The sequence below is a fragment of the Chenopodium quinoa genome, unplaced genomic scaffold, assembly GCF_001683475.1.
Source record: "Chenopodium quinoa cultivar QQ74 unplaced genomic scaffold, ASM168347v1, whole genome shotgun sequence".
NCBI classification, from domain to species: Eukaryota; Viridiplantae; Streptophyta; class Magnoliopsida; order Caryophyllales; family Amaranthaceae; genus Chenopodium; species Chenopodium quinoa.
Window position 1 is genome coordinate 1,214,370 of NW_018742205.1, and position 71,601 is coordinate 1,285,970.

General features: G+C 34.3%; 5 protein-coding genes and 2 pseudogenes across 8 annotated transcripts; 4 read left to right on the forward strand and 3 right to left on the reverse strand.

The window, feature by feature from the left end:
* Positions 1–1,281: 1,281 nt before the first annotated feature.
* LOC110727853 (granule-bound starch synthase 1, chloroplastic/amyloplastic-like) lies at positions 1,282–11,001 on the forward strand. The gene is made up of 14 exons (XM_021907435.1): positions 1,282–1,395; positions 7,861–8,191; positions 8,296–8,376; positions 8,476–8,574; positions 8,689–8,778; positions 8,847–8,910; positions 9,009–9,109; positions 9,195–9,304; positions 9,392–9,635; positions 9,717–9,893; positions 9,984–10,175; positions 10,271–10,357; positions 10,473–10,601; positions 10,692–11,001. Exons 2-14 carry the CDS (start codon positions 7,865–7,867, stop codon positions 10,806–10,808), a joined length of 1,818 nt encoding a protein of 605 aa, XP_021763127.1. The 5' UTR covers positions 1,282–1,395; positions 7,861–7,864; the 3' UTR covers positions 10,809–11,001.
* Positions 11,002–11,771: 770 nt separating this feature from the next.
* Positions 11,772–15,267, forward strand: LOC110727871 (annotated as a pseudogene).
* Positions 15,268–15,601: 334 nt separating this feature from the next.
* Positions 15,602–22,345, reverse strand: LOC110727877 (serine/arginine-rich splicing factor SR34A-like). Of its 3 annotated transcripts, none has more exons than XM_021907475.1 (14): positions 22,035–22,345; positions 19,921–20,184; positions 19,656–19,775; positions 19,113–19,178; positions 18,913–18,987; positions 18,741–18,840; positions 17,995–18,041; positions 17,850–17,907; positions 17,262–17,311; positions 17,103–17,159; positions 16,647–16,714; positions 16,312–16,383; positions 16,145–16,217; positions 15,602–16,007 (listed from the first exon to the last, which is right to left on the reverse strand). In XM_021907475.1, exons 3-13 carry the CDS (start codon positions 19,740–19,742, stop codon positions 16,151–16,153), a joined length of 747 nt encoding a protein of 248 aa, XP_021763167.1. In that variant the 5' UTR covers positions 19,743–19,775; positions 19,921–20,184; positions 22,035–22,345; the 3' UTR covers positions 15,602–16,007; positions 16,145–16,150. The 3 variants fall into 3 exon arrangements, with proteins under 3 accessions (XP_021763167.1, XP_021763159.1, XP_021763152.1); XM_021907467.1 differs by having other exon boundaries at positions 19,909–20,184; XM_021907460.1 differs by lacking the exon at positions 19,921–20,184.
* A 2,465-nt stretch (positions 22,346–24,810) lies between these two features.
* Positions 24,811–35,660, forward strand: LOC110727897. Its single transcript, XM_021907489.1, has 20 exons — positions 24,811–25,190; positions 25,283–25,367; positions 25,617–25,719; positions 25,874–25,958; positions 26,593–26,679; positions 26,784–26,872; positions 27,165–27,237; positions 27,326–27,428; positions 27,550–27,766; positions 28,365–28,423; positions 28,972–29,090; positions 29,223–29,677; positions 29,761–29,842; positions 29,929–30,105; positions 30,178–30,231; positions 30,831–30,923; positions 31,007–31,072; positions 31,850–31,896; positions 33,733–34,428; positions 35,007–35,660. Exons 1-20 carry the CDS (start codon positions 25,068–25,070, stop codon positions 35,392–35,394), a joined length of 3,201 nt encoding a protein of 1,066 aa, XP_021763181.1. The 5' UTR covers positions 24,811–25,067; the 3' UTR covers positions 35,395–35,660.
* An 8,362-nt stretch (positions 35,661–44,022) lies between these two features.
* On the forward strand, positions 44,023–51,505 carry LOC110727905 (polyadenylate-binding protein-interacting protein 11-like). 2 transcript variants are annotated; one of them, XM_021907499.1, is made up of 11 exons: positions 44,023–44,380; positions 44,476–45,146; positions 45,254–45,364; positions 45,586–45,630; positions 45,721–45,793; positions 45,889–46,001; positions 46,157–46,216; positions 46,324–46,371; positions 46,456–46,524; positions 50,706–50,767; positions 50,859–50,916. In XM_021907499.1, the coding sequence occupies exons 2-11, from the start codon at positions 44,553–44,555 to the stop codon at positions 50,914–50,916; spliced, it is 1,233 nt and encodes a 410-aa protein (XP_021763191.1). In that variant the 5' UTR covers positions 44,023–44,380; positions 44,476–44,552. The 2 variants fall into 2 exon arrangements, with proteins under 2 accessions (XP_021763191.1, XP_021763198.1); XM_021907506.1 differs by lacking the exon at positions 44,023–44,380 and having other exon boundaries at positions 44,553–45,146; positions 50,859–51,505.
* Positions 51,506–60,191: 8,686 nt separating this feature from the next.
* On the reverse strand, positions 60,192–64,731 carry LOC110725513 (subtilisin-like protease SBT5.3). The gene is made up of 11 exons (XM_021904981.1): positions 64,648–64,731; positions 64,382–64,488; positions 64,172–64,278; positions 63,905–64,072; positions 63,647–63,755; positions 62,813–63,416; positions 62,397–62,473; positions 62,026–62,286; positions 61,598–61,712; positions 61,306–61,501; positions 60,192–61,063 (listed from the first exon to the last, which is right to left on the reverse strand). The coding sequence occupies exons 1-11, from the start codon at positions 64,729–64,731 to the stop codon at positions 60,489–60,491; spliced, it is 2,403 nt and encodes an 800-aa protein (XP_021760673.1). The 3' UTR covers positions 60,192–60,488.
* A 628-nt stretch (positions 64,732–65,359) lies between these two features.
* LOC110727917 lies at positions 65,360–68,147 on the reverse strand (annotated as a pseudogene).
* Positions 68,148–71,601: the final 3,454 nt, after the last annotated feature.

A 71,601-nucleotide genomic window follows, 5' to 3' on the forward strand; every position in this document is an offset into this window, starting at 1 on the left:
TCTAAACACCCAAAAAAAAATATACTAATCATATTCATTCATTCAAGTATTCAACAAATCAATAGTATGAGCTTTATATCACACATAATATCTATTGTACTTCATACATTCCATGACTTCAAAGTGATCTATGATTTAGGCCTTTAGGGTATGTTCTCTTTTCTTATTTAATTGCAAACAATAATTAAATATTCTTAATACATATAAAGTAAAAAAAAAAAAAAAAAATTAATCAAGACTAATTCTCTAACATTGTTTACATATAGCTACATAAAAATAGTTTGATATTAATAAGACTATTACTATTAGAAAATTTGAAAATACAAACAATAAGGTCTAAGTTGAATCCAACAAAACCTTCACTTAACTGATAAAATCATTGTGAGTACATCAGATCATTGTGAGTACATCAGATCTAAATGTTAAAACAAGACAAGACATCATCATCATTATTAATAGTATTATCCTTTTTTTTTTTTTTTTTTGGCTTAATGATTAATGCTGCTATTCTCTATTAGGTGTGTTATACTCATCTGATTTTCACTTAACAGAACCCATTTAAATTTATTTTTATTGTAATTTATACCGAGTAAGAACTTATTTTTTTCAGAAATTATCTTGTCTGAATTTATTTGGATATAAAGCAAACATAACATGTCCTGCTTCAAGATGTCCACATGAACATGCGAGGAAGTAAATGTGAGACTGTAAAATTAAAAACTCTATGAAATTCACATTTTCAACCATACAAATATAAATTTTTTAACTTGGATGATCCTGGATCAATAAAACTTGGTAATTTTTTTTAAAACCCCATAGTCACCATGACACCAAAGATGCTGACTAGTATTGCACTTTGCACCCATAGTGTATTATTTTTATCTTAGGATCCACAGATAATAATACAAGTATTCATCTGGACAACGGCCCAATAAACCTACCCTCATCTAACCCACTTTTAGAAGCCCAACAATTAAAAAAACAAAAAACAAAAAATTGAAAATCCTAAAATCCAACGGATGACGTGTACTAGCCAACGGCTGTGATGGATTTAAGAACCTCAAAAATCTCACAATTCTTCTGAAAAAGTGCAGTGGGACCCACTTTAGACTCAGGTGATTTCCAGCGTCAGGTTGTAGTAGGATTAATTTGCCTTTTTATTTCTTCACGAATTTCCCTATTGGTTAAAAACTCCAAAACGTACCATATATCTTATGACACGCCTCACTAAATTAACCCCCTTTATATACGTACTAATGTACTATGTAACTCTCGTTACAACACATTACATACAAAATTACAAATATACAATCTCATATCAACACCATAAAATTTGATTATTTTCCTACAAATCAAATTTTATTTACAACTTTTTAATTTTCATTACATTATTTGGTATGAAACAGTATTATATTATTAGTGTTAAATTTAATTTTATGTTGCTTTTATTTGTTGTAAATGTTATGAACATATACATACTATTAGTACTGTCAAAAACCGAACCGAACCGGGGAAACCGAACCGATTCAAACCGATCCGAATGAGAACCGAACCGTTTAGAAACCGCTTTTTTTAAACCGAAAACCGACCCGAACCGCATTTTAGTGAACCCGAAACCGAACCGATTCGAGTAACGTTAAACCGTTTAAGAACCGAACCAAAATCTAAACCGAACTGAAAGGAAACCGAACCGAAAATGAACCGAACCGTTTCTAACCCGAAACCGTTTGAACTGCCATAAAAACCGTTATAAACCGAACCGTTTATAAACCGAACCGTTTATAAACCGAACTGATTATAAACCGAACTGTTTATAAACCGAACCGTTTATAAACCGAACTGATTATTAACCGAACCGTTTATAAACCGAACCGCTTATAAACCAAAATGTTTATGAACCGAATCGCTTATAAATCAAACCATTTACAAACCACTTACTACTAGGAGTGGTTATTGGGCGGGTCAATGCGGGTCATTAGCGGGGCGAGTACGTTGCGGGTAAAGGTCAAGTCAGGGTCAAGATAAAAGTGAAACGGGCTATTAACTTCTACTTTCTTTTATCAGTTCCTGTGTTGCCAGTGAGAATGCTCTTAATATTTGTCAAGCAAATCGTTACTACTTTTTTTTAGTTTGATGACTCTCATTACAGTAGAATTATATAACTACAACAAAAATAATAACCAATAATTCAAGACAAATAAGGAACAAAATATCAATAATGTAATGTGATTAAAACTATTAATATTTGTTCTATGAGATTAAAACATTTTAGCAAAAGCCTGAACCACAATTCCATATCTTAACTAGATGCAAAACTTTCATCTATCACTTCTTTACCAATGTCAAGGACGTCTTCTTCAATATCACAATCATAACCACGTAACCAATTTTGTGTTGTAACCAACGCCTCAACATTCTTAGGCAAAAGCGCACTCCTATACTTGTTTAAAATACGACCACCCATGCTAAAAGAAGACTCAGAGGCTACCGATGTAATAGGAATGGCCAAAACATCCCTAGCCATAACAGCTAATATGGGGTACACACTAATTTGAGATTCCCAATACTTGAGAACATCATATTTCTGCCCTTCATAAATTGGTTGCCGAGGAGTACACAAATAAGAATCAATCTCCATCGATGGCCGATTTGATGGGCCATCCTCATCATCATCATCATCAACATACTAGAAAAGTTCAAACAAAATGCTTTATTAAATAATAAAAATTAAAACATACAATTATTAATTTTGTAAACCACAATAAACAGAAATTGATTACCTTGAATATGTCATCATCCAAGTGACTATTTGATTTATCGATAATAGCTGGGATGGAGGGTGGAACAATTGTACTTGATGTAACACCGAAAGACATAGAATAATAAAAGTTGTACAACTCCAAAAGAGCATCTTTAATTACCTTCGCCTTTTCAACACATGCCTCATCAACATAAAGCACTTTTAACATCTTCGTCACTCGAACAAGCTTATAGCGTGGATCAAGAACAATAGCAATTGAAAGGATCAAACTATATTCATCCCAATAGCCCTCAAACTTTTCAAGCATAACTTTTGCCATGGGTGCAAGTTTAGGGTCTATATGCGCTTTACTTATTGTGTGCTCAATTTTTAAAACACTAGCGAAATACAAATTTGCAGTAGGATATTCTGAACCAGAAAATAACACAGTGATTTCATAAAATGGCTTTAAGAAATTACATATTTTAGTAAGGGTATCCCATTCATCATCCGAAAGTTTGAATTCATAACCCATAAACCTATCGATAACCAATTTCAAGGCTTCCTTTGCTTCTAAAGCTTTTCGGAGCATCGTATAGGTGGCATTCCAACGAGTCACAACATCAAGACGTAACTTTCCATTAAACACACAGTTAACCTCATGAAGAGCATGCTCAAATTGAGTGAGTCTAGAGTCTGAAGAATCAATATATTTACAAACCTCACGCAATTTTTGAACACTACTATCAACTTCTTTTAAACCTCTTTGAACAATAATGTTCAAGACATGAGCTGAACATCGAATATGAAAAAATTTACCATTACAAGGAAGAGGAGAAGTCAACATTAAATCTTTCTTCAAAAGGTTAACCATAACATCCATGGATCGAGCATTATCAACAGTCATTGCAAAAGCTTTACCCTGAAGGTTCCACTCCCCAATAAGTTTTAACACAAATTTTTCTACCTCAACACCAGTATGAGGAGGACCACAATAACGAAAATTCAGAATTTTAGACCTAAGACACCAATCTTTATCAACATAATGTGCCGTTAAAGTGAGATAACCTCGATTAGTGCATGCTGTCCACAAGTCACAAGTGAAGCTAACTCTACCTTCAATTCCAGATAAAGATTGCAACAACAAAGACTTAAACTTATCATGCTCAGCAATACAATATTTCAAAATAGTGTTTCAACACACATGGTTCACGTTGGGATTCAGATTCGTAAAAACTTCCCTAAGGCCATGATGCTCCACAATACTTAAAGGATAAGAATGCAAAATTATAGCTCTAGCAAGCAATTGTAAATGACGAGTTTGATTAAACGGGAGCTCAACACCAATTTCATGATTTCCTGGATGGTGTGGATTTTTACCCATGCATGTCTTAGTATGAGCTTTACAAGTTGAAGTACCAGCCTTACCTGGTGTTTTATATTCATTACCGCAAACATTGCATCGAGCATATTTTATCGGCGCAAGACCAACCATCTTATCAAAAAAGGTGTAATACCTCCAAACATCTGATGTTCGTCCACGCTTACTACCACTAGTGGTATGTTGAGTAGAATCTTGATTCTGAATAGTAGAATCCTCATCAAAACCGATAAACTCTTGCTCCATTGCTGAAAAAACAGAAACACAACAGCCTAAATCCAAATATGCCCCAAGAAGACAAAGTACAACTGTTAAGTTAGCCAATAAGGCACTATTACTAAAATCAATTGGCAAGCAAATTACTTTCACATATACTGTAACTTAAAATAACTCTATTAATTAACCACTAAAATAAAATACCATGCACCCAAAACTAAACCAGCTAATCTGAACCAAATTAGTGTTGACTATTTCACACTAAAATTTCCAACCAATCATACTATTTAGTAGTGATACACTACCAGATTTATAAATTACTAAAATTAGTAGTAGTTGCTTTATCTAATTTACTTCAATAAGTCAAAACAATGGATTAAAATGACAAGATTCTCTTTCTATTGGAAACAAACCAACTTGCATTAAACTATAATTAGCACACAAAAATTCTTTAGTGTTTATACCTGATCATAACATTAGAATGATATTTTAAACTGAAATAGTGTAATGATTTATTGGGTTCCCTACCATACAAAAATTCTAATGCTTTTATAACCACAAGATTTGTCTCCCACTGTCCCTTAGATATTCATAATAGAGGGTGATTAGTATATGCCATCCTGGTCTATAGTTCAGGAATTATATGAACAACAAAAAACAAAAACAAAACAATTAAGTGAAAATTACCTGGAGCTGTGACGGCTTGAAGGAGAAGAAGAATTGAAGATGGAGAACTGGAGATCGAACAAAAAAAAACGACAATAGAGAACTCGAGATCGAAAATAAACCGAAATAAAAAAAAAAATTAACTGAAAAATTACCTTGAGCTGTGACGGCTTGAAGGAGAAGAAGAATTGAAGATGGAGAACTGGAAATCGAAAAAAAACTAATTACATTTGGAGAAATTGAGATCGAACAAAAAACCGAAATAAAAACAAAAAAAATTAAGTGAAAATTACCTGGAGCTGTGACGGCTTGAAGGAGAAGAAGAATTGAAGATGGAGAACTGGAGATCGAACAAAAAAAACGACAATGGAGAACTCGAGATCGAAAAAAAAAACCGAAATAAAAAAAAAAAATTAACTGAAAATTACCTTGAGCTGTGACGGCTTGAAGGAGAGGAAGAATTGAAGATGGAGAACTGGAGAACTTCAGAGTGAGTAAGGATTCAGCGCTTGAGGATGAAGAAGAAGAACCGAAGAATCAGTGTTTGATGTGGAGCAAAACGGCGAATTGAAGATGATGAATGAAGAGGAGATGACCTAACCAGGCTAATTCAATTCACGTTTCACCACTGTTTTTTTTTTTTTTTTTTTTTTTTCCTCTTTTGCAATATATTATTTAATTATTTAACAACCAAAATATCTAAATTCTAAATTTAAAATTTGTTTTTCCTTTTAGTTTTGGAGGGAAATTTCCCACCTTTCATATTTTGATGAAATTGTCAACCAAAAAAATGAAATCAATTTTCCACTTTGTAAAAATCAAAATTTTTAATTTTATTTTAATAACATTAAACGAAATTTTATACAATTAATTAATTACATGGCTTCAAAAAAAAACTAATTACATTTCTCGAATCCCGATAAAACGAAATATGCCTTCATAATATCAGCTTTTATAATTTTTTTTAACACACACATTAAAATATTAAGTTCTTTAAATTATAAAATGTGAATCGGTTAGCGTGTAAATGTCTAGCGTTGCGATTAATAAAAAATCGAACACTGTTTAATAATATAATGACGTCATATATCTTAGAGAGTAAGAAGTACTACGGATTAGTTATATGGTTATTTTATATCAGTTTAGTTGTACCTATAAGCAAATACACTTGTAATCGTGTAAACTTATAAATTGTATAATTGACTAGTAGATTAGTACATAAATACAAATTACTTATTTAGATATGAGTTATGACTACATGAGTGATTGACTAATATGACTATATCAGCAATTGTCAATTTAGCATAGTTGCATAACAGATTAGCAGTGTACTAGACTATCCTACTAGGTAATATACTAATACCATTTCAGTATTTGATCTATTAGACTCAAGTTAAACGCTACTCTTTCTTATTAACTTGTTAGTCTAATTAAGTAATTACTAATTACTAATTAGTAATTAGTGACATAAGCCTTAGGGGTAAACCAATAAAGGATATAGAAAAATATAATAATCTTATGATTCTCATCCCTTTATACTAATAATATTTAACTATGAGAATATGAGATGGTTATATGTTATTTATATGTTAATATGTATAATCGGTTGAAAGAGTCAATATTACCTTCTTCTTCATTAATGTGTTATTTGATTATACAAATCAAACTACTTTGTAATATATAACTTTATGCAAATATATAATGATAAACAAGTCTTAATTATCAGTCTTGTTGACTAATTAAGTATCGAATACCAAATTGAAAATTTCGATGTCACAATTACTCATCAAATCATGATTATGACATTATTAATTAACTAAATGATCAAATAAGAAGCAGATAATAATCTGATAGTAAAACAATAATACATTAATGCACTAAACTTTTATAATCTACTTCCTAATAAACTAGTAAGATCAGTATGGCTAAACTAAATACATAACATGATATGTATTTATAAAATTAATGAGAATTTGCATATAATATGATGCCTCAATATGAAGTGATGAAGTCTCGACTTGATATAAAACTTGTTAACTAGCAAAAAGTTAGAAAGTAGTATAAAATTTCAAACCAAAACTGTTTGATTGCCCAAATCCAAACGACTCGATAAAAAACCGGTTTTTTGAATCAAAACCAGACTCGAACTGTAATTTAGTAAAGCTGAAATAAAACCTATCCAAGTAATGTTAAATCGTAGAAGAACCGAACCCGTTAACGAACCGAACCAGTTATAAACCGAACTAAAATGAAACTGAACCAAAAAAGAACCGAATCGTTTCTAAACCGAAACTGTTTGAACCGGGATAAAAACCGTTTACACCGAACCGTTAACAAACCGCAACCTGTCTGCACCGAACCGTTTACTACCCGGACTGTTTACAACCCGGACCGTTTACAACCCGAACCGAATTTAAACCGGGATAAAAACCGTTTACACCGAACCGTTATCAAACCGCAACCCGTCTGCACCGAACCGTTTACTACCCGGACCGTTTACAACCCGGACCGTTTACAACCCGAACCGAATTTAAACCGGGTTAAAAACCGTTTACACCGAACCGTTAACAAACCGCAACCCGTTTGCACCGAACCGTTTACTAACCGAACCGTTTAGAACCCGAACCGAATTTAAACCGTTCAAGAATAAACCGAAACCGAACCGAACCGATAATTATTTAAACCGAACCGAAACCGACCCGTAAGACATTTGAACCGATTTCAAACCGACCCGATTTCAAACCGAACCGATTTCAAACCGAACCAAAACCGAACTGTCAAACCGTTTTGACAGTGCTACATACTATACTACCACGTACTAATTAATCACTGTTTTTTTGGTTGTTTGAGGTATTAGGACAATGGAGACCGTAACATCATCTCATTTTATTTCGGGTATTACCAGTGGTGCTATGACGGGTTCAGATCCTAAGCTGACATTGATAAACAATGGCTTGAAGAACAACCAAATGATCGCGACTCATAATGGACTAAGATCATTGAAGAACAATGTAGATATGATAAAGTTAAGGAGTAACGCGAAAAATCCTACTGAGGAGCTTAGAAAAGAAAGCTCCCCTGCAATAAGATGTGGGATGAATTTGGTGTTTGTTGGGGCAGAAGTTGCCCCTTGGAGTAAAACCGGCGGTCTAGGGGATGTTCTTGGAGGTCTCCCCCCTGCCTTGGCAGTAAGTCTTTGTTCTCTTCACCGTGATAAATATATTTATGTATATTTTTTGAACTTATCTCAACTTTATTATTACCTTGGCCTAATGTGTTACGCGTCTTTTAGGCTAGGGGACACCGTGTAATGACAATCTCTCCACGGTATGATCAGTACAGAGACGGATGGGATACTAGTGTAACAGCTGAGGTACATGCATGCTTTATAATATAATTAGGTTCATCTTACTTTGTTAGGATGATTATTTGAATTGGAGTTCTTGAGCATGTTTTAAAACATAAATTGCAGCTGAAAGTTGGAGATAGAACTGAGACAGTGCGTTTCTTCCACACCTACAAGCGAGGGGTTGATCGTGTTTTCGTGGATCATCCTGTTTTCCTTGCAAAGGTATCAATACATTTCCATAGCTCAACCATAGTATTTACTTGTGTGTAATTAGTTAATGAATTGAAGCCCTGATTTTTATTTTTTTTATATGGTTGTGTAATAAAACCATGTTAGGTGTGGGGGGTAACCGGATCCAAACTCTACGGTCCAGAGGCTGGAGAGGACTATGAAGATAACCAGCTTCGATTTAGCGTGTTAAACCAGGTAATTTTATCATTATTAGCTTAATTACTTTGTAATGAGAAAGAAAGCATGTTACCTGCGCGTTACAGGCAGCTTTGGAGGCACCAAGAATTCTGAATCTCAACAACAATCCACTCTACTCTGGACCATATGGTAATATCTTCTCATTGTGGTCAACTGTAACAAGTTTTTTTCAATGATTTCAGTAGAATGAAGACCTGATTAAAGTGTTTATTATGTACTCGATGCAGGTGAAGATGTTGTTTTCATCGCGAATGATTGGCATAGTGCTCTTCTCCCAGCCTACCTCAAGAGTATGTACAAACCCAGGGGAATTTACAGAAATGCTAAGGTAAGTCTTTTTACCTAGGGGTTTTTTTCTTGGTTGTACTTTGTAACGTTTTCTTGAACGAATTTTCTTATGTTTGAGACTTCAGGTTGCTTTCTGCATTCACAATATGGTATATCAAGGAAGATTTGCATTGGAAGACTACTCGCGTCTTCATTTGCCTGAGGAATTGAAGCCAGCTTTTGACTTTTTTGATGGGTAAAGTATCTTACCTACTAAATATCGCATTGCACGGACTAATTACTAATTTACTAGTCCACAATTAATGTTAAGTGCATGATACAGGCACAACAAACCTGTAAAGGGAAGGAAAATTAACTGGATGAAGGCAGGTATTTTAGAATCAGACCGTGTAGTAACTGTGAGCCCTTTCTACGCACAAGAGATTGTATCGAGTGTTGAGAGAGGTGTGGAGCTCAATGATATAGTTCAGAGGACTGGAATCACTGGCATAGTGAACGGCATGGATGTGCTGGAATGGAATCCAACTACTGATAAGTACATTGGATCTAATTATGATAGATCAACTGTAAGTAACATTTTAAACAGGATTTTTGCTTTTGTAAACCTTCATGAAATTTCCTAATGTGTTAGTTTTCGCTTCTTTCAGGTTGCATATGCAAAGCCTCTTATAAAGGAAGCTCTGCAAGCAGAAGTTGGTCTACCCGTGGACAGGAATATCCCTTTGATTGGTTTTATAGGCCGACTTGAAGAGCAGAAAGGTTCTGACATTCTTGCAGAAGCAATTCCTCAATTCATCGGGCAAAATGTGCAGATTATTGTTCTTGTAAGAATAAATCTTACCTCAAACATGCCTTTTTATTCTTGAACAAAACCATTTTTCTGATTTGTTTTCATGATTTTTTGGGGGGAGTAGGGGACAGGAAAGAAGGAAATGGAGAAGCAGATTCAACAGTTGGAAGCTCTCTACCCTCAAAAGGCGAGAGGGGTGACCAAATTCAACGTCGCCTTAGCTCATATGATTGTAGCTGGTGCTGATTACATGCTGATACCTAGCAGATTTGAGCCCTGTGGGCTAATCCAGCTCCATGCAATGCGTTATGGAACGGTTTGTGACAGCTTTATGCAATGAATTATCCTATCTTGATGCTTTATACATCAATATATGAACATGATGACCTATTCTGATCTTTCATTGATCAGGTGCCACTGGTGGCCTCGACTGGTGGACTTGTCGATACTGTACAAGAAGGTTACACCGGATTCCACATGGGCCGTTTCAGTGCAAATGTAACAATCACCTAAACCAAAAAAAAACAACCTATTTCATTTTTTATACTATTTAGTATAATGATCATTCCTGTACTCTGAAGAGCTGACATTTTGGTGTATAATGGTATATCAGTGTGACGCGGTGGATCCAACTGATTTACAAGCTGTTGTAACAACAGTGAAGAGGGCGATAGAGACGTATGGAACTCCAGCTTCAAGAGAGATGATCCAAAACTGTATGGCACAAGATTTCTCATGGAAGGTAGGCTGTGTGAAGTGATCAACATAGTACACTTTTAGCCAAGTTAATCTCATCTGTCATGGTGCTAATTAATTTTTGGTTCTTGAGCAGGAGCCTGCAAAGAAATGGGAGAACCTGCTGTTGAGCCTAGAGGTTGCTGGTAGTAGACCAGGATTCGAAGGAAACGAGATTGCTCCTTTTGCTGTGGAGAACATTGCAAATCCTTGATTCATATATGGTGGATCACATCAAAGAATGATCAGCACTTTTGTGGAATACTCATGTGGCTGATATATTTTTTTACTATAGTTTGTCTCAGAATTCAATAACTCAGGCAATGTTGCCTTCCGTATAGACTTCTTTGAATTGTATGTCATTCATGCTTGGTTGATTATTATTTATTAATGTGTCATGAGTGCAATAATATAACTTTGAATAATATGTTATTAGTGTGTTCATACCATTTTCAGTACAACAAAACTTTACTTTTGGCTAGAACAGGCAAATACAAATTTCCAAATGTTTTGAACGAACAGTATCTTAGAAAATCTCAAAGCAGTGGCTCAACCCTTAAGGCCTCAAATTGCAAGCAGTTATAACAGTTTTGTATGGACTACGCTTATTAACTGCATCATCATGGTCCTGACCAATTATATGTTTAGCGATATACTGGATCTTCGATCTGGTGGAAACACGACATCCTAAAATAGGTACTTAGACTCTGTTAACTGCTCAATACTAGCAGTCAACTGTTAGATTAATTAGACAAAATGAGTATTAGCTGCTCGACAAAGTTAACCATTTCAAACCAGGACTTTTCTCTTATCCACTAATCAAGTCTACAATATCTAGAGCTTGTACATATTATTTCAACCTGCATAACTTATTAGACAGATATCATTCTACCTCCAATAAACACTTTCTGATATATCAGCTTCTGTCTGCTGCATCATCTCTTCTGATTCAGAAACAGGCTACAGGTCAAGAATGGTGAGTACTTAATTTCAACTTTGTATAAGGTTATTATTTCCAATTAGAGGAGTATCTGACTTTTGAGAATCAAATATCAGTCTAATTGTACTCCCTAGGTTATTACGGCGATTACTAGTATTTAGTAGGTATTAGACTATAGATGATGACATTAAACCTACCACCTTTAGAACTATTCTGAATCGTTCCACTATTGACCTACTCATCAATTAAGTATTAAAGATGTTTTGTTTTCATAGCAATCAGGCATAAAACAATTGTTTCTACTAAAGTTGTTTTTAACAATTGTTAAAGACTTATTAGGCTACCACTTATTTAGTAAAGGCGCCCGTGAATGTCTTAAGAAGAATAGTTTTGGGTAGATTCCACAACCAATGGCACTGAGAAAAGAAAGCATCTTCCTATATTTTTGCTTCTGCTGCTGCATAATCTCTTCTTATTTAGAATCAGACACTCTGAAACAAGGTCATCAACTCAAGGATGGTGAGTACTTGGTTTCGTTAGGCAAAGTATTCACATTAGGATTCTTCAACCCACAAGAAGAGAGGGTAATCGGATACTTTAATCCAGAAAATACACAAAACTGCTTCATCGGCATCTGGTACACTTATGATTAAAGATAAGAGGCCAGTATGGATTGCAAACCGAAACAATCCCATTTCTAGGAATTATGGAGCACTTGCAATCAACAGCAATGGTGACTTCAAGATATTAGATAGAGGTTTGACACACATATTGTTGAAGGCCAATCAAGGAGCTTCCAGAAGAGTGGCAGTGCTTACAGATACCGGCAACTTTGTGTTACAAGAGCTGAATTCAGATGGCTCGGTAAGAGACAAAAAACTGTGGCAGAGCTTTGATTATCCAACTGACACACTTCTTATTGGTATGAAACTAGGATATAACTTCAAAACTGGGAAAAATTGGTCATTGACCTCATGGGTAAGTGATGAATTTCCTGCAGCGGGGCCTTTCACACTCGGTATAGACCCCAGCGGAACCAGCCAGTTGATCTTGTGGATAAGAGAGGATATTCAATGGAGGAGTGGCATTTGGAGCAATGGGAAATTCCCAAATCTCAAAGACTACCTTTTTAAGTTCGATTATGTCTCAAATGATGAAGAGAAATACTTCACCTTATCTGCAGAGAACGCCTGGGATATTGATTTCTCAATGTATCATATATATAGGGAAGGTGCAATACTTCATTATGACACCTCGACATCAGACAGATTGGAGTACAGCCAGTACTCGAGATCACGATCAAATACACACAATTCTCTGACCACTGTTGTTGACTGCAGAGAGGCCAGAAACTACAAATCCTATCCTGGATGCGTAAAGCAGCAGCTTCCAGAATGCCGGAATGAAAGCTGGTTTGAAAGTAGCAGGGGCTATGTGCTATCTGAAGGCACCATGTACGAAAAAAGAAACCAAATTTTGGGTGTGGCTGATTGTGAGGTTAGGTGCTTGAGCAACTGTTCCTGTGTTGCTTACGCTTTTATCTACCCCAATCGAACTGGATGTGAGCTCTGGACTAACATTACTCAGTTACTAGAAAATGGACAGGCATACTCTTCTCGCAGGGAATTTTACATTCAAAGACAACATTACAGGGGTAAAACTAACATTTTCTCAACCACTTTTTAAACTATCAGCATTTAGAACGTAGGGAGGAGATGAAATTCTACTGCAATATTTTTCTAGTCTCTTCAACTGTAGTTAAAAGTGTAGCTTAATTAGATTTGGTTTTGTTACAGAAGAAAAGAGTTCACTTTTGTGGTTGTGGCTTATAATAGCAACAGCTACCTTTCTGCTGCTCCTGGCAGTATCATGGATAGGCTATCGCCAGAAAAGGGCACTGCTCAGTATAGCACGATGTTTTCGCCTGATAGGTTATGTTGTACGACGAAACCTCACAGCTCATCTTCAACATTTGTATAATCGCCATCGCAGAAGTCTCGAAACATTTCTGAATTACAAACAACCCACTAAAACCTTACAGAACTATGTGCTCTACTGATGCAGCTTTGTTTTATTTCCATGCTACACAGGAGCAAGTCAAATAGAGGAGAAGATGTCGCTTACAGAGATAGGTTCCAGTGTTGGACACTCCAAAAGATTTCGAAGGAAAAGAAAGCTCACCATTGGCAAGAACCATGGAATACATGTATTCAGCTTTGAAAGCATAGTTCAAGCAACTGATAACTTTTCACCTTCAAATAGGCTTGGACAAGGAGGATATGGGGTAGTATACAAGGTAGTTAAAAACTCTGAATGCTCCATTTATATATTTCTTTCCAAGTTAATGCAGTAAAACATTTGCACTTAATATATCAGGGTACATTAGCAGATAATCAAGAGATAGCAATAAAGAGACTGTCTAGAGCATCAAAGCAGGGCAGATTGGAGTTCATGAATGAGGTTAAGCTTGTTGCCAAAATACAACACACCAATCTAGTTAAGCTCATAGGATGCTGCATTGAGCAAGGAGAGAAGATATTGGTATATGAATACATGGAGAACAAAAGCTTGGACTATTTCCTATTTGGTTAGTGATTTAAACAATAATAACTAAACATATTTCGGAATTTCCAGTAATACTATAGCTGCTAAATTCTTGTACTTCGTAATTGATTCATCACATTTGTATCTTGATTCATGACAGATTCAGACAGAAAATTGCTTCTTAACTGGAAGATGCGTTTCAACATAATCGAGGGAGTAGCTCAAGGACTCCTCTACCTTCACAAATATTCACGATCGAAGATAATTCACCGAGACTTGAAAACAGGAAATATATTACTTGATCAGGAGATGAATCCAAAAATCTCAGATTTCGGTATGGCTAGACTCTTTCAGCATAATGAATCAGGAGCAAATACCAGCAGATTAGTTGGGACACTGTAAGTAAACTGAATACACCAATGCCTGAATTCTCAACTCATTTAAGACCATAAACGCTACTTATTTTCCTCTCTTCGTGCAGTGGTTATATGTCACCAGAATATGCAATGGAGGGATATGTTTCAGTCAAGTCTGATGTTTTTAGCTTTGGGATATTAGTGTTAGAGATAATCAGCAGCAAGAAGAACAATGACTCTTACTGCTCAGAACGCCCACTCAACCTTATTGGTTATGTAAGTTCCCGATCAACCTTGTGAAACTCAAGCTATTATACAGACTAACCAGATTTTCTTAAATTGATTTGTGTTCTTCAGGTATGGGAGCTGTGGACAGAGAATAGAGGTTCGGAGCTGATTGACCAAGCCTCAATTTTGGACAATCACAACCACGAAGAAGCAATGAAATGCATTAACGTCGGTCTCTTATGTGTGCAAGAGAACCCTGCTGACAGACCCACCATGTCAACTGTTGTAACTATGATCGCCAATGAGCTTATCAACTCCCTCAACCAAAGAAACCGGCATTTTTCATAGGCAAGGGTTTATTACAGGCAGAGCATCCCCAATACGATCTACAGCAGGGTTCCTTGAACAGTGCATCGATTTCAGAGATGGGAGCTCGGTAAACCTATGCCATTCAGCAACTTCTACTTTGTTGATTGTACAAAATGATCAACCCAGAGTGACCAAGTATTTGTTAATAATTGCAAGGAACCTCTATACTTGAAAATTATGTAATAGTCAGATTAGTCACAATATTGCCATACTCAGATGAAATATACCCCTGTTCTTTTAAATGTTCTCGTTTAGAATTTTGCAACTATTCACAATTTTAGATTACTGACGAACTACTTGCTTGCCTTTGGTTAACTACTAGTCTACTATGAAGCACTCTTCTAAATTAATCTCAATATATAAAGGGAAAAAAAATAATCATGTGAGATCTTATTCGATTTGTCTCAATACGTGTTTTAAATAAGGGTAATATCAAGTTTTTATACTTGTAATACTGATACGAAGTACATAACTAAAGATATACTGTAAATGGTTAAAGATGAGCATTGGCAAACATACATAATCAAAATAGTTTATCAAAAAGAAAGAAAGGGAACAGCTGTTATGATATAGAGAAACAGTTTACACGCTCACATGCTCCACGGGTCATAAAAATAAACAATTTTCACAAGGACATAGAATTGTATATAAACTTGTCTCCAAATAATAAAATCTTCTTTATAAATCCAGCAAACCATATTAAAAACTAGAAGCAAAACACACTAAGCAACAATGTTCTTAAAATGGACTCCTCAATATAATCTTCAGACTAAAGAGCTACTAAAAGCACAATTAATGTCTCTAAAACTGCCTCACATGTCTATTTTTACAGAGTTCCAATAGCCAGAAGGGGAACATTTTTTATACTAGTGAAAAGTTCATGCAATGCTAAGTATTTGCTTGGAGACACATTAGAGGCGTACTCGTTAAATTGCTGCTTGCAGGGCAGAGAAACTGATCTGACCCAAGTGCCTGACTGTAAGATAAGAATTAAAAAGAGAAAGTCCATCAAATCAGGTTAAGTGAGGTCATATAAAAGCTCGAATATCAATGAACATGGATCAATTCACATTCTGTTGAACTCATTAGGGATTTTCTAAACCCATGGCATACCTGGTACTACCGGGGTGAAATGGACCTTGACCGTGACTTGGAGGGGGATCTTGACTTGGATCTAGACTTTGGCCTGCATATTGGTGAAAATTTGAGAAAGAATGCTTAACAATATTTAGGACAACGGTGAGTCAAATCCTTGCATAATCAAGTGTACTCCGTATTACCTGGTTAATTTCACAGGAGATGCAGACCTTGATCTAGATGGTGATCTTGACACTGACCTTTCCAGCGATTTGCTGCAGAGAAATTCAAAAGCAAAATAAACAACCGCATGCAACCTAAGTCATAAGAAGTGGGAGGTAGATATAGATAACAATACTAATAGTAATTATATACTTCGTACTTTGCAACATCAAACAGAGCATAGTATTGCCATATATCTCATCTTAATACCACTTTGTGCATATAATTACAAAGCCTATATAGCCTTGAATACTACAAATAACAAATACCCAAGAAAGAGTTGAAATTTTTTTTATTAAAAAAAAAAAAGGCTTACCTTCTACTCTTTTTCGGGCTTCTACTCCTGCTGCGGCTCCTACTTGGGCTTCTGTCATACCTCTTCACCTGCAATGACACAGAGCCATATCTTAATACCAAGAAGAGAAAAAAAAAACTTACATCCCTCCCATGGAACATTGCTATTGTTGACAAAAATTATTACTAGACTTTACAAGCTACAGGAAACTTAAGTGTGACACAATCCAGATCCTTGAGTATTATATCCAAGTAGAAGCAATAGTTTTACAGAAAAAACAGGAAAGATGGCCATACTATTTTAATAGAGGAGCCTCATTGCCTCAGTGATTACGAAGGCTGTTGTCGACATACAAAGTAGAGTACATAATTGGACATATACAAAAAACAGCAAGGTGCAGAAATTGATAGGTAAGGAAAACAAGAGATCAAAAGTTGTCCTCAGAACACATAAATCATCTAAGAGAAAGTCACTCACCCGGATATAAGATTTTGCCCAAGGGTTTTTGAATTCAGTGTCATCCAGTTTCCGGATCTAATAAAAAGTCATCATTAACAGCATCAAAGCTACGTATGGAAAAGCAGTATATGAAAGAATTCTAGACCCAGGATCCAATCAATCCACTATAAAACTTACAGCATATTTCATGTCTTCAGAATTGGTATAGTCAACCAAGCCAAAGGTTCCTGTAAAAAACTAATATTTGAGGAGACAGAAGGAAGCATAGCTTAAAAGAATTAAACAAGTAACAATCCAATTGTAGCACACGCATAATCTAGACAGATTCAAAAAGGCAGATTCATCAATTTCCTTCATTACAATATCCTTTGACATCAGAAATTTCCTAAATTCAATGACTGGAAAAGCATTTCAACTCAACTAAATTTCTGCTTCAGCAAATTAAAGACCTCAGAGGGTTCGAACAGAGATCTAAATACACTCTCGTGTGCATTCAGCTCTATGCACAGAAATATTCCATTTTTATAACACCAAGTCAATTTACGGTCCTCACTAATAGAAAGGGTATCATATCATCACATTAAAAAGCAAAGTACAAATCTGCTATTAGGATTTATGTGTTACAAAGGATCTGCAGAACAAAGCATGCAAGGTAGCATTTCCTTTTAAACCTCAGTGTCTAAGACCCACTAACAAGGATATCATACATAACATATCATTTGTCCTTTTCTTAGCATAAACAGCAGCAAATAATTCAGGCAATACCTTCACTGTCACGTGAAACTTCAGCAAAGCACACGTCACCAGCTTTTCGCATGTGATCCTATGATAGAACCAAATGTTAAGATGGAAAACTTAGCTTGTGATAAGTTTGACATAGCTTATCAGTATGACAAAGTCAGAAAAACACCTTTAAATCCTGCCATGATGCAGATGATGGAAGCCCACGGACAATGACTGCATGTCAAGTGCAGATTTTCAATTACTTTATTCAAAAGTGAAGACTTTATAAACAAGATTTCCCAAGGTAACTCTGAGATTAAGCGTAACACATAGATTGACCCTGCTATGTTTGTGAATCCTGAGGTGACCCTGAGGCCACTATTTTTATCAAATTGACCTTAATGATGAGGGAAGGGTGACATATTTTGGAATAAATTCAAAGAGAAAAAACCCAAAACCCACTTTCTCTCCTCTCCTTTTCCCAGCCCTCTCTCTCCTCTTCCTCCACTCTGCCTTCCTCACTCCCTAGATCTCTCACACCAAAAAAAACACCAGTTCGTTATCAGACATTAAAAACCTAAATTGCTAGGTCTAAGAAATTAAAGAGTAAAATTTTCCAGGATATTTAAAGGCTTGAAAGAGTTGAAGAAGGCATATTCTTTGCTAAAAGAAAGGGAATGAAGAAGACACAAAGAAATGGGAAGAGGAGAGAAAACGGATGGAAGGGGATGAGAGAAAGTGAGTAAAGATGAGAGTAGCTTTTGGGTCTTTTTTTTTTTTTTTTCCTTTTGGAATTTTTTATTGGCATATGTCATTACCCATCCTTCATCAAAAGTCATTTTGATATCTTTTTTTTTTCAAAAGGACAGAACCTATAAGAGTATTATGTATACACTTAATTTCAGGGTTACCATGAAAAATATATAAACAGACCTCGATACTCAGTATGGCGCGATGCACCATAACGCCCTCCAGCACGACGTTCACTAGCAGATGATGATCCTGATCCTCGCCCACCATGTGCGAGTTCAACCTATATATGTCCAGCCATGTAAGAAATCAAATGTGTAACTTATAATATGAAAGTAGGCAATCAAATTATTACCCTTAGGCAACAGCCATCGAAGTTGTAGCCATCACGTCCCCTAATTGCATCTTCAGCATCTCGGGAACTCTCAAACTATCAATTCAATGCATATAGCTCAAGGTTACAAGGACCAAGCATTAACGTAACCAGTTGGATTTATTAAAATAAAAAAAATAAAAAATAAAAAAAAACAATTAAAAAATAAACAAAGGGATCACCTCCACAAAGCAGAAACAAGGAGGTCGAGGTGGAACTTTTAATTCAACATCCAAAATACGACCATACTGCACCAAAGAAAACAAACAACTGTGATGATGCAAGCAGATATTTATATGTTGCACTTCACTGACTGACATAGACCACTGCACTTTTTTTTTTGAAACAACATAGACCACTGCACTTGACTGAAGTCAACATGCATGTACAGGATGAGGATACTGTGCAAATTTGTTAGAATAGAAACTGGAGAATTTGATGAAACAGATAAAGCAACATGATCAACAAAAACAGTCAGCAGAAATCTACTCTACAAACTTCAAAAGCTTGACCCAATCAACAGCAAAGGACGATAAAAAAGCCCAAAAAACAAAAAACTTCATACATGTATGAATAAGCAAGGCTAGTTATAGGTTATAAACCTATAATTTACACATGACCTTGCAGTGAGCATAGAGAACATAGGGATATGATGCAGGGGGCAAATGGAAATAAGTTGTTCAGCTCCACATAGGGGGCACAGGAATAGAAGTTCAAAACCAAACCTTGTAGAACAGATCTTCAATCTCATGTTCTTTGATATCGGAAGGTAAGTTACCAACATAGATGGTGCGAGAGAAACGGCTACTCATTTGTATTGCTTCGTCACTCTACTCACAAATTCTCTGCAAACACAAATGATATGTGAGTCAAAAAAATAATGTTTAAGATTCACAAAACATGGTTAATCTAAGGAGCCGTTGATTTCAATTTCATGCAATTAATTTCACAATAGCTGAAACAAGTCAAAGCTAAAACCATGAAGCAAACCAAGAGAGCAATCCTTGAGGTGAGCGATGCTCCATAAGCTCCATTGCTCATATGCTCCAAGAGGCTCCAAAGCTAATATATATTTGATATTTATTTGATCGCCAATGCTTTCTCAAGTTTTTGCAGATGCATAGTTCTCCAAAGAATGAGCAAAGTTCTCCCTTATTTTATTATAAAAATTCCATTACTCCACCCAGTTCTCCCACTCCCCCTCTCTACATCCCTATGAATTCCAAAGCTCATATTTGTCCATGCGCTGGTCATCTACCATAAAGAAAGCATATGTGTCATGAGATGGAAAGCTTAGCACATTTCTAAGCATTTGCCTTACTGAGATTCTTTTTTCCAGCCATATCATGAAAAACCCCAGGTCATTAACAAAAGAACGAGTCTTCAAAAGTAGTTGCTAACTAAAATTAGGTCTGAGCCCCAGTATAAAACATGAAGCAAGAGCATTACAAATCTTTAATTCTGAAACTTCACACGTAAAAACCAAAGAAGAGTGTCAGATTTACAGGAACATGGAACAGGTTTTGCAATGATTAAGATCTACTGCATACTTTCTAGCAAAAACATCTGATCACCTTTTGTAAAAAGAAGACATAAGTCAAAAGCAGATGAAGGCAGAGGGTTAAAGTCACACTGTCAAACAATTGAATCCACAAAAAAAAAGGATGCTGGTTGGAAAGGGTCCGTTAACCAATTAAAGGTACCAAAATACGTTGTTATCATTACATAAGATTCTATAATTCATTAAAAAGCATAGAATCGATGAGTATTGTGCTACCAATTACCAGTACCGTTGAAGTTAATTAGTAATATTATTGCTCAAGACCTATCCCCCACTAGTATATTAGTATATCTTTAAAAAAGCGCGGGGGGGGGGGGGTGTGCAGGAAACTCATAAGAATTTCCAAATTGACAGCAAAATGAATGTCATAAAACTGAGTGATCTATTGAAGCATACGCTTTCCTGTATCCACACCCCCACGCCCCTAAATTAAAAGTTTGTGTGATTTGAAGGAAGAAAAATGGAGATTTTCTAACAAAAACTCTTAAAAATGCAGACTTCAAAGAAAAACAGCTCATGACAAGGAGAGAGACACCCAAATGAAGCCAAGTGTCTCTGAGAAAAAATCTGCTAGGGACAAAGAGACATGAAAAGTCAGTGCAAAGTGTAAATGGAAAAGCCTAAGAAATAAAACATGGAACAAAGTGTTCCATACATAGCATCAGGGGTTGAATGGTAAGGAGCAACCCAAGTACAAGGACTGGTGATGTACTTAACAATATTACCCTTGGAATGGCACTCCATTTCATAAAATCACTTTGCCCAAATTAATTCAAGTCCAAGCAATGAAAAGTAAACTTAACCCTCTATTCATAAATTAAACTCATAGCCGCGTATATTATTTTGCAATGTCCACACAAATCTTTCACCTTTCTAAACTACTATTGGACTACAATCAGTCTCCTACAATACCCTCACTATAGGTTGTGACAACAAAAGAATGAGGATAACACAGCACAATGTTAAAGGAAAATAAACCCTTAAGTTATTGGAATGACATAAGTGCATTACACCTAAACACGAGCTATTGAAATGAAACCAAATCAATCAAAGCGAAACCAATATAGCTGGAAATGCAGGACATCTATGTTCATCATTGCTAATAAATTTCAAACAATAGCCTCTTGACTCTTATAGTAGGCTAAGACTTAATAACTCTTTCCTCCACAACTTCTCCCCAACAATGCCGGAGTGGCGCCCCGCAACCCAAATAAGGCGGCAGTTCGAGTACGGCCCGGGCTTCGGGCACACCTGGGGTGGTTTTGGGCAGCTTGAGCTCCACCCTTCCGGCTTTCCCCCAAAATAATTTCACAAACTAAAACCCTAATGCTTAATTTACATATCCAAATCCAATATAATTAACTACCCAAAAAGCAAATATAGTACATCAGATTATCAGAAGCAGAATTTTCTAAAAAAAAGTCACACAATACCTTGCAAGTTCTACCCAACTAGAGAGCTAAATCTGAAGCAAAATCTGCTCAAATAATTTCTAAACAAAACGAAATTGAGAAATAAAAGGGTACGAAATTGAAGGAAATACCAGAACAGGGGGAAGCAGAAGTTGAGTGAGGGAAGACTAAACCCTAAGTTTGAGCGTCGGAGTCAAAGGTTGACTGATTTCAGCAGCAGAAGTAATAGCGGATTTTGCAGAAGATGGTTGACAAAGGAGAGAGGCTACGCACTCCGCAGTAGTGTGGGATTCTTGAATCTTTTGACCTTGCTTGCGATTAACTTGTAGCCTTGTAGGCAGTCTAGGCACTCGTAGAGTCATAGACTCGTAGTCTGTGCCAACGTTGAGGGCTCAAACTTCGCATTGCTCCGTATGAACTATAAGTGTTGACTTTTGATGAGTTTAATGATGCCCTCAACACTCTATAAGCTTTTAGTCTAACAGAGTGTCGCTCCGTATGGACCATAAGTGTTAACTTTAATGATACCCTTAATAGTGCATCTTGCCGTCTTCATCTTACCGTACACCAAAAAAGGCTTAACCCTTTAATTTGAGCTAGATTAACCTATGAAAGGTTTCGACCTGCTAGGGCCTACTACCTACGTCTCCTCTTTCTTACCTAAAAAAAACCCTACCACTTACAAACGAGCTGAAATAATGAATTTAATCACATTCACGTATCCCTAACTAAAATACATGCTATAAAACTTTTACTTCTGTAGGACTGTAATAATATGATGGTAACTTTGTACTCATACTAGATTTTTTCGGTTGGTAAGGAGAAAAATTATATTGAACCAGGACCTTATACAGGTCCACCTTGTCTAGGTCAGCAGGCTAGTCCATTTGAGAGTAAGGGAGAAGATAGGAGAATCTTCATCCCAAAAAGCCACTAGTGAAGTTTGATTTCATGCTTTATTGGTTGTGAAATGCAAACTTACATAAACTTTTTTTGCTAGATTTACAGTTTTAGACACTTAATGCAATCTTAAATTTGAAAAGGTTAAAAGCTTACTTTATTCATATGGAAACACAACAAATAAGTTAAATTAAACTAATACTCTATGTAGTAATACATATCTCACGTACAAACTGAAAATGTTTAAAAATACGAACTACTAGTATACAAGTAGTTTTAAATTTGGACCACCTACTATGTTACAATATATTTATAGTATTCCGTATAATTTAGAAATAAATGACAAAATTAGCATCAATCAATAATATACTCCATACTTCATAAGAGTAATATTTAAAATTTTGGCATATAATAAATTTTAAGTCAATATTCCTCAAATACGCCTTTTTTTGTTTTTACCAAAATTCTCATTATACCTTCTATATCGGTACTATATCAACAAGGAATTCGAGCACTTCTTTTTAGTGAGCTAACATAAAACCATTGACTTCCGTTTGGTATAGCTGTAGTTTATTGTTTTTTGGTTTTTTAAATCATATGATATATGTCACATAATAAATCAAAACTTGGTCAAACTTATTAAAAGCATGATAATTTGAAAAACTAACAACAGAAAAGTAAAAACAACGTTTTCGAGTTGCCTATTTTGGTTTTTTGTTTTCTAAAACATAGAAAATTGAAAACGGAAAACAGTTTCAAACAAGCTCATAATTAGCGATTAAAATAGATCAACCGCTTATTGATGAGGTTTTTTTTTTTCTTTCGGTAAGATACGAGGGTTCCCTCACCCTATCAAACTGGAATGGGGGGATGAGGATCGAAACCCCAACCACTCCGCAAGCCTACTCTAGCACATTGAAGACTAATTTTTTGATTTTTTAAGGCTAAATTAGAAAGGAAAAATTGGCCGCAACAGCACAAACTACGATGAAGGTGCATGTAGTAACACAACCTTTCAAGGGTGCACTCAATATAACAAACTATGCATTTGGGTGCACATAATAGCATAAATGACATTGGTAAAACTTAAATTTCTTGGGAAAGTGGAATCTTCAGTATTTATACGGAGTAGTACCTTTTATACATTTTTTTATATATTTTTTTGTTTAATTCCATGCTACTTAATTTTCCATCTCACATGACTAAGTAGTCTTCTCTTCCATTAATTGCTTTACTTTAAACACTAGTCTATTTTCACCATTAAAGTGGATAATTTCAAAAAAAATTCGCCATCATTTTCTATCATTTGCTTCTTCAACTACTTTTTTTCACATCTCTTGTGATTGACTTAGTTTCCAATTCCACGGTATTATTTTATTTATTTTTCCTTTAAATATTCTCTCTCACAACCTCCACAATTAAATTGTTGTACATCAAAAACAAAAACAAAAACAAAAACAAAAACAAAAACAAAAAAAAAAAAAAAAGAATTTGGCCTATCATAAAATCTTAATTCTAAAATTGTTGTTTGAATTAATTATTTTGAAGCATTTTGTGGGGCTTTGTAATAGATGGTGACTTATGTATCTTAAAATTTGGTGGAATGAAATGGTTTTCGGATGATTTATTAATTTATCAATTTAGTATTTGACTAAGTGCAGAGGGAGAGGAAACTAAGTCAATCGGATCACGAGAGATCAATTTAAAAAAAAAAAAAAAGAATTGAAGAAGCAAACGAAAGAAAATATATAATAACAAAAACTTTTTGAAGGAATCCACTTAAATGGTGGAGGTTAAGAATTGTTTAATTGAAAATAATCAATAGAAGAAAAGACTAACATAGTCACGCGTGATGGAAAATCATTTAAGTTTATATAATATTGAAACAATTATAAAATAATGAAGATTCCATTTTTTTTCCATGGAATCTTAGCTCATTGGTGTAATTTTTGCTTTATGTGCACCAAATGACATAGTTTGTGATGTAGATTGCACCCTAGGTTGTGCTGCTACACGCACATTTATCATAGTTGGTGTTGTTGGCCAATTTTTCCAATTAAAAAAATATTAATATTGTAGAAGTAGGTCAAGTAAAAAGTGAACATCCAACCTAAACTCTCTGACACAAAATTGCCTCCCACAGGTTTCGAACTAGGGTTTCACTTCACTCTTAACCAAACACTGCTACTCAATTTCTCACCCTATTCTTTTCCCGGATTTTGATCCCTCCAATTTTCTCGTCGTAAATTCGCCGGGAATTTCAAATGTCGCCGGCGACTCCTTTTCAAGTCGCCTCCCTTATTAACCCACCGTCGTTTCCGAACTCCGTCGTTTGGTCCGACGATAACTTAATCGCCGTCGCTACTGGCGACATTGTCACTATCCTGGTATTTTTTTTTTTTTATAATTTCTATTTTGTTGAATTTCTTGAAAATAAAAGAGTTGAATTTGATGAAATTTGGTTGAATTACTTTTTCAGAATCCAGAACATCCTCAAAGTCCTCGAGGTGTGATCACACTTACTCCTGGAAAACCTTTTCCAATTGGTGTTATTGATAAAGCAGGTAATCACATTTTCAATTATACTCAATTGCTAATTGTTTAATTTCATATTTTCATGCTATATATAATCATCTTTAAAATAATCATATGTTTAATTTCTCTATGCTTGTAGAATTGATATTTAAATTTGGTGTTAGTACTGAAATTGCATTAAAGATGATGAACTATAGCTTTTGGCTTTGCTCTGCTTGGTTCGTTGAGCTCGGGAAACTTTATGTTGATGCTACAAAAATTGTGATAAAATTTTGCAGATTTGCTCTCTGGTTGCTTATTACCCACTTGTTTATCACGAGATCGTCAACCTTGTGTTCGATCACTTTCATGGTCGCCTGTTGGATTCACTCGTCACAATGGGTATCAAAGCATTTCATTTTAAGTGTCTTACAATGGGTTATGTTTGTATCAGTGTGTTATATGGCTTTTTCTATTTTTATTATTTTTTTAACTTTAAACTTGGGTTATTGGATATCATATGTATTTGTTGGCAATTGTTTTTATCACTTTCCAGATGCTTGCTTGCTGTTTGCTCTGCTGAAGGGCTTGTGAAGGTGTACCGCCAACCATATTGTGAGTTCCAAGCTGATTGGATAGAGGTATGCTAATAGTCAATTTGAAAGGGCTGTCCTTGATAAGTTATATAGCTGCAAAAGAGTGACTTTCTTTATTTTAAAAAAAAAAAAGATAGAAAGAGATGGAAAAAATTAGTCTACCATTTGAGTTCCTATAATTTATCTGTTGGGTAATTGGGTTAGTAAAATTCATAGAGACAGAACAGCAAGAAGGTCTACCATTCATGGCATTGGGGCAAACCAGCACGAAGCATGAATTCACAATTTTTGTCACTCCCAAGCACATATGAAGGCATGGCCCAAGGTTCTTGGGAAATGGCATGTCGTTACATTAATACTAAATTACAAAGATAACTTCTATCAAATTAAAAAATTTCCATTCAATGTTTTTTTTTTTTTTTAATAAATTATAATAAAAGAAAATCATAGTCCAGGCTACTAGGGTCTTACATGATTTTAGTCCTGTCAAGTGTCAACCTTGTATTTGCAACTTGCAACAAGGTGATCAACATATTCATAATTCATCCTCATTGCTAAATGAGATGTAGTTGGAGGAAATGGATAGTCTGGATAGCCCTAAGAGGTCTCCAGGTCCTTTCTTTGAATACTTATTGTTTAGAACTCTTAAGATAAGTTGTTTCATGACATTGTTTCCCAGGTAATGGACATCTCAGACATGATGCATGCATATTTTGCTAAGATCAATTATGGGGAGCCTGAAGCTCCCTCATCGGCCGTGTTTGATGTGAGTTAGTTTTGCTTTTGTTTAATCAGATTTCCTTCTGTTTTTTTGTAAAACAATTTCATTTATAATCTTTTCAGTGTGTACTTTTCCATCATGCTGACTAGGATTCAGCTGGTCGAACAAGAGTTGAAAAAACTACTGCTGCTGATCAAACAAATTTCAGTTTAAGAAGCCACCATAAAAGAAAAAGGGAGTATGTGCCTTTTTCTCTCTGTCTGGTGTAGTGTTTTTATTGAATACGGTTCCTTGGCTTTACTTTTCCTCTTCATTTCTGTTCCTAGACTACTTTCATGCATGACCTGTTAAAATGTGAAATTTTCTTTGTGGGATTTAAGAAGTTGTTTAATAAGTCACTTTTTTGGGACAAATTTCTTCCACATGTGTATTGTCTTTATGATCTTTATTGATTGGATCCTTTACTGAAGCAAGGACTGCAATCATCTAGGAAAGATTGATGTTACAAATGCTGACTCTCTTTGTGACAGTCATGCAGTGAAAGCTGTGGCAGAGTCGGTCATTTTTCGAAGTTCAGATTTGGAAGAGAATTCCTCGGTGGAGGTGCACAGCATTTTCATTTGTGATTTTCCTTGAATATATTATCTTCTTACCAATTGAAACCGCTTACATGCAGATATTGAATGTATAGGTCTTCAAAATGGATGGTGAACAGAATGTCTGGGTTGTTGGCACGTTGCAGCGTTTAGAAGGTCCAATGGCCCTTGTCCAGTTTCATGAAACTAATACAAGTGGTATTTTTTTTTTCTTTTAATATTTTGTACTTAAAATAGTTAAATGTACTATTTATTTATTTAAGCTGAATGATTTTTATATGTTCTCTTAGAATCTCAATGCTGTATTGCTTTACCTTAGGAGAACCAGAGTGGCTCAGGGTGGATAATGAAAGCAATCTTCCCACCAACCAACCCAATGATCCGGGCGTACCTACAACTAATGGGAACTGCGGTTTCCCTAAAGTTCGTCCTTTGATTAATGTGGGTCGTCTTTCTGAACAAATATTATTGGCCGATCATAGTCAAGGTGAAATTTTAAAAGCTGGGCAACCGGTTGAAGCCTGGAGTAGAGATAGGTAATATTAGATGGTGTCCTCTAGAGTTATGTCTCTGGTAATATATACACGTGCTTATTGCTCTATTTGTTCAACAATAAACAAAATGCCATTCAAAATCCTTGTTATGAGTTCAAATATTCCGGGAGTTTTCTAAACACTGACTGGATGTAAGTGACCATGACCTTGTTAGTGAAGCTATATTTGCCTAGTTGCCTTATGTATTTTTTATGATGTAAATTGATTGGTGGGTAAAACCCACGATTTAATAGCATTATTGGAACTAGGTAATGTGTATTTACTTCCAACTTAATTTTACACGTGTAAGAAGAATGTTTACTACCAGAAACTAACTATGATAAGTACTTCCAAAATTATTTACTGGATGATACTCACTATGTTAAAAAAACTTCTATAATAGTCATGAACAATTCAGTTTAATTCCTCTATAAAGTAATTTAACATATATGTCATTTATCCAGTATTTGTCTTTTGATTTTGCTGTGTAAACTATAAAATTGATCAGAGCTTTCAATGTTGTCCCGAGTCACATATATCTCATCTGAAGCAGCTCACTTTTGTCAGTAAAACAAATTGCTTATGTTTATTATTATTGCAGGTGGGTTGGAGGAGTTTTTGTGGATTTCTCTAATAAAGGCTTACTGGTCAAATTTAGTGGTATGTTCATGATTTGTACTCTTCAGGTCAATTTTAATGAGTTACTGGCATTTAATGTTGTATTGGTCATATATCTACTTCTGCTATAACTAGTGAAAGTGTTTATTGTAATACGCTCAGAAGACTAAATCTTAGTCTTCAGAGATGAGGTATTAACTACTCCGTATTAAGCAGTGACTGTATGAGATGATGGACTATTGAAAGTTGTCTAGACTCAAGGGGAAGAATATTTATGGTGAATGTGTGAATCAATGTATCTTAGTAGTGTTATATCCTGAAGGAGGTGTAAAATTACAGCTCATATAAATATTCAAGAGATGTTAATATTATAGTGGATTGGACAAGTTTATTACTTTTTATATTCTATGAGATATGTGCGTAAGATAGTGTTAAGGAGATGCTGTGGAGGAGGGTGGAATGGACCGCTTGATCTCATGCTTTATTGGTTGTGAATGCTTTATCTTTTAAAAATTAGACTGTGAATCAATCCAACTCCGCTCTTATGTTTTCAGAAATGACTTTTTCAAGTTTTTTCTACACTTGATCAGGAGATGCTGAAGCTGTGGCATTAAATCCTAGTGACGTTAGGTTAGCACCCATGTGGATTGCAGAAGAAAAATCATGGAAGGTTACTGTTGTCCAGTTACATGTGCAGGATTCATCAGAGGTATTGTATTCCTTCTATCAGTCTCATATTTTCTTTGATTTTACATATTAGCATGGAGTCTTTATGTTTATATTAGCTTCCATCTTTAGGTGTTTGTTTTGCAGTTAATGATGCACTTGAATATTTTGGCAGGTGGTGGTGAAGGGAAGTGGCTATGGGAAAGTAAACACCTCTTCTGAAAATGTTTCTGTAGCCAAAGATGGAATGACTTCCTCTAAAAAGACTCCAAATGACCATTCTAATTGTCGTTTGACTGCTCATCAATATGCTTCACGCTCTTCAATGCTGGCATCGCTTGTTGTTGCATGGTCTCCGCAGCTGCATTTGTCTGCAACAGATCCCGAGAATATTTGTGATTGCTCCTGTTTATTAGCTGTTGGAACTAAGTCTGGAGGTATTTCAATCTGGAGGATTCATAGATCAGCATACTACTCTGTTGAGCATAGTTATAGTAATGATCCGATAAACATGGATTTTATGGGAGTCATTCAGGCTCATGATGCATGGGTCACTGCCTTGAGTTGGGGCTTTCTTGTCTCTGATTCAAATTCGCAGGTTCTATTGGCTTCTGGTTGTTGTGATGGCAGGTAGGTTCTGTTTGCGCCATGATTACGCTACTTGCATAGTTGTATATGAGTACATGTGATAAGCAAATTGAATGGCTTTTCAGTGTAAAAATCTGGAGTGCACGTGTCTGTGATATCATAAAGTTGTCCGAAACTGACCAGACTCCCTTCTCTCTAATTAATGAGGTACATTTCACTAATTCCACATTTGATGATCACAAATGTAGCTGTATCTTGAGCGTTACGTTGACTAGATTCTTCTCTTTTAATAGGTTACCTCTGGTGATAATGTACTAGTGTCAGTAATTTCTCTGTATGTTCCAGTTCAATCTCCAAGGAAGATTCTGTTAGCTGTCGGAAAAGGATCGGGGTCATTAGAAGTATGGACATGTAATACAAAGGCCAAGAGAACAATTAAAGTTGGATCATATGGTGCTCATGTCCAAGCTGTAAGTTTATTCCTTCGATTGAATTCACCATTAAGAAATGGAAGAATTTTACTCATGCTTTACAACTTTCAGGTCACAGGTTTAGCTTGGGCTTTTGATGGACACTGTTTATATAGTTGCAGTCAGGTAATGGTTTAATAAAATGCTTATGAATTCATGATTAATTTTTTCTACTCAGGAAGCCTTTTTGACTCTCTTTGCTTGATTTCATCAAGTTATCCTAATCGTGTTAAGAAGCATATATGCTGTTCTATACTTGTGATGAAATTTGTCATGGAGTGATTGCCTATGAGGTTATGTGAATTGTGGAAAGAAGAAAAAACTTGTCTACTCCTAGGCCTAATATGTTTGTTGGGATTGCATTGTCCGTATTGTTTGGCTGGTCACTGGTATGTTATATCAAGTTTCTTTATTTATTGTGTATGTGTGTGGCAGTTGGGGGGAGGGGGCTAGGTCCGTTCTAGAGGACGTGAAGTACCAATATTTCCCATTAATTTGTCATGGGGTTGTCATTTTGCTATGTTCTATTTTTAGTGTATTGACCAAATAATATACAATGAAATTATTTCATTTAATTTCATGCTTGTGAAGTTTTAACTTCCATGGATTTATTACTTATAAGGGATGTTGTTTAACTTGTTGGACCAAACAACACATCGATGCTAAGATGCTACTGAAAGGTAGGAGAACTTAATCCAGAAAATTGTTTGTTGTTGTTAATGTAGGATAATTCAATGCGTGGATGGGTATATCATAAGGGCTCTCTGTCTGAAGTATCTGTTCCACCAAACAATCTTGGAATCAGAAGCTCCTCTGATGTATGGATTTCTGTCTCTTAATTTATAGACATCAGAATTGAACTTAAATGAGATTTTAAAAACTTTTATTCATTTTTGGGCAGCATCCTTCTGTTTCAGACTCGTGCTATGGAGTGGCAATTTCCCCTGGAAATTTAGCTCTTGCTGTGGTATGAAGATTCCTCTCCCTGTTATTCTACTGCTATATTGTTACTCATACACAAGTTCACCCTACAAACTAATGATGTTCAATTTGTTAAAATGCTTGTTTGTTTCTCACCTTGCAGTTTAGTTGTTAATTTACTATATTCTTTGCTTAAACCATTGGCATTCCCTTATGCAGAAAGTTTTTGCTATAGCTGGATGAGAAGTTCTGATTCATTTTCATCCCTTTTTCTTATAATATTAGCTTAGGCCTTTAGACTCTTCCTTCAGTCAAGCTACTTCAGCTAAACCTCTTTCATAGATATCTTGTTAGATCAATGCCTGTCTTATGGCCTAGTTTAAGATGCTCTACTCCATTTTTTGGAGATATGTTGGATCCCCCTGGATGCAAAACCTTTTTTTTTTATTTATTTTTTTAATTTTTCTTTCTTTCTGTATGTTGTATTCCTTGGATCAGATTTAATCAATCACTTGCATAACTATTTAGTTTTAAAATTGAAAAATCTCTTGTATCTGCTATATTAACAAAATTTAACAAAGCTGTATGCCGCTCCAATTCTATTTCCTGTCTTGAGTACATCAAATTAATAAAAGTAGCTGTAAGGCACCTTTTTTATTTTGTTACAGTTAGCATATCTGAAAGATGTGATACATTGATACATACGATTGTAGACTACAATTACTGTGGCCTGTCCTTGTATAATGTGTACACGGTGTAGTAAATTACCATGTACCAGAAAAGGTACATATAAAGATTAACATTACTTTGTACCTCTCTTCAGGCACGCAGGTTTGATGCTGGACAGTTAGATCATATGTACCAGAAAAGGTACTCCTGATACCTGTTTCAATTTTTCCTGGAGTAACTTGTGATTTATTATGATTGCTCTCTATTCCACTCTCAATGTCGTGGCAGTGGCTACCACCCATTAACCGTCCTTACCTAGCATTACAGTAAAGAGTTAGTGAAATACCTACCCAACATATGTGTGATAGAACAGTAAAATAGAGAAGAAAGATTGACGCTTTAATTAACAAAACAACGATTTACACAATCGATAGGTTTAGCCTATCAAGCTCTATAGTGACTTGAGGTCACAACTCTCTCAAAAGGATTCACTCCCAAATTCTGCCTCCCTTTTCCTTTCTCCCCTCTCTCTATTTATACTAAAACTAAGGACTTTTAACCTAATAAAGTAATAATACTAGACTACCTATATTGCTCCTCCTTGGGTCAATCAATTACAATATGAACATATTGTCTCCTTTGTAATATTGCTGCAAATTATTGTATGATGCCACGAGCTCTGTGAAGAACATTATCCTGCAAGATGTATAGCTTTGCAGGTGATATGTTGATTAGGTATCTTTTTACCATCTTTATTACTCTTACTTTCCTAATTTGAACATTTTGACATCTTCCTTTCACTTGACCCAACCGTTCATTTCGCCCCTAGGCTTCTTGGGGAAACTCATCCAATCTAGGTATCAGTGTTCTGCCATAACTTTCGTATTCGGCCATGTTTGACTGGTGCCCATATCATTTCTGGTTTAATGTCCACACTACTAGCTTTTAGTAAATTCATTCAAGTGTAATCTTCTGATTCCATGTACCCTTGATGACTATTCTATTTTTGACACCCCTGAAAACAGTGGCAGATCCACGGTGGGTTCAAGTGGGTTCATTGAACCCACTGATTTTTCGGGAAAAAAAGGTTTTATTTATTTATTATTTTTTATTATTATTTAATTTAAAAAAATAGAATTTGTGTGCATAAGTAATATAGGAAAAAAAAAAGTGCAGCTCAGTGGTAGCAAGGGTTTGGTTTGTGTGCTAGGGCCCTATAGGTCTGGGGTTCGACTCTCAGCCTCACATCATTTATTTTTTTTCCCCTTTTTTCCAATTTCTCCTCTAAACTCCTAATATTACCACTTGAACTTTAAAAAAAAATTCCCCTCTTTTCCTTTACCCTCACTACCTTCTCCAAATTTTTTTCAGTTTCATCTCAAAACTCCCATGTATACTTGTTTTTTTAAAGCCTTTTTATTTTTATCCCCTTTTTTTTTCAATTTCTTTTCTAAACTCCAAATATTACCACTTGATGAAAGCCCGAATGCTTATATAAGCCATTTTAATTTTTTTCCCCCTTTTTGATATCAACTTTGTATATTTATTACAAAAATATAATTAAAGATATTAAGTAATAGAATGTGCATTGGCAAGCGTGAAAACATCAACATTGCAATATAAAAAAAAAAAACGGAGCTATATCTTATTATTTGATGATTTCGAACCCACACTTCTGACTTCCTGGATAAGCCACTGTCTAAAAAAGATGTCGAAGATATAGAAATTAGTTGCTTGGCACTGCAAATGTAGAAATTTTCATGTGCTGGGAACACTTGTGGAATAAAAACTCAAAACTGTAGATTAGTGACTGAAAATTTTGTAAAATAGTTTCTGTTCTCTAATATTTGTGGGCGGACATTTTGTGGGGTATGAGAAAGTGAAGAAGGGGCTCTGACTATTAGAAATTGTGCTTGGAAGCTGTCTTATGTTTAAATCTGGTGCTGATTACTTGATAAGCTCGCATTAATATTTGTGTAGCATGTGGGTGTTTAAAAGTATATGGACAGTAATATTTGTCTTGCTTTTAATATGCAGGACCCAGAGGGCCGGGGTTGAATTCTTCTGGGTTGGAGGGCAACATATCGATATTCCGTCAACTGCAAATTTAGAGCTTGATGTTGAAGGTATCCCTGGTTTTTCCAAAGAAGAGCTAGGATATTGGGGATCCAAGCTGCTGTGGTCTTTAAAACAGTATGAGTGTCATACAAAACATCTGGTTATTTGGGATATTGTAGCTGCTTTGTCAGCTTTCAAGCCATTTGCAACTAGATTTATCAAGCACATAATTTTGAGGTGGCTGGAGTTAATATTCGAGGATTATTTGGATCCTTCTATCAACGATATCTTGTTAGAAGTGCCTGAATATATGTTGAACATCAGTTCTCGGCAGTTGCACCTGCTCAACATTTTATGTAGATGTGTTATACCATTAATTGATTTTGAGGCTGTCAAAGTTTGTGCCAAACCAGCTAACTTAGCCGATATATATGGGGAAAAGCAACTGTGGATGGACATAATGTTTAACAGTGAGAAAGAACTCAGAGAGAGGCTCGTGGGTTTGAGTTTATCGACTGTTTATGGCAATATATCTGATCAGACCTTGAAAGCAGAGACTGAATTGTGGAATCCTGTTGGAATCACTCAAATGGTGAAGTGGGTCACGCAAAATCGAGATCGCGTGAGTCGTCAATTAAGTCTTCTTGTATCTGAAATTGAAGGGCTTGGAGCAAGGTAATTTCTCAACATCTTTACTAGCTGCTGAAATTTGTCACTTGAATTATATTGCATAAGTTAAACTATTTAAATCAGTATTTGACATATAATGCATGCTACACAACGCTTAGATTGATTTCTGGCAGCTTATGATCCTTTCTATGGTTGAGTTTATGCTTGATTTTTTTTCCTCATTCTGCTTCGGGTCTGTATATGAAAGTTGTAACCACGTCATAAATCCTTTGCTGTTAGATGACTTCCATATGGCCGTATGAACTTAAACAGTTAAACTTTTGAGCTCTCAATTGCTGTAGAAACAGAAGACACCAAACCAAACCAAAGGGAAGAAGAGTGTGGGGGAAATAAATGTCATGGAGTGTGGAATTACTGTCTCTATCTCGGAAATGATATGTTCTATAGCTTAATGGTCATTTGCAGTTAGTTAAACAAACTCGAGTCATTTTTCTGCTGCTGGTAGCTTTTCCCATATTTGATGGTGTATTCTTTGGTAGTTTGGTCACACTCACTCACTCCTGCTATACTGGTTTTTGTAGTATACTATACATACTGACCAGGCATAATTCACTCTAAAACAGGCTGCAAAGCATGTATGATTACAACGCAGAAGAAGAGCAGTGTAGCTTCTGTTCAGCTACTGTTCCTTTCGATTCTCCAGATTTTGCATCCTGCAAAGGCATAAAATCTAGTGATCAGGAATCCCCTCAACAGCATAAACTCACTCGTTGTGCCGTCTCTATGAAGGTTTGCCCTCTTACTACTTTATGGTTTTGCGTGTGCTGTCGGAGACGTGCTTCAAATTTGCCACCTCTCCAATTATTTACCATGAAGGATCATCCCCCTGACATTTTGTCGTTCGTTAAACCTTTGATAACTAATCTGTTACCTAATCCCTTATGTCCCTTCTGTGGGATATCTCTACAAAGACCACAGCCAGACTTTCTACTATCTATATCACCTGTATAGCATAACTTTATTACTACCAGTCTCTGTACAATGCCACATTTGTTGTAATGATAAGTTGATAACAGTTCATTTCATAAGTGGTTTCTGCTATTCTGGTAGTGATGTTTCTATGACGAATAAGATAGACTGGTTAGCTGAAAATAGGTCTCCATCTAGTGAGACTGGAATATCTAGTGTAAATGTGTAATATTGTAATGTTGGTTCAGAACAAGAAATGCCATAATGTATATTATCAATATTGTTTTACCATTGAATTTGTTATGCTATATTTCAATTTTAATGTAAACTGTTTTTCATATTTTCTTGAATTGGCTGATAAATTGGTTATTTTGGCTTAGTTTTGATTTTCTCAGATCAACTTGTGAAAGTTAAGAACAAAATTTCAGTTATACCTTCCTAGTGTTATCTTTTTTCATGATAAATAATAATGAATACCTTTCTCTCTCTGTTTACTCCTTTCACAAGAGAGCAAGTCACGGATATGATCCTTCAATCCGCCATAGCCGCTTAACATCTAGTAACTTCCATGTACCAATAAAAGTACAACTTTTAGTTCGAGTTTTCTTGCATTAATTTATGTATTTAAAAATTGGCATTTTGTTGCAGTATTTGCCCCAGGTTATATTCTACTCGTACTTTAAAATTAACTTTTGGTTGAGTGTAATTGGTGAGAGAAATTTGGTGAGATCCAAAGTAACTTTTGTGAGAGTAAAGTTATGATCACCCATGAAATTTGTAATATGAAGCAATTTTTTAAAAACAGCCTAAAAAGGAAAATGAAACAAACGGTAAGGTAGAAGGAGTACAATGTATGCATATGCTAGGATAGCTAGCTCGTGAAAATGCTTATGAGGTGCACATAACTATGTGTCTTACTAATTTTTATATTGTTTACTCTTAGTGTGGTGATTTTGAAGAAAAAACAAGTATAGGGACGAGGTTGTATTGTGATGTCACTTGTTAAATGATGCTTTAATTCATTCTCATTATCACTATGTATTGAGTACTATACTAATACTAACAAAGAGTGCTTCCAAGTGCATCCACATCTAATATCGTCACAAATGATAATATCTCTAATGCTTACAATCTTTGCGCTATTAGAAAAATAGAAACACAAAAATAATTTAGGATAACCATGTGAAAAACGTGAGAGTAAATTATTTCATCAAATTCAGAGTTAATATACACCCATTATAATATTTAACTCCAATTATTTATGATGTGACTTAATTAAAACTATATCTTCTCGGAAATCCACGTGCCTTAAAAAGGCCAAACAAAAGTCTATCGCCCTTTTGTTTGCGTATGAATCAATAAGACAACATACTGTAGGCAGCTATCAATAAGTTTAATTATAAGAGTACTGCTTAAAGTTGTAATCTTGCGTCTTATATAATGAATGATTAGCGTAAAGAGACTCATAAACTGCGTGATTAGCGTAATTAACAACCAGTTTCATTATTTATACTACTTATCCTTTTTTTTTTTTTTTTTTTTTTGAGGGAATACTCCTTGTATCTCATACTCCATTATACAGTCCGTAATATCTAATTCACCTTATTTTCATTAATAAAAATTATTGAAAAAAAAAATAAAAATCATGTGGTAATATATTGGAGACATGATCTGATCTTGGAAATGTATGATGTAATGTTGTCTTTGTTTATTACGGTGCTCTATTAATATGACGGCCAGTGTTGAAAATAAATTGTACTTGTAGGATCAGTTTAGTCCATAGTTAACAAGTGTCCATAATTACTTAGGGTGTGTTCAATTTATTTGACTTTTATTTGTACAAACTTATTTTATCTAGATCTATAGAAATTATTAAACTTTATTACAGAGTAAAATTTATTTTAATTGCAATTTTGCTTTTAGTTTATTCTTATCAATCTTTATTAGAATTCATTTTTCCTAAACTTATCTTATTTATTTAAATTACTTAGGATGTGCTCAATTTACTTGACTTTTATTTATATATAAACTGATTTTATCTGGATCTACAGAAATTATTTTGCTTAGTTAAGATGAACGGTTCTCAAATAGCTGAGAATTAAATTTTTTTTCATTTGTTTAAAATTGTTTATCGTTCATAAATATTGTATAGAGGATAAAAAAAAAAAAAAAAGAAATACAAGAACAAAGAAGTTTTTTTTGAAAGGGGAGTATTGGACTTCAATTGGTATGTATATTGACCCTTAAATTGTGATGGATCAGTTGTAGAGTTGTATATTTTTATTAAACTACTCCGTATATCATCACTCTCTATTATACTTAGGAATTTCCATAAATTATAGGAATGGTGACAAATCTATGTACTGTACATTGGTCCCAAACCGCATATTCGGCTAAAACTTATGCAGATGCCAAAATGATTTTCATGCTAAAACGAAAAACAAAAAACAAAACAAAACAAAACAAAACAAAATTAGCAAGTAAAAAAAATTCTCACCAAACAAACACCCATATAGTCATATACTTGTACTTTTTTATTCAAAAAAAAATATATATATATATACTTTACAATAAGATTGATGTATAATTCATTCAAAGAAAAAAAATTTGATGTATAATAAATATTGTGAAAATAACGTTATTTATTGTAAAAATGATCAAAAATCACCCAAATTGTACATACGAAATTACAAAGTACTCCAATATGTAACTCACTTTTCACTTGCTTCTTAAAATCACTTCACCAAAAAACAATCTTTATATGTTAAAAATCAATCCAAAATATTACCCTTAAGCTGCATGTTGTTGTTGTATAGTAATTTGATTGCTCACCCGATACACACTAACATTTATGCAAAATACGTGTTTATATCGTTTACAAGATCAAATAAAGATGAAGAAGTCTAATCTTATTATCAGCCAATCATGTCTACCGAAATTAATACAATGTAATATTATAATTCTCATAATTAAATACCCCGGATTATATGATGTAAATGTATTACATAATCTCCATCTAGTCGTTATTCAAAATCAATGTACTGAATAAATAAGTAGGAATAATACAATTGTGGAGAGCATGAAACTAGCCACCTCAATCTTTGTCAAATATGGCGTATGTGTCTCAACAAACCAAAAAATTCAGCTTACCCATGAAATTAAATTAGTACATAGTATTTGACTTCACAAGAGGAATTGGTAAAAGTATGAAATAAAATAAACCGAAATGATACTTATTTATTGGGTTTTTTTTTTTTCCTTAGTTATTTAAAATTAAGACCTTAAAAATTATTACTCCATTATTTGATTCAAACTATTTAATCAAAAGTATACCCTCAAAAGAAATCTATATGTCTAACCTATTAAATCACATCAATACAAAGCTTAACATATATGAAAATATTTACTCCCTCCATTTTTAAATACTTGCTCCATTTCTCCATGTGCGGAGTTTTAGGAGAAATTGGAGAAAATAATAAAACATGTAGGTAGTGGGGTAGGCGGAAAAATAAAAAATTGTAAAAAACAAAAGTAATTGAGAGAATTTGAGGAGAGAAAATATGAAATTAATAAAATGTGATTTATGTTGGGTCCATTAGTTAAGAGAAATGAATTAAATATTGTAAAAGTTTTTCAAATAAGAAAATGGAGCAAGTATTTAAAAACGACCGAAAATGAAAAGTGGAGCAAGTATTTAAAAATAGAGGGAGTATGATAATATTGATGATCTATACATGCTGTATATGATAATATAGAGTTAACTCAAAATAAAATTAGTATAATAATATGAAAATTAGTATGAAAATACATGTATGCTTTTTATATAGAGTTAACTCACAATAAAGTCAAATGTAATCTTATTAAAGTACTTCGTATAATCTAAATTTCTCCAATTCGGTTAAACTATCGGTCAATCAAATTGAAAAGTTGAAAACCAAGAAAAAAAAAATGTCCAAATAAAAATTTAATCTTTATAGCATTATTTCTGTAACAATAAGGCATATTTTTTCTCTGACATGACCATAAAATGGCAGCTTAATTAGAGCCTTAGATTTAGTCTGACAAGTGAAGAGCATCGCATCTAATGCACTCCACTTTGTCAATTGGCTTCATCTTCATGCATTATGAATTATGATTCATGACTGCGTAACCCATTAAATTCTAGACGTTGACGGCTTTGTTATATTGGACTAACCAACTTCTTTCCAACGTGAGGACTTTTTTTTCTTTTTTGGGTGATGAGAATGAACGAAAGACTACGAAAGAATGATAGAGATTGGAATTTAAACTATTTTATTTTATAGCTCGTGCGAAATACGAGTTGTAGTCTTGCTAATAGGTTATTGTTGTGTATAGGCTTAGATTATGCGCGTGTTTGTATTTTCTTTGATGACAAGATTGTAAGTAATTGATTGTAATATACTACGTAGTAGTAGGGAGTAATATATAGATTATACACTCTGTCATGGCTCATGAGTCGATAATTGTTATACATTTGATAGTGACATGTCGCTACATCATTTTCATGTATGTATGGAAATAACAATGACAACACGGTATATATACTTATTATTGTACAAAGACCTTAAAAGCTCATATAGAAAGATATTCGTTGTTCCTACTTCTTAGTTTTACCTGGAGTTACTTTTTACTAGATTAATTAATACGGTGTAAATCACAAAAATACTCTATGTTTTAGGTTATGCTGAATATCATGTTTAACATATTGTTACAAATCACGCACACAATACTTAAACTCGATGATCTATATGACTATATGAGTAACTTATTTGCTTCTTCTCAAATGGGTAAGAGGATGGACCATTGAACAAGTAAAATATAATGGTCGTCGAAAATAATACATCGTCTTTTAGTATTACGATTAATGTTAAGAATATGTAGTAGAGAGACGGTTTTTTTCGTTACTTAACATGAGTGATGGACTAGTGCCCTAGTGCTATATCAAAATTCGATCGTAAACTTTTTTTGCCTAATACATTTTAAACACTTCAAAATTATTATGTAAAGTATATACAATCATTAATGCCCAAATCTGTTGGTTTTATATCCACTGGTAAAAAAATAATTTCAGATAAGTTAATTTTAGGAAAATAAGTAGTTCAAATTAAAAAATCGATAAGGATAACTAATTTTAGTTTACAGCTAAGAAAAGTTTAGATGAGTCCAATACGTTAGTAAAATCAAAGTAAACATTGTAGGCATAATTTAATCTCGAAAGTTGAATACTATTCAAAACTTTAACCAACTCGTATGGTGTTAAATTAACCGATAGAATAGAATCCGACATTAGAAACCTTCCCAAACGCACACAAAGTTCGTCGTACAAGGACAAGATAAACTCGAAGAAGAGGAAGTCTTGACAACGTAACTTTTAACTTGTTAGCACAAACGCAACGTTAACAAACATAAGTTGAATGACTGAATGAGCTAAGGTTATCAAATTATTCTAGCATTTGATGCCCTTCTCAAGAAATATTTATTTTGCAGTCCAAAACGACAATTCTTACCAACTTACCCTTAAATTAAATATGAAATTCAGTTAAATAAATAAAATAATGATGAATATCAGAAAATAATAATAAAATGATAAAGACACCCACTTTAATTTTATACTGTTATAATTATTTATTTATGCTTGTATTTTTTATATATAAACCCCCATAAAATAAAAAGCAGGGGAGTTTGGGACCTCCATTAACAGGTGGCATGAAATATGTTTAGTGTCAAGCAATGCTACCTTATCATCCGTCATTGTCCAATCTTCACATGCCACGCATGCAACATAATTTCCCTCATGCGACTATATTGGTATTTATGGATTGTCAATTTGTCATTAACACTATGGTCTTTATAATTATGTATATGTATCACTTTTCTTATTGGATTAATTAATTAATTAACGTGCTATGTAATTAATACTTGTATGTGGTGATTTGACCTAGTTGATTGTCATGATCATATAATAAAAACTACTCCGTATTAGATTTCAGGGATTTAATCTATTTTTTATGGACTCCTAGTCATTCATATGAAAAAATTACTAACGCTGACCTATGAAGTATGATAATTGTTTTAATAATCAAAGTATATAGTTGTGAATTAAAGTGAATTCAAAGGATCCACATAAGGATTGGTAAAGGCCTGACCCCATGACTTATCTCCATAAGAGCATAAGCAAATTATTTTCTTAAAACTGTGTTCAATTTACTTGATTTTTATTTATTTGAATTTTTCCAAACCTATTTTACTTTATTATGGAATTTATTACTTGTAGAATTTATATAAGCTTATTTTAATTGAAATTTAAATTAGATAAGAACTTATAATATGAACTTTATTGTTGAATTTGTCTAATTTGAACTTATCTAATCGGAACTAGGTGAACAAATCAGGGCCTTAATGAGTCCTTAGAATAAAAATGTTTAAAAGATTTAAAACAAACATCTACGAGTACCTTGCTGTAATAATTGTTTAAACTTGTGCAAAAGACTACGTGTCTGTTCTATTCACCTGATTACACTTATTTGAACTTTAACTGAACTTAGTAGAATTTATATTCACCTGATTACACTTATTTGAACTTTAACTGAACTTAGTAGAACTTTAACTGAATTTTAGTTATAATTTAATTTTGACTAACTAACCCTTATCAGAACTTATTTTTCGTAAACTAACTTATCTGAACTTATTTGACCTGAAATAAGTTTAAGTAAGGTGAACAGAGAATAGGCCTGTATATATGATTTGCTCCAACCGGCAACACTTGAAACCAAATCTTGTTCTTACCAAGCCTTTATATATATATATATATATATATGTATATATATATCACAAATTTTTATGTGTGGCCGAGGTTACTTATTTAGAGGTTACTCGGTTGGTCAAAGGTTACTTATAGGGTTACTTATTTAGGGTTACTCTGTTGGTCAAGAGTTATTTATTTAGGGATTACTTGGTTGGTCAAGGGTTACTTATTTAGGGGTTACTCGGTTGGTCAGGAGTTACTTAAAGGGGTTACTTATTCAGGGGTTACTTGGTCGGTCAGGGGTTACTCTCACACAGAAAACGCGTTAACCGTCTGAGTAAATTTAGAATAAGTAACCCTTGACCGACTGAGTAACCCCTGAATAAATAACCCGGGCGAAAACACGCTAACCGACTGAATGACCCCAAAATAAGTAACCTGAATAAATTTGACTAGGTCACAAATTCTCACCAAGTTTGACCATAACTTCTTACTAATTAACAATTACTTTAATTTGTATCATTTATTAATTTTTATAATTAAAAAATTAAATACTGATTTCGCATCTAAATGTATCTTAATTACATAAAAATTTTGGATGGTACCCAAAACACGATAAGCCAATCCTCACCTTCAATGCTTAGGGTGAGAAAGCAAATTATTACCTCTATTGCGGAAAATCTGATTTTAAATATATGATCATATAAGATACGCACCCAAAAATCTATTCATTATTTAATGCAATAAATAAATTAGATTCATATCTCCCTCGATATTGTTAATATATGTTAAGTATAATTATTGAGATAAATATCTTATCCTTTGTCCAAATATCACAAAGGATAGGTTAATTGTAATGGATACTAGCTCTATGTCATCAATAAGTTTATCCTTTTTCATTTGAGGATTATCCTCTTCATTTTATCTAAAAAGTCTAATAAATTATAATTAACAAGAAAATGGTTTAATTAAATCATGTGATTGAACTATACCTTTTCTTTTAAGAAAAATAAATATATTAATCCCTATTTGTAAAGTCAAACCTAAGAAGCATCATGTGATATTGCCAATGCGTGAGAAAAAGTCTCAATGAAATTAAAAGCTTAATTCTTGAGCTTTACAACACCAAAGTCTCACTAATTATTAAACATATAAATGCTCACCCAATATTGTGAGCTAATCCCTCTCCAAAAAGTCAAATTAGAAAATACATCTCCTCAAATATTTAATATAATAACCACAATATGATCCGGTCTAGGATCACATATAACTTGAGAATACTAATAATTTTTATATATATTTTTAATAAAAAAAAATAAAAAATACTCCCTTCGTTTTTTTTTAAATGCATTACTTTGACTTTTGCATTATTTCATGTCATGGTTGACTTAATTTTTTTGCTATTATAAAATAAATAAATGTTATTTTATAATACATCATTAGATTCGTCACAATGTCTACTTTCATAATATAATTTTGTTACAATTTTTATTAACGGACAATTAAAGATATTAATGGTCAAAGTTACATCTTGGAAAATGTGTCGGTCAAACTGATGCATTTAAAAAAAAAAACTGAGGGAGTATTTGTAAAAGGTTGATATTATACGTAGTAGTAATATTTGTAAATGTATTAATTAACATTATTTTTTATGAACAAAATTTATTAAATAAATCTAATATGCTTCAATTATAATATTTTTTTTCGTATTGTCAAAAGTCCAAAATATTGCAATATTTAAAGAACGAATGAAATAGCAAGATTCTAAATTTAGTCCATATTACGACCTCTTAATCGAACCAATATGTACACGAAGTATTGTTTATCATGCATTTCTAAATTAGTATAAAACTTGACAAATTAAGAAATTTTAAAAAAAGTTTTTCATTTTATAACAAAAAATAATTAATTCAATTTCAACTCAATTAATAAGTGAAATACAAAAGCAAAAAATAAAAAATAGATTCTTCAAAGAAGCTACACGCACACTGCTTTATTTTATTTTCTCTCACCTTCCTCTCTTACCCTTTAAACTCTTGTAGACAAAAGAATCACTGCATCATTAAAAAGCCACTCTTTAAAAAAATTAAAATAAAAGTTGGGTTTTGTTCTTCTGCAACACTTTATTTATTTTTTTCTTTTATTTTATAAATAATTACAGTAATTTCCTCCGCCATTAAAGTAGAGTTTAAGAAGAAGACATTTTCTCTGTTTATCAATCAAATCAATGAACATCACCCCTCTTTAATTTTCAAAATTAAGGTAATTTTCTTCTTATACTCTATTTTCTCTCTCATGGAATTTCGATTTTGATTGTTAATTTGATTTTTGATCGGCGATTGTCTTGGAAATTGAAGGTGCTGTTGTTGTTATCTTCACTGGAAATCAAATTTCGCAGTTTCGAGAAAGTGTGAGGAATTTTGTTGTTTCGATCATGGCGGTGGCTGAAAACGGCGTCGCATCGGGTGGAAACCACTACGACTCGACTGATCTCGACCGATCAAACGACAATCACATCAACAACAACGAGAAGACTGAGAAATGCAGTTTGAAGTCGCAGTCTTTGCCCAAAAACGACGCCGTTGTTGTTTCGGAAGAGAAAGAGGATGATTATAATAGTAACAATAATAATAATAATAATAATCTGGAAAATAATCATTCTGGTTTGACAAATTCTGGAAGTAGCGAGAATAGCGGTGTTACTGATGATGATGATTTTGATGATGATCATCAAAACATCAAATTTGATGATAATAATAATAATGATAATGATAAAAATGAAAATGGAAAGAATTTTGATGAGAAGGAAGAAGAAGGGTTTAAGAAGGAAATTAGGGATTTACAGGAGATGTTGTCGAAGCTAAACCCTATGGCTAAGGAATTTGTGCCTCCTTCTTTGGTTAATTATGTGAATATTAATAATAATATGTTTAGTAATAACAATGGCAATTTCGGTTATGTTAATAATTTTCTAATTGCGCCGCTGAGTCCGGTTGCCGGCAATGTCAATGGATTCTCTGGTAGAAGGGTAATTTTATTTATCTGATTGATTATCATTTTTTCTGGATTTTTTGGGGGTGAATTTGGTAGGGATGTATTGAATTTTGTTTTGTGTGTGTATTTGTGGATGAACAGAGGAGGAATGGGTATGGTAATGGGAAAAGGAGGATGAATACCCGTACTAGTATGGCTCAGAGGGAAGATGTAATCCGGCGAACCTTGTATGTTTCGGACATTGATCAGCAGGTATAGGATTTTTGTAATTATTGTTGTTAATGATTATTGAGGTTTGTTTTGTGTGTTATATTTTGAATGAAGTCTGTAGCTTTTGTTATTTTATCTATTGAATTATCGAGCAAAGCTATCAGAATTTTATCTTGGTAAGATTTGGGATGAATTGCTTGTTAAATTTCTTGTTTTGGGTATGAGTTTGTGTTGTGACATTTGTGTGTAATGGTGGGTACCAGGTCACTGAAGAGCAACTTGCAGCGCTTTTTATCAATTGTGGACCGGTAATTGGTTTGTTTTTAGCTGTATGTTGTTTTGGTTGGATGTATTTTAGTGTAAACATTGAATTACTTTCTTTTGTTGGGGTGGTTTAGGTTGTTGATTGTCGTATTTGTGGTGATCCGAATTCTGTACTTCGCTTTGCTTTTGTGGAATTTATGGATGAAGGTAACGGCTTTAATTTGATTTCTGCTGATAAGTTGGGGATCATGCTTGGTTATGTTAGTCATGTTGTGATTTGTTTGGCTTTGCTATTTTGGCAGAGGGTGCTAATGCTGCTTTAAGCCTGTCGGGTACAATGCTTGGGTACTATCCTGTCAGGGTGCTGCCTTCTAAGACTGCCATTGCTCCTGTTAATCCTACTTTCTTGCCCAAGGTTGGTTCTGCACTGCACTCACTGCAATCTGTAATCTATCCTTGCAAGCAAGTAGTTTTTACTGCTCGAAACAAGCTTCAACATAATGATCATTATGGACTTTATGTTTAAACACTATTAATATCAGTGAGGTAATTAATGGCTTCCGTCTGCAGTCTGAAGGTGAGAGAGAAATGTGTGCACGAACTGTTTATTGTACCAACATTGATAAGAAGGTATTATTTAGTCAACCATTCATCACTTGTGTGTATTTTGATCTTTTCATTTGATTGCCCTCTAGTTCTCATTGCTAAGTTCATGTGTTTTTTGATATTCGTTGCAGGTTACACAATCTGAAGTCAAACTGTTCTTTGAATCATTTTGTGGAGAGGTTTGTAGTTCACCATATCTTAATATTGACTAATTGGGTCCTGTCAATTTTTAAAATTTATGTGTAAAGATTCTTACTTTTTAGGTACAACGCCTGAGGCTGTTGGGAGACTATCATCACTCAACTCGCATTGCTTTTGTGGAGTTTGCTATGGTAAATCCCTGAACCTCTATTGTTGCCTTTTTCTTTCTACTGTTTTATGGTTGAAATTCTCATGCTCTTGATGTCAAATTGGAAACTATATATCTTTCTTTGGGTTTTCAACGTATTCTTTTGACTTGCATGTTGTAGTCTAGTTAACACTTTGAATCAAGAACAGTGGATTGGTGACTCGCTAAGCTCCTATATCGTGTGTAGTTCAAATTTGACGCTTTTTCTTCTTTTCCCTTTCCTTGCATGTGTTCTAATGTTTTAGTCATTCCGGTGCCTTCTTTGGATATGCATTAATTGTTACTCCATAGAAACTATTTTTGCTTGTTTTTATTTATTTATTTATTTTATTTAATATATAGGTATGAATTTGGTTCTAGTTTGGTATTGACGGTTTTTTTAAACAAGCATTATACTTTTATAATACTTTAATATTGAGTGCTAATATATCTTTAGATTTTGAGATATGGCATTCACCCTTGATGTCGTATGGTATGGAAATAATATTTTATTTTAAAATTAACTTTATTGCTAGGCATAATGTTAATTCTACCATCTTGGGATCTCCTTCCTTTATACTTCATTAGTCTTGTAGAGCACTGGAAGGATATGGAGTTTGGGACTTTGGGGGATTGGCTTAGTGGAACACAATCCTCAGCCCAAGAAGGTTTTTAAATATATTTTGTGCCCAATATTTATTATTGGGAGTGATTAGATTAGAAGCACAATCCGTTATTCGCGTACTTAAATTTTAGGATTTTTTGTCAGAAATTACCTAATAAATCCTAGATTTTATGAGCAACTACCTAATAAAAAAAAATGTTGTAAAAAACTACCTAATAAAAGGGTTAAATATTGTAAAATACGAGCAAGACCTAGTTTATCACCTTGATAACAAATTGGCATTTTTGTAAATAAGTTGCATTGAATTTTGTGTTTTTTGATTAAAAAAAATATATATTTACTGTTTGTGGGCCATGGTAATAATGTCGACAGATTTTTTGTAGTAACACCGTTAACTACTGTTCATCACCTTCTTCCTCCCCACCTTCCTATTCATCTTCTTCTTCCCACCTTCTTCTTCCTCTTGTTCTTTTTCCTTCCTCCCACCAACTTTTATCTTCTTCCTCCAATCCACACCCACTTTCATCTTCTTTCCAAGCCGTCCGACTCCGCACCACCACCATTTCCGGCGCCGCCGAAATTCAATGAAAACCCAAATAACAAAGAGATAAATAAAGGGCATGGTTAACCCTAAAGGGTAGGTGAGTTAATCCTCCATTGATTTCGGCTTTAGCCGCCGGAATTAAACGAATACCCGAATATCAAAGGGAGAAATAAAGGGTATGGTTAACCCTAAAGGGTAGTAAGCTTTCGTTCCTCCATTGATTTCGTCTAGCTCAATGTTGTAGTGAAATGCACATTTTCTGCCATTGTCATTGAAGGTTGAAGGAGGAGAGAGAAAATCAAGGGAGAGGGGAAAAGCAACTAACAACAATTAACACTAGTTAGTTGTCAAATTACATAAATACCCCTTGATAAGCATGAATTGTTTATCAAGGTTATATACTTATATTTTCTCGTAAAATACTACCTCTTGCCGGATTTTCATCGTTGACCTAATTTTCCCACGTTGACCCACCTTTAAACACCCCTAAAACATCATCTCGTAGCCCGAACCTACCCCCAACAACTCGGAAAATCCCCCAACTGAAATAGCCTTACAACCTTACCACCATGAAAACCAACCCTCATGGTGGTTTCAAGGGTGTTTTGAGTTGGTCAATGCCGGAAAATTATGTCAACGGTGAAAATCCGATCAAAGGTAGTATTTTACCATATTTTACCTTTTGTTAGGTAGTTTCTCAAAAAAATGTGTTTTATTAGGTAGTTTCTCAAAAAAATGTGTTTTATTAGGTAGTTTCTGACAAAAAAATCCTAAATTTTATTATGAAGTTTCTATATTGGCATATTTTTTATAGTCTAGTTCAGCTAGTATTCTTTCCAAGGATCTTTGTATTCTGCTTGTCACAGGAAATTACATGCTATAGAAACACACATCAACTTGTTTTAGGGGTTAGAGAATTTTGCAGGCATGCCAATCAATTATGTTTTGAGAACCTGTAGCATATAGACCGAAATAACTATGGGATCCTGTAGTTCTGTACACCTCTATCTCTTATATTCATTAGGTGTTATCTGTATGGTTTGTAAATAGATCGAAATAATATTTCTTTTACATTAGTAAACGTAGAGGCCGTTTGGTGCCATGAGAGTTTTATTGCCTATTTTGTGGAATATACTCTGATTCATGACTGTAGTTGATGATTAGGATTTTCCATATGGCACGCATGTTAAATATTCAAAATATATAGAATGATGTTCTAGAAGACCATGAAAGTGCTAGCTTTTGTCTTCCATCTTGCTTGCTGTGTGAGATGTTTAGGTTTTGATGTATTAATGAACTTCTCTCCCATAAACCATAGTGACTTTATTTTTATATTTCCTTTTGAATTTTATGAATTTTTAAACTGCAAATCTAGGGTCACCATTTCATTGAATTGATGTTGTTTCATTTTTCACCTGAAATTCGAGTGAGTAGACTCAGGAACAAATTTATGTCGCTAGATATATTCTGATAGTCAAATTAGGACTAGCAAAAAGAGTGAGGACAGTCATATAAAAAGAGAGTTACTTTGCTTTGGGATTGTGGATAGTCATATATGCCAATTATGTTTCTTAGGCTTCATGACTTTGGAAATGGCTTTGGGTAAATTTTTTGAAACTGGTCTGAAAAAAGAGGTTTGGGTACTTTCTATGGATCCCACGACACCCCGAGAGGCCACTTGGGGTGGTTTGAACCGATTATTTTCCTTTAAATAGGCAATCTAGCCGCTTACACCTCTTTTCATTGACCCATGGCTACCACGGGAGGTTATGTGACTAACTTAGGGCCATTTATGGTTCCAAAGAACATTGTATGACCCGGGATGTGTCCCCTACCATCCCTTAAGAATTCGACACCGGGTCTCAAAATCTCCTAAAATGCTCCGATTTCGTGTATTCTAATCTTCATATTTAGCCTTTGGAAAACATTTTTTGACCGGGCAAGATTATGCAACAAGGTGCTTCCCAAGGACCCTGGGGGGCTTACTTGGTGCCCATAACCATCTCATTCATGCCTTGGCCCAACCGCTGTTATCATGTTTTAGGATGCCTTGCCTTGGCCTTGACTCCTTGAGTTTGCCTTATTGCCTTCCGTTGTTTTTGTTGCTTTTAATTTTCTTGTGGAATTGTGATTGAAAGGGTTGAATAATTTATAAATCATTTATCGAAGCCTATGACGACATGAAATTTCTGCTAGATAGCTGTTCTGCTTGTGTTGTAGTCTCTTCATCTGCTAGGGCTTTGGCTGCAGAATCATGATGTCTTGGTGGAATCTAAGGTCCAGTGGCTAATGGGTGAGAATTGAGGGTATTAGTTAAACATGGAATTGATGAAGACATAACTAATTGTTCAAGTCCTTGGTTACAAAGCTGCAGGGCTCAGGCATTTTAGTTAGCTTGTGTCATGAAAACTCATATATAGTCACTACTATATTTTTTTGCATATAATTTGATGAGTTACAAATCTTACAGCAACATTTTAGTTGACCTTTGCACATTTGAAAGGTTTATGATCTATCAATATGCAGTTTGTTCTGAAGTTTGTGTGACAGTTCTTTGAATAGGCATTTTATCAGGCTGTCAAAAGGGGCAGGGGTTGTTGCCATAGTAGCTGAAGCTTGTTTTTCAACTGTCATGTTTTGCTTGAAGTAGGCTGGGTGCTTTTTTTCTAGTATGCTTGCTGGTTATTGGAAATTCCATTTAGTTGATGGCAGTTGGTAGACAAATGTTATAGGGCTACATTTTTTGTGCCTTGAGGCCTACATGCATACAAAATGCTGGATTTTTTTTTTCCCTTTTCAAAACAATGAGAGTACTATGGTACGAAATTAAAGTAAACCCTGGATTATCTATCCCTGCCTCTAGAATTTGTAATTGATATTACCCACTTCTTTTACTACGAATTCATAACTTGCATATATGGTCTGTCATCGTTTGAGGTTCTGTGAACATTTTTTTTTTTTGTTTTTCTTTTCTGCATTGTCATTAGGATTGACAAGTCTCTTGTGGTGCTTACAGGCTGAAAGTGCAATTTCGGCTCTCAACTGCAGTGGTGCAGTGCTGGGATCACTGCCTATCAGGTTGATACTCTTGCAGCACTCTTGTCTTTTTGCTCTATAAATAATCCTATTTCAGGGGCCAATCATAACAGTACACTCTTTACATATACAGGGTGAGCCCATCAAAGACTCCTGTTCGCCCTCGTCCTCCTCGCTCTCCATTGCACTGAATGGTCACTGGTTTCTCCAAGCCAAGTCACTGCTCATCTTTATCTCCACATATATATACATAAATATATATAGATACACAGAATAGTATGAAGGTACTTGTGGCGTCGTTAGTTTTGTCCTTTCGTATCTTTGGCCCAGTATCCTGCTTTTACTTATAGGGAGGTATTTTATGTTCTTTTCAAGGCTTTGTTCAATTTGAACATGTAGTGAGTTTGGAGGCAAGTTCCGAGGCTCTTCTTTCCTGAGTTAATTTATGTTGCACAGCATAGTATGACTGAAAACTATGCTGGAGATTTGTCTGCTTAAGACTAATATCTTTGCAGATGTTCTCTGACTTTCTTTCTTAAGCCCACAACAAATTTATGGGTTCATTTCTTTGGTTTTTTTTTTTTCAAGATGGTCCGACTTGTTCAGCTCTTCTTATTTTGAATATTGTCTGAGTTTGGTCTATGTTTGTGGGCACATTATTTTTTATTCACTGCCCATATATATGCTGCTGGGAATCTGGCATGCTGCTTGTCTAAAGGTTAAGCACGGATCGGATATTCAATCCGAAATATTATCCTATATCTGAAATTTAAAATTTCTGATATCCGATCTGAAATAAATTTGGATATTCTATATCTGAAATTTTTGGAATGATATATCAAGTATCTGATTTTTTGTTATCCGAAATACTATACAGAATTACAGAGTAATATGGAGTTGCTTTTTTGGGGGGGTATTCGAAAATCTGAACTATTTCTGTAATGTATCAAATTTCCGGATCAAATATCCGATCTGAAATTAATATCGATTGGATGTCATAAATTATAAGATTAGGTGTGGATCTGATGTTTGGATCTTCAGATGGATTAGCTTAGTTAAGTTTGTTTGTCACAAATTTTGTGGACTTGTTTGGGCTTATGGACATGTACTTAAGAAAAACGTTGGACATTGTTTTGGGCTTACAGTTGTTATAAGAGAGAATCTTCAACTTGACTTGATTGCAAATTTTGTCTAAGACTACTATATAGATAAATAGATCACGGATTAGAGTTTAAGGCCTTGTTTGGTTGACAACATAAAATGGGGGAAGTGGAAATTCATGGGATTTGATAGATTGAGGAGTTGTTTGGTTGACACAAAAAAGCAAAAATGAAGAAAGTGAAAATTCATGGGAATTTTAACTTCCCACAAAACAAGGGAAGTAAATTACCTAGCCCCTCTAGGTCAATCAAAATTTCATGGGATTTCTAAATTTTCACATTGCCAACCAAACAAATTTAGGAAATTCTTAGGAATTTCATTAGGGAAATAATTTCCCATAGAAATGCAATTTCCTATGGAAATTTAATTCCCATGTCAACCAAACAAGGCATAAGACTACTACATAGAGTCATAGATTATGGATTAGATGCCTGATACCCGAAATTGACTAAATTTATCATCTGAATTCATATTTAAAAGAAAAAAATAAATAAATAAAAAGGCACTAGAAATATTGAATATTTGAGCTTCAACCAATTACTTGTTGAGCAGTTTGGTTAATACATGAATATTTCCTTTGTCTCTAAAGTTCTTTTTGTTTTGACTTTTTAGGTCGAAATATAAAGGTTTTTATAGGAATTAGGGAGTACTTTGTATTATACTTCTACTAAAAAATTAATTTGATACAGTATTATTCACAAACTACAAACTAGTTGACTAATATTGTCAACTCTCACTTTACACGGTTGGAGAGTAGTTGTATTAAACAACTTACTCCGTACTAATTAAATAGCTCTCTCATTTTTACTTCCCAGCATAATTCCTATGTCTAAAATTTGTTTTATATGACTTCCACAATCTCTATTGTATTCCCTAATTTGGCCATTGGTATCTGTTTGTTTGTAGATATTACGGAGTACTCCGTAGTAAACAATTGTCAAACTTTTTTGTTTATTTTGTAACTTATAAATTGAGATTTTGAATCTAGAAGTGGTTCAATCATGCTCCCATCGTCTAAAAATTCTACTTGTTTTGACAGTAATTATTTCGAAAAATAGTTAAAACACAATCTTTTACAAACGGAGAGAAAATTTATAAAGTTTTTGATATTTATTTTGGTAAGAGTCTAAGCCCAAAAATTAATACAACATTGAGAGAAAATATCCTAAATTTTGTACAAGTACTACGTATATTTTTCATTTGAATTAAAAATTACATATTGACTATAGATAAATTAAATAAGGTGGCAAGGTGCATACCCTAAAGGCCTCAATCCTTAAACTACCCTCCTACTTTCTAAGTAGATTGGTTGACTTGTTGAATCCTTTAAAATGTTATGAGTAGGTCTACAGCTTTCTTATCTTAACCATACCAAATAATTTGGAACAGTTTGCACAAATCTTAATGATTCCACCATACTCAACCTAAAATATTCTTCTCACTCTTACCACAATACTGTAATTAAACTAATATCACTATATTAGCACTATCTTAATGTCTCTTTCACGGCTTAACCTATATTCTTCCAGCTGCACTTTAACAAATATTTACCATAAGAAGTGTCTAATGCATCATTAGTCAATCACCCTAATTAATATATATAACTCGTAATTCTATTACTGTACACTCCTGTAATTTCCAGCCATCTGGTCAATTTGAGAATACGACGAATTAAGGTTTGCCTTCTTTCAAGGCAAAAATGTCATATTTAGGGCTTATTTAATAGCACAAGATGATTAAAGTTTTATAAGACAAGTTTTAGAAAAGAAGGCCTAATAAGATTTGATAAAGGCTAGTAGGCTACTCAAATTTTAAACTATAACTAAGATAAATTCTTATAAGTTTAGATAACTAGAGATAAGTGTATCCTTATATCCGTATGTTTTAAATTTTGACGAGTTAGAGAGAGAGAGGAGATAGTTAGCCACTCTATTAGCTTCATGGTTGATATGTTAATCGTTGATGTTGCGATAAAATTTCTATATCCTTTTTACAATTGTGGAAGAGAAAGACATATATGTTGGATAAATACATCAAAATCCACTATATGTGCTTTTTTGCTTTCATCTTGACGTCACCGATGAGGCATATGAAATCTTGAATCCAGAAAGATACCATCTTTCTTTAGGTAATGATGGTGTGATGTGGGTGGCGCTAAAAAGGTGTTATTGCTCATTAGGATCATTGAAATCAAATTTGGCCTTCTGATCAACTAATAAGTGTATTTAGTACTCCGTAATAATTTAGGCTTTGTTTGATTCACCTTATTTGGTTAGAATTTATAGCATTTGAGCTTACATGCACGTTCACAAATGTTGTTATGCAACTTATATACACATTTTTTTCCAATTAGTACTTCGATAAGATAGAATTTAGTATGTACCACCTTATAAAAATCTACATATAATTTTCAGTGAAACCTGTTAACAGCCTAAATAAAGATTAATCATCTTTATCTGGCCTCCATTTGATTAATCTAATCCACTAGACTCTAGTAAAATAAAACAAAAACAGAGAACAGGTGAGAAACGGCAGATATTCCATATTCCACTAACCGACCCATTTGCATGCGTAGTGCTCATTCTTTTAATTTTACATCTTCCCTCCACTCCACACACATATAAATAACATATTCATCTTCTCTCTCAAAATATTGTAACATCTTCATTAATCTCAACAAATATAGAGTGAACTTCCTTAAACCTCCATTAAAAATTCACATAAAAACCAACAAAAATCCCATTTGTTTTCCCTTTTTTCCATTACATAACACCCTTTTAATTCAATCTTTGCTTCCTTCTTGTATATTTGATCAACCCAAATAAATAAGAAGAAAAAAAAAATGGGAAATTATCTAGCTTTATGTACAATTGGTGACATACAATCAAAAGAAGCCTTATTGAAGGAAAAAAGGATTTTGCAAATAATTAAGAAGGTTGATGGGAAAATATTAGAGTTCACAAATCCAATAAGTGTGAGAGATTTATTGGTAAGTTATCCTAATTCTTATGTTGGTATATTTAAGGATGCTACACAACCTTTACCTCTTGATCACAAGTTGAAAATTGGTAAGGTTTATTACCTTCTACCTTCACTTGATCGTACTACTACTACTATTACTAGTAGATTTGATGGAGATAGTGGTACAAGACGAGAAATGGATCAAAGAACGACAACGACAACAACAACAACGAAGACGACGATTAAAGTGGTGATAACAAAGGAGCAGCTTCAACAAATATTAAGTAAACAAGGGAGAGTTGAGGAGTTGCTCGTAGGAGTTGTTCCTAAGAAGGATTTGAGTTCTAAGGATTGTTCTTTTTCTTCTTGTACTTGGTTTCCTAAGCTTGAGTCTATTCCGGAAGGAAATAATGATGTAGTTTGTTGATATATTAATAATATTATGTATTATGTAATATTTCCTCTGTTGTAGTAATATTGCAATAACCGGACTTTTACACTATTCATTACGCTTGTTTGACCACATTTATGATTAATAAGTAAAGTAAAATATAGTCATGTGAGGTCTTGTTAGATTCGTCTCGTAAAATACTTTCACAATATCAACTTTTTATTATTTTAACTTTTATATAATTATAGATATTTAGCATATAAAATGTGCTTTGGGATGCGTAATTTTATTCTTGTTACGATATTTGTGGAGCAGAGGAAGTATATTATAGTTGTTACATAGATAAAAATACATATACTTGTAATATATACTCATTTTAATATAGGCTTTATTTTGCTTAATTAGAAATGGTGACAAGAGGAAGAGACTAAAAGGAGGGAAAATAAGCTAGCTTGTATGATGGAGCTCAAAATTTACCTTAAAAAGTCTATTTTATGAATAAAATTTAATAGCTCTTTGCTAATAATTTAAATTATTCAAGTGTGCCTTTATTTTATTGTTAAGTGAAAAAATTAACAAATTCTCTAACAATACCGTGTAATTACATTATCAATTATCTTCATCGTCCCTCATGCATGATGGGAGTTAACATTTGTTGAAAATATTCCTTACAAAATATGAATATTGTTGTGTTAACCAAATTAATAATGTATTTAATCATTATGATCAAATAGTTGTTAATAGATAAAGAGCTAAAGAAGTATTTCAAAGTAAGGAATTAATGTAAATACTCGTAAGAATCAACAAGTTTAACACAACATTTGTCATGTTGTAGATGGAGTCTGATCTTGACTTGATGGTTAAAATTAAGTTACATAATATGTATGAAGCATATTCTTAAACATGTTTGAATCGTATTTTCATTTATGTACGTTACTTTTTTTTATTAACTATCTTTCAGTTATGACGACAAAAAACGACACCGATTAAAAGGTAACTACAAAAACTAAACGTGCAGTGTTACGTTGTTACTCATCGTACATAATTAACCCGTGATAAATGAGCCAATAGAAAGCTCCACGCTCCCATACCTTCACAAGAGTCACACATTGAATACCATGAAATCTTTCCTTGTGAAATTGCCAACTCTACGAAAACTTAACTGTGTATCACATGTGATGTATGAGTGTAAATTTATTCTTATTTGTAGTCAAGAAGGAGGCTTACAACACGGAAGTAAATTCCTATAAATTATGGGCAAAACTAACAACTATTCAAAATAAGGCCAAAAATAGGGGTTACAAAGATAAACAAGTTGAGATCACATGTTTTGTTGCCATAATAAACAGAAACATAAGCAAAGGTGTTATAGTTGGGTTCAATGAATTGCTTTTTTTATGCATTAAGTTGTTGAAGTGCTGCTTAATTGACTTAATTAAACAACATGGATTAGGCTTAATTAGAAGCATTTTCCAACAAAAAGAATGACACACCACATTCCAGCAGCTACACTTTTCAAATACTTCTATATGCAGCAATAATGTGGGTCCTATAAATCTTTCTTTCTAGGATCTTTGCCTACTAAAGTACAATCTTGGGTATAATGAGGATTAGAAAGAGAATATCAGAAAATCCACATATGGAGTACTATTTCTTTTAATTACTCGGGCAAAGCCTGATTCATATAGGCGTATCATGGTACATAGGTTTTTATTAAAAGAAACGGAATGAACATATTATAGAAATAATGAACGTATAGCTAGTTACATTGAAAAGAACATATTATTAAAATTTAATGAACATATATCTAGAGTGAAAAGAACATACTATTAAAATGTAATGAACATATACCTAAAGTGAAAAGAGCATACTGTTAAATAATGTTCTTTATTTTCATATTCTTTGATTGTTAGTATAATGTACTTTTATCTGTGATATAATGTTCATTGTTTATTTGAAATGTTCTTTGAATTTTTTCTTTAGATTATGGTGGTTGAATAAAAAAATGTTCACTACATTATATTATCATGTTCTTTAAATATACAAAAATAACATAAAGCTGGATGTTCTTTATAAAACAACAATATGTTCTTTACAAAATAGTTATATGTTCATTACAAAACAACTATATGTTCATTCCGCCTTTTATTTAAAAAAAAATTTAAAAATCCGTATGCACCAAGCATGTTGCATACGCCTCAAGGAAGAAAATTTCATTACTCGGGTGTACAATTTCTGCGAAATATTTATCTAATTGATAGGAGAATATATTATGGAAGATTATTAATTATAAGTATCATACTTATAATTAATAGGCGCGTATCTAATGAAAAATCCATAGGCGTGTATTCAATGGAGGATGTGGTATGTTGGAAAACTTATAAACTGCAATAACTAACATTATTTCTTTATAGATTGAAAAATATTTCAAGGAATTTCATAATTGATCGATTCATGTACAGTGTATACAACACAAGTACACAACAACTTTACCATGTGACTAATTTTAAAGGTTTGTTAAAATTGCAATCCCTTTACCAATTTGAGAAGGAACTCCTTCTAAGCTGCAAACTGCCTAGGGGTGGATCTCATTTGTCTATATTATAGTTTTTCTTCTAGTTGTACCCGAAGTCATGGCTTATCATCTAACAAATTAGGTTTGATAAATGATGACATACAACACACACTAATTACTTTTAAAACACGTACTTGTATATATTTAAACGATTTAGAATAATATAAAAAATTATCAAGTAGGATGTTAAATCTAGTTCAACGTGTATATAGTGGGTGTGTATAAAGTACTTCGTAACAGACAATGTGTAAAAAAAAGTAGGTGTATATATATAAAAAAAAAATGAATGTAACATAAGTATATAAGTATATGAAAATGTGTAATTATTGTGAAATACAATGCAATAATAAAAAAGTATACTTAAAATAAAATTAAACAAAATGGTCAAGGTGGATCATAAATAAGCGACTAAAAATAAAAAATGATTGGAATGACTGAAAACCAAGGGAGTATGTATTTTGTAAGTGCTTGAGTCATATCATTTTGATCGATAGCCATTTGCGAGGGCTTTTCCTCTATAATTTCAGGAGGCCAAAATGCTCTACATGGGACCTAATAGATTAGCTTTTAACCCCACTTGGTTAAACACTTAAACTCAAACGAGTTTTTTATTTTTCCCATTTTAAATCACTATAAAAATTAGTTGATTTAACGATTATTATTAAATATTGATGGTCCACCACTAGTTGTATGACTTGTAAGTTGTAAAAAGACCTTTCCCTTTAAGAGAATAAAAACCAATAAACCCTACTTTAATTAGAAATTAAGTACAAGAAATCTTCTCTAGACCCATAACTTAGGCTAGCTAGCTAGCTAAGCCACTTAAACTACATAATATGTTGAAATTAAAGTATGAATGGAATTTAAAAAGACTTAGAAGTATTTAGGCAATGCCTAAAATAGCTTAGAAATGGCCCACACTAAGGTCACTAACCGTCCTAAGTTGCATGCGTGTTTGACGATTCAAGTAAATTACTACATCCCTCACTTTTCTCCCTTCTATTTTTGTCATTCACATGGGGCATCCGTGCATTTCATTACCTTACTAGTTACTACACGCTCTGCCTCATTTTATTTGCCCTATTAAAGAGTAATCACTAGCATTTTGATTAATAAAAATTAATGAGAAAATAAAATTAATTGGCGCGTGGTATCAAATACAATGAATATAAAGATAAACGACGAACCCTTTATATTCATTTATAAAATGAGACAAACTTAAATGAACAACTCAAAAAAATGGAGCAAAATTGGGACGGAAGAGTATAATACTAAATGAATTTCCTTAACCGTCTCTTCTTTATTAAACCTCTAAGCCCATCATGCCTTTTCTCAACTGAAGTAGATCACTTAAACCCAAAAAAGAACCGCCTCTTCACACAAAGTTGTCCGACTTTTTAGTTTAACCCCTTTATTCACTCACACCTCTTCAATGATATAAACCTTGCTTCCACTTCTTATATTTCACCAAAACTTCACCATATCTATGCATTTCATAGTCAATCACACACTAAATTCAATGGGGAACTTGTTAGGGTTATGCGCGGTAGGAGGCTCAACGTCGAACCAAGACAAGGTGTTACAAGTTATGAATGTCCATGATAGAAAGATATTAGAGTTTAGAGCTCCCATTAAAGTGAAGGATTTGTTGAAAAACTATCCAAATTTTTATGTGGGCTTATTTAAGGAGGCTACCCAACCTTTGCCCTTAGAATATAAATTGGAAGTTGGGAAGATTTACTATCTTCTTCCTTGTTTTAGTGCTACAATACTTGAGCCAAATAATATAGGAGATGTTTCTTCTTCATCATCTCCTATTCCAAAGCCAAGAAATGGTGTTGTAAGGATCAAAATGGTTATAACAAGAAAGCAACTTCGACAACTCTTGTCGAGTCAAGCTATGAGAGTCGAAACGATGCTCTTGGAGATCGGTAAGAAATCGTGTTATCCGGTTGTTATGTCATCGTCTCATTTACAAAAGCTACAGCCTATTGGGGAAGAAAGTGAGTAAGAAATGGATTTTGGTCCTTAGCTACGCACTTTTGTACGTACTTAAAAGTGATGCAAATCATGCAATTGAATGAAGGGGGTGCAAAACTGCAATGGTAGCTTAAGAGCATGTATATAGTAGATAATATAATGAATCTTTAGAACGTATATTTTCATATCAACAAAGATAATCTTCGTCTTTTGAGATTATTGTCTAGATTTAGTAATGAAAACAGGGGAAGGAAACATCTTTTGAGGTATTTAATCCTCAAAATACTTGTAATTTTATTACTTTATATATGTAGTATATTGTACGGCTTAATAAATTTATAATTTCATATGCAAATTTAATTTACTACCTCCGTTAACAGTTATTTGCAACGATTTGACATAAAGTAGAGAGGAAAAATGTCCCATCGTTGCAAATAACTGTTAACGGAGGTAGTATATATGTACACGCATATAATAAAAGTTAGTTTCTCACAATGTAATTTCTAAAGTAGTAGATATTTTGTACAACATAATGCATAGACTAAAGACACAAGTTGGAAGTATATGAAACAATTTTTCTCTACCAAAAAAAAAAAGAAAAAAAAAATCTATCTTCTCATTTTAAAGTGTTTGTAACTACAAAATAAAGCGTTAAAGTATTTAATCACTCTAACAAATGAATATATCCATAATTCTTAAGGGGATTTGCTTAGTGTATTTCCTACGGATGCTTTGCCCTTCATTGCAATAGGGCTTCTCACAATGTGCTTCCCATCAGACCATACCAAACTACCGAAAATATAACCGGTGGGAAGCTGATTAACATCGGCGGAGAAGATGAGCTTAAACGTTAACTCTTGATCCTTTTGACAAAACACCAAAGTCTTAGGTTCCACTACAATCGAAATCTCGGGTGGTGCTTGTATGCTTGCAGTATAGGTACCTGGCTCTCCAACATTTTTCAACTTTCGTGTAGCAGTTGCTGCACCGGTGAACTCAGGAATACTTATGGACGGATAATTGAAGTCCAAGATATTGAATGATTCCGGACACTTGTAATCGTGTTGTTTATTGAACAATTTGAGAAGTGTAGTGTTATAATGGTGTGCACAAAGGAAGCTAAGGTAATCATAGTGATTCATGTCGTAAACTAGGCCAGGGTCCATTGCTAGGTTGGGTTGTACAAGGCCTGCTCCGTAAGCAAATGGTGTGGCCTCACGTATCATATCATCTTCAAAAATTGGCTTATCGTTGTTGTCTACTGAGCTTGCTACATACACCAGAAAAGACACACACAACTGATTACTAATAGATAACATGTGACGCGAAATTTCACTTACATATGCATCAAACTGCTATGGTACACGCGTGTACCCTCACATAAAAAATTGGGAATAGTTAAATGTGAGGGGGTGAACCAAAATGTAGGCACACTCGAGTGCATAATAGATTAATAGATGTTATGTCGTAAGTCCAAATTAAATCACTAATAATTCATTCTAGCATACGTACTTGTAGTCATGATTGCAGATTTGATGGCGGAGGTGGTCCAGAGAGGATACATTTTTCTAAGAAGAGCAGCAATGCCAGTGACATGAGGAGCTGCCATAGATGTCCCGGACAATGGTAGAAATTTATCAGGCAACGGAACGTTTGGAGCTTCTGTATAAGCAGCCACAATACTTACTCCAGGAGCTATTACATCAGGCTATGGTAGTGTGGTAGATCATATATGAGAAAACAGATATTAAGTAAGGTAATAGAAAATAGTAATAATTGAAGAGAATGAAGCAAACAAACACACCTTAAGAATCTCTGGGGTGATTTTGTTGGGACCTCTAGAAGAAAAGTATGCAATTATTGGAGCAGGTTTTATCCCTAATTCAGTTCTTGCTCCAGTAATTGATGCAATAGGATCCCTGTGATTAATACTTCGAAATCAACTTAATCTCTATGCAAGTACGCCACAATGGAAATAACAACATACTCGATCTCTTTGTCTAGAAAAATTGTCATAACTACAGTGATATGATATAACAAAGTAACGTGACAACTAGATCTAAAGTAATATCAAAGGATCAACTCAACCAAAAAGCTTTTATGTAAAGGGGCGTTCAATATAAAACCAATCATGAACACTAAACATAATCTTTTGGTTGAGTTGGTCCTCTGATAATTAAAAGTATGTACGAGTAGTAAAAAAGTGAAGCAGGGGTCGAGGTGAATTCTTGCCTCGTAGAGCTGATATAAGAAAGAAGAGCTTGACCATCATCGAATTTCAATTGAGTGGTAGGGAGAGGATGAATCATATCAGGGAGCATTTTAGATCCAACAAATTGATTATTCGCGATGATTAGGCCGAGAGCTCCAGCTTGTAATGCAACCTTGCTCTTTTCACTCTTCTCTATTATACGACCAGGACCCTCCAAGAGGCAAACTAGAAGCTTCCCTTTCGCCTTCACTGGATCAACAGTTCCATGCTTACAGTATGATCTGATCTAGATTATCGATACATAATAAAATATGATTTTGGACCAAATTTTTAATGCAATAAAAGTGATCAATATAGTACAGTCTTTCAATAGTTTTTATTGAGTACTCACGCTTTAATCTGGTTAGCACCATTTATGCGGGCATTTGCACCGGTGATTAGGGGGTAAAATGAAGTATCATTTAGACTGTTTTTTGCCATCGATAAACCGTGCAGCCTGCATTTATTGATTAAATTCAAACCAATACATTAGTTCGATCTTAAAAGTGGATTGATTAGTGTTAGTTTCAAATAAACTTCTGTTTTTCGATGATACATATTCTCTCATAAGTCTCAATTGTAAACAGGTACCCAGTCTTTGTCACTAGACCAAGGCCTCATCGGTACTTACTTTATTTACCTTTATCTATACTTGGCCACATTATCTCACTATCCTTCTATGCATATTTATGATAAGTGAGGAGGAAAATAAATTAAACGGGAAGGATCGTTACAAAATTAAGCTATAAAAAAGAGTAGAAGATGAATAGAGTAAAAATTACATACCCTAATCGTTTGGTTGTTGCCTAAGACGACACAACATGTAAACTCTCTACCAATAGTACTGGCACCGACGGTGAGCATCCAAGGGGCAATATTGTTAACAGACCCCGAAGATGGTCCACTATTTCCGGCAGTGGCAATGACAAGGATACCGTTGGCCATAGCATGGAAAGAAGCAATAGACAAGGCATCCTTAAAATAAAAATCACCGCCTTTCATGGAATCTTGGATGGTGAATCCTAGAGATAAATTGATGATGTCTACACCGTCGAGAATAGCAGCTTCAACCGCTGCCAAGCAATCCATGAAAGATCCTTCCCCTAGTTTAGAAGCGGCTTCTGGCCATAACACCTTATATGCAACAACTCGCGCCATTGGTGCTCCGCCTTTTATGGTACTATTTTTTAGCCCTAGCATAGTTAAAGACATTGCATCTGCTTCTAGGACAACACTCCCACCGGCAGTGGATAATGTGTGAGTCCCGTGCCCTCCCATGTCACGAGGGCTCGAGTTTGTGGAAAAGGTTAGGTTTTTGGATGATAGAGATTGGACATACCCTTTGTTGAAGTATCTTGCACCAATAAGTTTCCTATCATCAAAAAATTTGATTTAACTCAATGTGAAATGAGGATTGCATTTTTTTTTATAGTAACTTCTTATGTTACACACCATGTCAAACAAACATAATAAACTTCTTAATTCTAACGAACATAATGCATCAAGTATAATTATACTTCGTATGTTGTGGAACAGTGACACCCAAAACTTGTTCATATGATAGACATACATCGTCGAGTTTCTTGTACAAACTTTACTAACCTGTTGCACTTGAATGATGGATCATTATCATTGGAACAATGACCTCTAAACTTTTTGGGGACGATTCCAAGGCCTTCATCCGAGAAGCTCTTGGATTCGGGCCAGACACCTATAACAATTTTAGAACATAATATATTTATACTACGTACTTGATACTTTCATCACCGCGAGACTATTAGTATTTCAAAATACTTATCATTCACAAATTATATTCTAACAATGATAAGCAAAGTATTATACAAGAGAAATTAAACTTGCCAGTATCAAATGCTCCTATGATAATGTCTTCTCCAAAGCAGGCTTTCTCCCAAATAGATTCTTTAGAAGGGATAATTTGGTGCTGAAATGACCCTAAGAAATCCCATGACTGAGTTGTTTGTCGTCTAACATTAAGATTTTCAAAAATCGATATAACATTAGGATGCTCTGCCATAAAAATAATTATAAAAAAGGGTCAAAGTTTTAGATGAAAATTAATTATATGCAAAAAATTTAATCAAAGAAGTATATGTATATATATCTTACTTGCAAGTTCCTCAACCTCCTCCTCATGTAGAATTGCAGCAAAGCCGTTAAATATTTTTGCATAAGAGTAAATTAGCTTTTTCGAAGGGTCATGTCCATTATTGTTCCTAATTAATGTAAATAAAATTTAAAATTAGTGATGGTAGATGTTCAATGTACATTTTTATAGATTGGATGAGAGTACGTTGAAATCTACCTATAGATATGTACCTCTGTGACACATTGGAAATCATTTCATGGTGGGATCTTGTTACATTTGCAGGATCACCTAAGAAAGGACGTCCACCATCGAATGATCCTAAATAAACAATATAATGCTGCAAGAGATAAAGTTAAAAGACTTTACATTTGTCTTCCCCGCAACTAAGAGGGTAACCGAAACAAGTTATCTTTTTTTTCCCCAAATTAACGATTTGATAAATTATATACAATCATTGCCTATTCAAGAGAGAAAAAATGTTGAACTTAAGACTTGCCTTACAAACAGCAACAACAGGTGCTTGCAATAGTGGTAAAAGAAGAATCGATAATAAACTATGTAAAACGATTGAATGCCCCATTATATTGTATTCCTCCTAGTTTTAATTGCTTCTTTTAGTTCTTCTCTTTTTCCTACCCATAAATTCTTGAAGTTTTTTTTTTGTTCTTCATATCAATTAAAAATTTCAAAATATTCAAGATCCATTGTGGTGCTCAAAGATGATTGCAACCAAGAGAATAGGAATGTCTTTCTCTAAGTTTGTTTTCTTCTAACATGTGGATTAGTTTCATAGAACAATTTATTACGGAGTATGATTTCAACCACTAATAATGATAAAGTCTACATTGTAGGCAATCAATTATGCTTTAAACTTGCCAATTTAGCTAATGTGAATATCAAATGGTACACTTGGCACCAAATAGCAGAAGCAGATGTAAGATTACTCCGTATTAACTTGGTTAGACACTATTTATTTTGAATTGTACATATGTATCACTTTATCCTCTAGGACCTCTACTCGTAATTAGAATAGATTGGATTGGGTAACTGGTTGCAAATTTAGCTTGAAAACTTGACTATTGTGTATGATTTTTAAGAGAGTTAGAGACCATACATTTCATCACATTTATAGCTTTTTAATTTGTGATTATCTTCTAGCTTTAGAAATGAATAAAACATATCACTCAAAGTCTCTTGGAGGTAATCAATCCTGTAAATATTTGTAATAATCTTATTTTATATCATGTACATTTTAATTAACCAGTACACATTCTTACATAAAACGCATGCATTGTTGTTTTACAACTTCGATCGTTAGACATTATTCAACTATGACACTAAATTTTTCACTGAATTTGTACGTCAATAACCTTGCGTTCAACCTTAGGCTTAGGAATCGAGATATTAAGAACGCCATTCTTAAGCTCGGCCTTAATCTTATCCAACTCACAGTTATCAGGCAATTGAAGCCTAGTATCATAAGAGCTATAGCTTCTTTTACTCCATGCATCGTCACCTCCTTCTTCCTTCTTGCGCTCTCCCTTGATGACAAGCATGTTATCCTCAACCGATACGTTGACATCCCCCTTGTCGAGCCCCGGCATGTCGAACCTCATCTTGTACTCGTTCTCGTCCTCCATGATGTCCCATGGGGCTCGCATTTCGCCCATCCTAGTTGGAACTGTCATTGTGTCCTCGAATAGGCGATCCATTGTCCAACATTTGGCGCATCGATCTCATGGGTGACAATGAGTCGATCAATCCTGCAAATTTTAATTTTTTTTTGAAATCATTCATTTTCAAGTTCCAAGAATTCTGAATATATGATAGGAATTTAGGATTATAATAGTAACATGGCTTCCCTGTTTCCCCTGCTTTTCCCTGTTTCCCCTGCTTTTCCCTGTTTCCCCTGCTTTCCCCTGTTTTCCCCTGTTCCATATTATTCCATATTTCGGTTTAACAAATTAAAATATACTGTTTATATAATATTTTTTTTAAAAAAAATTAATGTGTATAGCACAATCATATACAGTAGTTATTGTAGAGATAACATGCACAGTATTAACATGTAATGTCAACTAAGTACTGGTAAAATTTCAAAAGGTTGTACACTTGTACGTAAAACTTGTGATAAGATTAGGTACTATAAGTCTATAAGGTACGCATCCACTATTGATTAAAGAAAAAATTGTCAAAAATAATACAAACTTTAAACGGTCTGCCAAAAACAAGTCAATTTTTTTGATTATTTCTAAATAATACAAATTTCGGGAAGTATCCACTTTAAACAAGTTATGACCTGTTAATAACCTAATTATCAGGTTATGTGGGACACGTGTCAATATCTTATTGGTTTAACCATTTAATTTGTTTTTTTATTTTTAAAGATTATTATTATTTTTTTAAAAAAAATAAAAAAATAAACACCACCCATCTCCTCCACCAGCCACTAGCACCACCGGCGCAGCCTCCCTCCTAGCCCCGCGCCAGTCGCGCCCCTCCCCCGGCGCCGGCAACGACCCCTCCCCCGCGCGTTACCCCCTTCCCTCTTTCCCGGCCAGCGAACCCCCTTTCCCAAAACCCTCCCTCCCCCACAAAACCACCAAAAACCCATCCCCCACCCCTGAAAAACCCTAATCGAACCCCTAGCAGCTAGAGAGGTCCGATTAGGGTATTTCGAGGGTGAAAGATGGGTTTTTGGTGGTTTTGCGAGGGACGGAGGGTTTTGGGAAGGATGTTCGTTGGTTGCCGGGGAGGAAGGAATGGGGTACGGTGACGTGCGGGGGGGTCGGCGCCAGCACCAAGGAGGGGGATCTGAAAGCGATCGGGGACTGGGATGGTTTTGGGGGTGCCGGTGGTGGGTGGCTAATGGAGGAATCAGGAGGTGTTTTTTTTTTTTTTTTTTTTTTTAAAGAAAATTTTAAAAAAAAAATTAATTGTTAATTTATTTATTTTTTTGAAAAGTTTAAATTGTTAATCAACCATAATTAAAGTTGTTATTAAGAGTTAATTTCATTGTTAAACAAATTTATTAAAAAGAAAAAATAATAATCGATCATATAGGTTACAGGTAAAATAACTGGTTTAAAGCGGATACTCACCAAAATTTTGAATTATTTAGAAATAATCAAAAGTTTATCTTATTTTTGGCGGACCGTTCAAAATTTGTATTATTTTTAACAATTTATCTTTAATTAATTAGGAAAATGTTTTCAGTCAAAACAAACAGAGCCTTGTAACAAAAAATGTATCATAACAAGAAAGAGCAAATTTAACTTACCAAAGGGAGACATGTCGACGGCAAGCCTTCGAGGGCGGCGTTCGACAGCCGAGGACTGTTTGTTGTTGGTGTTTTGGACTTGTACATCAACATGATGACTACCCTCTTTATTTTGTTCTCCACTTGCTTGTTGCGCTTTTATCACCAAACGTGATCCCAAAGAAGGTTTCTTTGGTGCTGGAAAAGCCACTGAACATGGGCCTAATCCAACTAGTTTGCCAGATGCTGTTCTGCTTAAAACAAGTGGTGCAGGTGATGATGCACTGCATGTAATAGCCTTGCTTGCCATTTTTTAGTACAAGTAGGTTGTAACTTCTCCTTGCAAAATTTCGACAAGTGAATAAAAATGATTCTAACTCTTTTAGATTAAGGTCGAAGTCGACGAGTCGTTTGTGATTGTTGATGTGTTTGTGTTTTGCTGCTTGTTAGAAAGATGAGAGTGAAGTGGGTTTATATTGTAGAAGGAGATGGAGTGTGTTTTTGTTGAGAGAAATCGTGAAGGTTTGAGTGCAACTGTGAAGTTTCTGGGTTCTTACGTTATACGGTGTCGTTTTGTATGTTCTGGTTTTCTCTCCTTTATTCGGGAATTCTCTTCAATTCTTCATTTTGCTAGAGGACCCCCCATATTATGTAGCTAAAACTTTTTTGTCTTTTCTCTGTATTTTGGATATTGCCATATTATCAACTAATTAATGCACCTAAAGAAGAACAATCGAGGTTTAAATCACTTACTAAGACTTCTTACTTTAGATTCTAGCTATAGGTTTATTTAGGATTTAAATCTTGTCAAAAATGGGTGCTTAGGAGTGGAAATCCCGTTACCTTAATTTTTGTCATACTCCATATACTAAACACTAAAAGTGTTATTATAATTGAATAATAAAAGGTATGTTCATTAGCTAAACTTATTAGACATTATTATAACTTATTTTAGTTGTAATTTGAACTTGTCATCAACAATACATATACTTCCTCCGTTTTTTATTATTTGCAACAACTACTAAAAGTAGGTGTTTCATATTATTTGCAACATTTCCAAATCTTTCTATTTTTAGTAATTTTTTAAATGAATTACAAAAACACCCTTACTTAAAACTTTATAACATCAATTACATACTTAAACATAATTGATTAAAAACTAATCTAATCCAATTAAACTTATTTTTATCTTTCCAGAATCATCCATCTACCCCCAAGCCACTCCTCCTTCATCATCTCATCATCTTCCCCATTATCTTTCTCACTCCTCCTTCATCTTCTTCTTCCTCTTCCCTCATAATCTATTTTCTCCATCTTCATCCTCTTCAACATTAACTTTCTTTCTCCTCCTTCAAACACTTTTCATGAATTGAGGGAAGGTGGTTTTGGGTTTCGGAAGCTAGTTTGTGGGTGGTGGGTTAGGTGGTCTCGAGTTCGAACGGTGGGTGTTTTAGGGTGGCGTCGGTGGTGGTTTCGGGTACGAAAGGTGGTTTCGGGTATGAAAGGTGGTTTTGGGTTTCGTGGGTTTCGAATCTGGGTTTGTCCGTTTGTGGGTGGTGGGTTAGGTGATTTCGGGTTCAAAAGGTGGGTGTTTTAGGGTGGCGTCGGTGGTGGTTTTGGGTTCGAAAGGTGGTTTTGGGTTTCGTGGGTTTCGGATCTGGGTTTGTGGGTGGTGGGGTTAGGTGATTTCGGGTTCAAAAGGTGGGTGTTTTAGGGTGGCGTCGGTGGTGGTTTTGGGTTCGAAAGGTGGTTTTGGGTTTCGTGGGTTTCGGATCTGGGTTTGTGGGTGGTGGGTTAGGTGGTTTCGGTGGTGAAGGCTTGGTTGGTGGTTGGGTTTCGGTGGTTTTGGTGGTGTTTTGGGTTCTGAGTGTCGACGGGTTTGGTGGTTCTGGTGGTTATCGGTGGTTTTGGTGGTGGTTCTGGTTTTGGGTTTTGGTGGTGGTGCTGGTTTTGTTTATTAGTTTTTTTTTTATTTTTATATGTAGGATTAATACTTAACCATATACCCTTAATTATCTATAATCATGCTTTAAAAGTTTTGCCTCGGCCTCCGCAAAAGGTACACTTGTTGCAAATAATAAAAAATGGAGGAAATATATGAAGGTTGTATTCATTTTACCTGAACGTATAAACCTTATTAGAACTTATTTTACTTATAATTTGAACTTGAATAATCCTTGTTAGAACTTATTATTCCTAAATTTAACTAAACTATAAGATAAACAAAATAAAATATATACGACAATTTCATGAAATGCCACTGAGCACTTAAAAAATTCATGAAATGTCATCGTGTTTTCCAGAATTCACCAAATGCCACTGATAAACAGTAAAATGTCATGCCATGCCATTAATGAGGTATTTCCTTTAGTTGACCCAACACTTGCCACGTGTCACCTTTTGATTAGCTCGTTTTTTAAAAAAAATTAAACAAAAATTAAAAAAAAAAAAACAAAAATATCTAAAAAAATTAAAAAAAAAAAAAAATTCTAGAAAACCCAGCCCCCACCCCTTCCCTGACTACCTAGCCCCACCGCCCACCAGAAATCCAAACCCAGCCACCACCAATCCCCCCTTACCCCACCAGAAAATCCACCCAAATCCACCTGTCGGCCAGCCACCCCCTCCTCCTGCCCCGTCGCTTCCCCCCTCCTTCCCCTTTAACCACAACCCCCATCCCCGTAAACCCCCTCTCTCTCCTCGAAACAACCACTAAAACCCCAAAATCGCAGCTACCAGTCAAAGTCCGGCAGCACAGCGAAGAGGAGAACGGAAGTCCGGCAGCTTCCCAGCCTCCCACCAGAAAACCCCACTCAATACCCCATTCCCCTCCCCTTTTCGATTTCCGGGCACCCCACCCAAAACACCCTTCCCCTCCCCTTTTTGTTTTCGGCCACCCACCCACCCACACAACCCGAAACTCCATTCCCCTCCCCTTTGCAATTTGTGTGTAATTACTTCTTCTCATTGCAATGTAAGTATTTCCATGTATAATCCTTGCTTCATTGTCGAATTTATACACATTTTTGAAAAATTCGAAAAACCCTTTTGAAAAAATTGATTTGGGGCTTTCTCGTATGATGCTTGTTTGATGAAAATTGTTTGTCCCATGTTGTTGCATTCTTGATTGTGAGCATTTTGATAGTAATTTTGTAGAAAATGGTGAAGAAATGAGCATGTTGGGTTCTTGCTTTCGAGCTTGAACGTGGGTTTTAATGGTGGTGGAAAATGACAGAGAGGGAATGAGAAAGATGGTGGTTTTCTTTTATTATTAATTTTTTTAAAAATTTTGGGTTTTTTTTTAATATTTTTTTTTGTTAAAAAAACGAACCAATCAGAAGGTGACACGTGGCAAGTGCTAAGTCAACTAACGGTCAACCAACGGACACTGACGGTCAACTAACGAAAATACCTCATTAATGGCATGGCATGACATTTTACTGTTTGTCAGTGGCATTTGGTGAATTCTGGAAAACATGATGGCATTTCATGAATTTTTTAAGTGCTCAGTGGCATTTCATGAAATTGCCGTAAAATATATGCTAAGATAAATTAGTTTATTGTTAGTTCGAATGGTACTTATTGTATTGATAGAAATGCCAACTAATAGTAACATGTATTATCTTCTTCACACATCCGTATTGATAGAAATGCCAACTAAATTAGTAATGTGATAGTTAGATCCAAATGATTACTCAAATATAGCACGAGGCACTTACAACCGGCCACCAACAACACCACCACCACCATGTACACGAGCAGGAAAAGTAATCTGAGCACTACAATGGTACAGCACCTCAATCCCAAAACTAAGCATGTAAAGACAATAACAAGCACTAAGCATAGGTACTTGAATGATGCTGCAAGCTCAAATAATTGTCCTTAGATAGTTCTTACTAGCTATACTAGCATCCAGCAACAAGTACCATTCGAACTAACAGTAAAAATACTGTTACATAAATAAAAATTAGCACGTGAAAACCATTAGAGTTTCTCATCAGATACCTCAATAAGAGTACTTTATATAAAGGACATTAAAGCATAGCTCATTCTCTCTCTTTTTCCTTTTCTTTATCCAGCCTTCAATGGTCTCGAGGTACCTTTAATTCCCATACACTCATTCATTTCATTTTATCTTGTTTCTTTTTTTACTATTAGTGAGAAAAAAGACATAACTTGCTTTTGAACCAA

Bases quoted from the DNA above. Each gene is read 5' to 3' on its own strand.
- LOC110727853 (XM_021907435.1), top strand. From the start codon at position 7,865: ATGGAGACCGTAACATCATCTCATTTTATTTCGGGTATTACCAGTGGT. The intron at 8,575-8,688 runs GTATCAATACAT...AAACCATGTTAG, and splicing joins ATCCTGTTTTCCTTGCAAAG to GTGTGGGGGGTAACCGGATC. The intron at 9,894-9,983 runs GTAAGAATAAAT...TGGGGGGAGTAG, and splicing joins ATGTGCAGATTATTGTTCTT to GGGACAGGAAAGAAGGAAAT.
- LOC110727877 (XM_021907460.1), bottom strand. From the start codon at position 19,742: ATGAGTAGCCGTTTCTCTCGCACCATCTATGTTGGTAACTTACCTTCC. The intron at 17,160-17,261 runs GTAAGTTTTATA...ACTTTTTATTAG, and splicing joins CTGAAGACATGAAATATGCT to ATCCGGAAACTGGATGACAC. The intron at 16,218-16,311 runs GTAATACGGAGT...ACCAATATGCAG, and splicing joins TCTCCTGTGAAATTAACCAG to GCCAAAGTCTAGATCCAAGT.
- LOC110727897 (XM_021907489.1), top strand. From the start codon at position 25,068: ATGTCGCCGGCGACTCCTTTTCAAGTCGCCTCCCTTATTAACCCACCG. The intron at 25,191-25,282 runs GTATTTTTTTTT...TTACTTTTTCAG, and splicing joins GCGACATTGTCACTATCCTG to AATCCAGAACATCCTCAAAG. The intron at 26,873-27,164 runs GTATGTGCCTTT...TCTTTGTGACAG, and splicing joins CACCATAAAAGAAAAAGGGA to TCATGCAGTGAAAGCTGTGG.
- LOC110727905 (XM_021907499.1), top strand. From the start codon at position 44,553: ATGGCGGTGGCTGAAAACGGCGTCGCATCGGGTGGAAACCACTACGAC. The intron at 45,365-45,585 runs GTATAGGATTTT...GGTGGGTACCAG, and splicing joins TTTCGGACATTGATCAGCAG to GTCACTGAAGAGCAACTTGC. The intron at 45,631-45,720 runs GTAATTGGTTTG...GGGGTGGTTTAG, and splicing joins TTTTTATCAATTGTGGACCG to GTTGTTGATTGTCGTATTTG.
- LOC110725513 (XM_021904981.1), bottom strand. From the start codon at position 64,731: ATGGGGCATTCAATCGTTTTACATAGTTTATTATCGATTCTTCTTTTA. The intron at 64,489-64,647 runs GCAAGTCTTAAG...TATCTCTTGCAG, and splicing joins CTGTTGTTGCTGTTTGTAAG to CATTATATTGTTTATTTAGG. The intron at 62,287-62,396 runs GTGAGTACTCAA...AATCTAGATCAG, and splicing joins GGTGCTAACCAGATTAAAGC to ATCATACTGTAAGCATGGAA.